Below are 70,931 nucleotides of genomic sequence, written 5' to 3' on the forward strand. Positions count from 1 at the left end.
TGGGGGCTCTCACCGCAAGAAAGAATTCAAGGGTGAGAAACGCTGGTAGCAGCAAGTATTGAAGTTTGTTGAAAGGACAGTACGTGCTAGAGAAATTGGAGAGAGATGTGCGCACTAATGGCAGGAGTTTAATCTGTTTTATAGGGAGGTTTTTGCGGCAATAGTAACCTTTGAACATAGGTGATTTCATCATTTGCACTGTGTCTGGATGAGATAGCCTTCAGTGTTTGTAGCTTTTATAATATGTACCAAGAGTTTGTTCTGGGATCTCAATTTCACAAGTTTTGGGGTTGGGGGCTTTAGGGGAAACGTGTGCTCCAGGGAGTTGGTAGCTGTGTATTAACTCCTCCTGCGCTAGGCAGGAGATCAGGGATTACAGCCTAAACGCCCTGTTCTATCCTGCCTCAATGGCTTCCTTTAGTTCTTTTAACATTTTAATAATGGCTGCTTTGAAGTCTTTTCAGTTAAGTCAAACATCTGGTCACTTTCACAGGCAGTTTCTGTTTCCTGCATTTTTTCCAGTGTGTGGATCATATTTTTCTGCTTCTTGAAAAATTTTTGTTCGATCCTGGACATTTTGGGTAATATATTGCAGCAACTCCAGGTGCTGGTCTTTCCCATGTCCCTACCCTGGTGGTTTCTTATTTTCCTTGTTCTTTTATTTGTTTAGCAACTGGCTGCATTGCTTTTGTGATGTCCAGCTCCAGCCCCGACCTCAGTGCTCAGCCTTGGCTCTGCTCCCCAGGGTGGCAGCCTTAGGACGCCTGCAGCCACCCTAGATTGTAACCCAGAGTGAAGAATTGACAGGGGATTATAACCACTGAATCATTATATAGATTCTTGATTTATTTATTTTCTTTTAAACTTTCTAGTGTATTGTAGAACAGTCAAAAGCTAATACCCAAAATTAGGGAAACTCCCTGAACTATTCTTGGCCTTGTTTATGTGCACTATTGTGATGGTTATTCTAGCCTAGTCCCAGCCTGTCTGCACTTGCTATTGTAATGGTAACCACTCCACTTTCCATAAAACACCCTACACTCCTCAGACTCTGAGAGACAGGAGGTCAGAGGCCAGCTGATCTCCTGCTTCACGCAGAGCAGTCAGCTCTTTCTCTCTTTGAAACCCTGGTGTCATAGAGTAGCTGTTATGGGCAGAGAACCCCCCGTTTGTTGGGTATCAGGACGACAGTGGTTTGGGAAGGGCTCTCTTGGATTATCTATTTCCCTGACCACACTCAGATGTTAACCTCCACTAACAGTGGCTGACTGCTCTAATGGTTTCAGCTACGTCTGGAACACAAATCCCTCACAGGCTGAGTCAATCCTATTTAGACTCCTGTGAAGACAGTTCCCGAAGTCAGTGCTTGAGATTTATTCTGACTACAGGAGGACTCCTCCCAGCTGTCTCTCCAGTTCTCTCCTTCAAACAAGAAGGCACAGAGTTTAGCCTCCATGACCAATAAATATACCAGTCTCCTCCCTATTTCCTTTCACCACCTCCTCCACTGCATTGGAGAGTGCCCTGAGACTCAATCTTCTCCAAATTCCGTGACAAATGAAGTCAGTTCAATTGGAAGGGAGATTGGGAGCCTTCTGTTTTACAGTTTTCTTCTCCCCCAGGCAAAATCTCTGAGCCTTGGCTGTAGAAACAGGGGTGGGGATGGAAAACAGCCCTTCTCTCCAAGTGATATCCCCATTCTGTGCGCTGAGTGCTCAGCGGAGGGAAGTTCAGTGGCCGCAGATCTTCTCAGCTTACCTCTCCCAGTGTGGACCTCACATGCCTGGCAAGGGTACCAGATTTCAGCAATGCTGTGCCCAGTGGAGAACCTCCACCCCACCATTGTGCTTAGACACAGGTAGGGAGCCCCACTTTCCAGGCTACCCTCTCCTGGAACTTGGGTCAGAACAGGTCGCTGGGGACAGGATTTGAAATGCTGGCCTCCTGCTCCTCTGGGAAGAGAGCCCTCACACGAGGGGTTGGGGGCAGAGGGAGCCCTGTGTTCTTTCCTGCACCTGCTGGATGGGGGAGGGGGAGGAAGTGGATCTCTGTTCCAATACCATAGACTCTCAATTTCTTTACAGAAGTCAAGTGGATTTCCTTGAATAAATATTTCTCCATTTGCTGTATGTCCTTAGTACTATTTCCAAAGACATTAAGTGGTTGCTGTTTATTTTTATAATTTTCATCCATTTCACTGAAGAGCAGATCTGCAGGGCACCTCCTGCTGTCCTCCCAGAGGTATGTAAACACCTCTTGTGCCAGTTTGGATGCATTATGTCCCCCAGAAAAAGCCATGTTCTTTATTGCAGTCTTGTGGGGGCAGATGTATTAGTGTTGATTAGGTTGGAACCTTTTGAGGTTAGTCTTTCCATGGAGATGTGACCCATCCAACTGCCAGTGACACCTTTGGTTAGGGTGTGACCTTTGATTGACTATTTCCATGGAGGTGTGGCCCTGCCCATTCAGCATGGGCCTTGATTAGTTCACTGGAGTCTTATAAAAGAGCTTACAAACAGAAGGAGCTCAGAGCTACAGCCAAGGGAGACATTTTGGAGATGGCCATTGAAAGCAGACTCTTGCTCTGGAGAAGCTAAGAGAGGACAAAACACCCCAAGAGCAACATTTTGAAGAATGCAGCTGCAGCTTAGAGACATTTTGAAGATGGCCATCGAAAGCTGACATTTAGGAGAACACCATTTTGAAATGCAGCCTAGGATCAGCAGACGCCAGCCATGTGCCTTCTGAGCTAACAGAGGTTTTCCAGACACCATCGGCCTTTCTTCAGGGAAGGTACCCTGTGGTTGATGCCTTACTTTGGACACTTTATGGCCTTAGGACTGTAACTTTGTAACCAAATAAACCCCCTTTATTAAAGCCAATCCATTTCTGGTGTTTTACAAAATGGCAGCATTAGCAAACCGCAACACCCTTATTTTTATTTTGATTCACAATGTGCACTGCCTTCAGGCTGACCTCAGCTGGGAAGTCTGAGCTGCCGAGGCCCTTGAGCAAGCCCACTGAAGAATGGTTTGGTTTCTGCATAAGAGCTGTCCTTGGGAAGACTGACGCAGGCTGCATTTAGACCCTGTCCTTGGTGTGTGGTGAATCAGACCACATCACACTGGCCGCTCCTCCTGCTGCCCACCCCGGCCTCTCAGTGCCCTCAGATTGCTTCTGCAGTGACTCAGAGCTCCCTGTGTGGCTGCTGAGGACAACCCAGGGAAGCCAACAGAATGTCAGTGTGGAGCATGTTGGGGTCCTATAATTGTCTTCCCAGCTTGACCGTGAGCTTGTGCTGTCCTCACTCCATCACAGGGAGTGACGTGAGGTTCACACTCAGGAGGTGCTTCTTGAAGGAACAAACCCAAGCATTTCACTCTGACCACAGCCAGCACTGCCATCCAGCACGCCTTGCCCCTTCCCACAGGTTCTCTCCTGCAGGAGCCATCCTGAACTATGGGCATTGAACCCCTCTGTTCCTCTGCTCTTGGTGTTCATTCTCTAGGCTCTGGTCTATTTGTTTCCGATCTCCTGGACAGTCCCCATATGAGAAACAAGCACTATTCCTAAAAAGGAATAAACACTCACCCAATTGTGGAGAATAAAAGAATTTATTCACCGTCTTGCAAGAATAGACACACAACCAAAATGTGGGGGGTTGGTGTGCAGAACAATAGACCCAGCACTATTTATTCTCTAAGCCTAACTCGCAAGTCCCTCCCCTGTTTCTCCAGTGGCTGGATACTCCAGAGGTTACATTCTATTCCACAAGCCTAACTAGCCTGCACAAATTTGAAACATGCCGCCGGCCCAAATTGGAAACATTTGAAAAAAGTGTCCCACTCACACTTGAAACATTTGAAACAAGTCTCCACCCCTCTTTCCTTTGTTCTTGAGCTGCAGAGCCAGTCTGAGCTAGTTTGGTAACAACTTATGAAGCTGTTTAAGGAACCTTCTCCCACCCCAGTCTCCACCTTGCAAGGACAGTGGGTGGATAAACAGGAGGACCGGCCACCAATTATAGCTTGGCTTCTTGACCCTCTGCCATTCCCCTGAGCTGCCCCCCACCCTGTGTGAAAGCTAAACTTAATTTAATTCTCACAACTCCCCCCTTTTTCTCTTAAATTCCTTTTAGCTTTTACATTCCAGTCTCTTAAACCTCCGAAGAGCTTTCTCGCATTCCTCATTATAAAGATCTTTCTTCTTGAGGGGGTACGAATTGTTTTGCATGTATTGAACTTGCATTTGTTTGGTTAGAGCCATCTCAATAAGCCTTTGAGTCAATTCCTGGGTGCATGGGATGATGCAGCAGCCAACTGCTGTGAGTGCTCCAGCTACAATGATAAGAGAGGTTAAGACAGACAACGTCACCCTTTCCACTTTCCAAACCAGCTTTCCAACCACCCAGTAAGGGGGTTAATAATACCTGAGTTCTCTGCTAATTCCTCAGATAAGGCCATTAGACCTTGCAAAGCTTTGGTGATGGTTACATCAGGTGCTGCGTTATTTGGGATAAATGTACAACTACCGCCAATCATTACATAAATGCCTCCTTTTTTTTAGCAAAAATAATGTCTAAGGCTATTCTATTTTCCCATACCATTCAGCTGGTAGTATCTTACTGCTCTGCGATATCGTTAATTGCATCCTTGGTGTAATTGATAAATCTTTGTTGGTTATAATATATGTAATTAATCCAGTCTACATTCTTATTAATCGTGACCCATCAGAACAAAAATGACTCAAATCCTGCAGCTACCTGATTTCTAGCCTTAAACTCATCTGGGATTCCTCGTGGAACTCCTATACTGTCTAAATAGATTTGGTCATCGAAGGAACCAGGTAAACTCCTTTTCTCCCTTTTCTCTTGGGGTTTCACGTCCTTTCTCAAATGCCAGGGTGACTGGGGTGGCCAATTGGACCAGAGCACAGGTCCCTTCCACTTTTCAGGTGACACTGGTCGGAAGATGCCCCTTCCGCAGCACCACCAAAGGTCTGCTCGGGGTGTGGTTAGACTGGAGAAACCGCCAGTACTGTCCTCAGTCACGTCCCACACTGGGGTACACGAGGCCACGGTCCCGAGATCCTGGAGCCCCTCACCCCATCCGGAGAGACAGGCGGAGTGGTCTCCTGGACCAGGGTGAGGAGCCAGCCTGGCCTTGGTGTTTCCTCTCCTGATTGGAGGAAAGAGGGAGGACAACGTGCTGCAGTTTTCACCAGGAGCAGTGTTCCGGGAAAGGAGCAGCACACGCCTGAACTCCTGCTCACGCTTTTCCACACCAGAGGGACAGGGCACGATCCAAGCAGTGGTCGGCCTGTTGCACATGCTGAGCAGTTACTTTTGTCTAAGCTCTGGACTGTGTATTTAACCCATTCTACCCAGGCATTTGCATCCCCGTATCCCGTTTCTATTTCTATGGTTTGCTTTAAGTTTTTTGCTGTGATTGTTCTATTACCTTGCCCCCTAAAGTATTACTGAAAGGCTAACTGGAGAGAACGTTGTTAATGATAAGTTTAATGAAGGGGAAAGGACTCATAGATGGAATCTCCCCAGAGGATCTCTACCAGTAACCTCTATCCCTATGCCATATATCCCATCAACTCCCCCACTGGTAGTGGGTCATTCATCAGCTCTTTTAATAGTTATTACCACTGGGTTGCATTGAAGATTTCTGCAATCTGGTGGGGTGTTACTTTTTAAAAGGTTATTTTATCCTTTAATTTCCAGTGGGTTGGGCGGATTCAATTCCTATCTACGGTCCATCCCTTGTACTGGGTAGTCCACCATACGTCAGCCCAAGAGAGGCAAGGGGAGACTCGGCTGAAAACACTTCTTACTGGCTCCAGGCATAGCTATTTATCCTTCCCACTCAGCCACCGCTGGTACTCCAAATTCCCACAGTCCACCATCTGACATGCATCAAACTGCACTGTTTGAAACTCTAAGCTTTCAGTTATATTTATTACTAGTTTGACAGGACTTGTTGCCTTCCAAACTGGGAACATTATGACTAGCATAATTATCCCCATTCCTAGTCTGAGCTTTAAGCTGCCTATTCTTCAGTTTTCTAAAGCACCTGACCCAGTGGTATGGAGACACAGGGTTTGACCTGCCCCCCACCTTTTCCAATATTCCCTCCCAGATATTGTCTTTTTAGAGTGACTCTTAAGGGATCTGAGGTTGGAGTTATTGTCCAAGATTTGGGCAGAGTTGCTGGGTACTTATCGTCCGATTCAGAGACTGGTCCCTTTACTCGGGTGTAGTGAGTCCAGCCTTTCTCTGCCGTCCGGACTGCTGTTTCAGTTGTTGACAAAACTTGATAAGGTTCCTCCCAGGCTGGTTGAAGTCTGGACTCCTTCCATGACTTGATGAGGACCCAGCTGCCAGGTTGGTGATGATGGACAGCACACTCAAGGGGCGGAGTCTGGGCGGCAAACCAGGGTGCCTGAGGGATGACAGAGTAGGAGACAAAGCCAGTACATAATTCTTAAGGAAGACATTCTTTGAATCTAAGGAAGGGAGACCTCTAGTTTTAGCCACCCCACTGGGGGCATCTCAGTGTCATCAACTTGAGTACTCTGAAATGGCCTGAGGCCTGGTTCCCTTCCCCCGTGTACTTGTTTTCTTAGGACTTTTTTATTAACCCTTTGGCAAATTATGCATCATTTACATATTTGTTTAGCTACAATATAAAGGCCCACACATCCACAATGCTTAAGAACCAGATCGCACATGGCCTGTACTCCCCAGTGACTCCCCTGGTGTAAAACTGCTAACACCTCCTTCAAGTACAGACACTCCTGGGCTCATTTGCATGAAGTGCAGCAAGAATTTACCAATATTTAAGGCTATTTACTGGTAAAAAGAATGGAGCAATTAGACTAAAGGACAACAATAATTCAGAATAACCCAGAATTAATGAACAAAAAGGCTCACCATTTCCAAACACCCACTTAAAATCCAGACTTCAGGACACCCAGTTCAGTGATGCCCAAATATAGTTGATTCACATATATGTACACCTTGAACACACACACAAGGTTTGCTGCCAGATGATTAACAACCCACTCTTCAGGGGGAGGAGAATAAGCCTTGGTGTGTGGCATTTGACAATATATGTGGTGCCTCTATTCCCACCAGAGCCAATTTCAAGCTAGCAACCCGGCATCACCAAACGCAGAGCTGGGAAGACACATGCACCACTCACTGTCCCAAGCTCATTCGATGCAGCTTCAGTGAACCTCAACCCCTTTTACAGAAACATGTGCATACAACCCACTTGCACTCTGATTATGAACCTTTTGCTTTTGCCCAAAATATATCAGCAAAACCATAGTACGAATCACAGGAACACACAGCCCCTTACATATTTGGAACACAGACAGACACATACAACTTACACTACTCAAACCACTTCTACCTAAGGGAAAATGCTGTACACAGTAAAATTCATATATATACACCCATAACCTTACAAAACCACATATTATGCCCATTTACAAGCATGTACAGCCAGTTTCTTTCACACTTTCAAGTAGAGAGTTGTCTCATTCTCCACACTATTGTGAACCTGCACACAATCGCCCAGCTTTAGAGTACACACAAACTAGTATACACTACAAAGACACAAAGAAGTATCTCCAGTCTACCATAGATGAGTACACAGGAAATCTCTGCCAAGTCTCAAACCATACACTGACAAACTCTCACAGCTTTAAAGACTCCTACATAATTGTATCACATGCTTTTATTACATACAAATATAATTATCTCACATCCCTGTGTAAACACATAACCCAAACTTCCATTAGATACACGAATCTTCAACTCCCACAATGCATATGCTAAAATATGCAAATGTGTCCACCAACACCTGTCCAGCCCCACATCACTTAAGTATACGGATAGAGAATCACACAAACCCCATGCCACAGAATCCTTAAATCTGAACATATATGACACCCCACTAAAACCAGAAATTTCCTTAGTTCCCTTTTTGTCTGGGGAAGAGGCAAGCCAGCCATGGCCTGAATTCCCCCCAGACCAATCCCCCCTTTCTTTCTAACTGGCCCCGACTACTTCTCTTTCTCGCCTCTGCCTGTCTCCTTCCTGCCTCGTCCCTAATCTCTCCTTGACCCTGAGGTCAGCCGTGTTCATCATGACCTTGGCTTTCTGCTTCTGCTTTTCCTCCTCTCTTCTTACAAACACTCTCTGAGACTCTCTCAATAACTCCTCCAATGGCTTATCCAGCCAGCCGTCCATTTTTTTGGATCATTTTCTGAATATCAGGCCAAGATCCCTTTACATAGCTGAACTTTAGCATTCCCTGGGCCACAGGATTACTGGATCCATTCCTGAGCATGTCCTCACCTGGTCCCTCAACCTTTACAGGGGGGCTGAGGGGGTCTCATCTTTTTCCTGATCTACTGCAAAGGCCTTACTTAGGTTCTGGGATTTGGGTACAGCCAATTTTATTCCCAGTGTAACTAGTTCTCTAAGATCTTCCGTGTGTGTTCTGTCCTCCTGATCATTATTATCCCAATTGGGGTCCACACTGGGGAACTTCTGCTCTGCTGCCCTCACCCCTGTCCGGGCGGGTGCAGCCTCCCCCATCCTCCCACAGCCGCCCTCCTCGCCATTCCCCTTCCCTCTCCTGCAAAGGGGATGTTTAGTGTGGACGTAAGTTCGGACCAGGTATATAAACTGGGGCCCAAGAATTGATCCAATTGTTCAGCTAGCCCCGCTGAGTCCTCCATTAATGCTTTCATTTCCTTCTTGAACCTCCTTACTTCTGTACTCGTCAATGGGACATTTACATAACCGATTTCCCCTCATCTAAGAGGCACGTCCCTGAGAGGGTACAGAGACTCAGCGGGTTTACACACCCTCACCCGCCTCTCCTCAGGAGCCTCTGGAGACGGAAGCTCCTGTGTATCTTTCTTACACTGTTCCAGTTCTTTTCTCAACTGTGGGTGGGCTGTAAATGATGCAGCAGTTGGCACTGACTGCCCCTCCGATCACCCGGGGGTGTGGCCTGGTTCCACTGAATCTTTAAGGTTCAACTGTTCCTGCCCCGATGGGGGAGGGGAAACATACGGCGGGGAAACTTAACAAAGGATCCCAGGTTTTAGTTTCCAAAGATTCAGCGTCTGAATCTGGGTTCTTAACTTTCATGGGATAAAAACTGGTCTCTTTTCCCTGCAGCCAGCACATGGCATAGTCAGATTCCTCCTTGGAAAAAGGTTTCTTTTCATTAACATAATGCAGGCGGTCAGCACAGAGCCGATCCTCATCTGCCCTGTATTTTGGCCAGAATACATCTGGCGGCAAAATGCTTTGTTTTTCCAAATGTAACAACAATATTTAATCATTTTCTTTTTATCCTTTCCCTTGGTCCGATCACTTTTGGCCCAGTGTTTCAACATCCTCCCCAGTGGACTGTCCAGGGGAATGTTCCCAGGGGACACTACAGGTATCCCCTTCCCTTTATCCCCGGCCGGCCGACTGCCTCTATTCCCCATTCTGAGTCTTGTCCGGGCGTCTTTCCCCCAGGATCAGTCTCAGCCTCATCAGAATGTCCCCACCACCAAGGCAATACTTAATAGTCCTTTTTTCTTACCTTGGTCTGTGCACAGTTACCTCGTTGCTGCGAGTCACATTTTTCCTTCCCCCTTTCTTGTCCACAAGCGGCAGACCTAAGCATCTGATCGCGGGTCTCACCAGCAGTCAGAGGTGGGCCCCCAACGACGGAGTCCGAGACCGCTCAAACGGCGGGGCGTGCCTTCCCTTCTTCCATCCTGGGGGTCCTCCTCGATGCTTCGGACCCCGGACGAGCTCCCAAGAATTGTGAGAAACAAGCACTATTCCTAAAAACGAATAAACGCTCACCCAGTTGTGCAGAAGAAAAGAATTTATTCACGGTCTTGCAAGAACGGACACCCAACCAAAATGTGGGGGGAGGGTGGCGCACAGAACAATAGACCCATTAGTATTTATTCCCTACACCTAACCGCAAGTCCCTCCCGTTTCTCCAGTGGCTGGATACTCCAGAGGTTACATCCTATTGGACAGGCCTAACTAGCCTGCACAAATTGGAAACATTTGAAAAAATGCTCCTGCGCAAACTTGAAACATTTGAAACAAGTCTCCACCCCTCTTTCCTTTGTTCTTGAACTGCAGAGCCAGTCTGAGCTAGTTTGGTAACAAGTTATGAAGCTATTTTAGGAACCTCTACCCCCTGCCCCATCTCCACCTTGCAAGGACAGTGGGCGGATAAACAGGAGAACTGGCCACTGATTATAGCTTGGCTTCTTGACCCTCTGCCATTTCCCTGAGCTGCCCCCACCCTGTGTGAAAGCGAAACTTAATTTAATTCTCACAGCCATTTAAAAATCAAATCAAATCCCTCTGCTGGGTAGGAGGCCATCTGTGATACACCTTCCATTTAGACCATCTCTGGCTATCCTTTCACCTCAGTGATACTCAGACTTTCATGGAAAAATAATGCCTGGGGACTTTGTTAAAATGCACAGTATTAGGATCTACCCCAGAGAAGATTACACACAGGGACTGGGTGATGTCCCAGGAATAAGTTTTAACAAGTCCCAGCAGATGATTCCAAGGAAGGTGGCCTTTGAGCTATACTTTGAGAACCAACAATTTACCCTTTTTTTTCTAGCTCTTGCCAGAGGCTGCAGGGAGAAGATGGGAGGCTGTGGAGAGCCAAAGAATTAGGGAAGGTGGGGCACTTCCAGGCAGACGAGGGAGCAAGGAGGGGCAGGACCAGGAAGAAGGGCAGTCTCGGGGGAGGTGGGAGAAGGGCAAAGTCTGCCCTGGGTGTGGCACAGGGAGGCAGACGGGACAGGATGAGGCACTGGGGAGGTGACGACACTTCGTTCCAATCCTTGAGGTCTCAGGAGGTGTAAGGTTCAGTGAGAGATGCACAGTAAACACCCATGCTGTAAGGGAGGAGAGGCACCTGGGGGGCAGAGGCACGGGACCGGCAGCTCAGGGTGTGGGAAACAAGCACGGACAGGCTTGGACGGACAGGCAGACCCTCAACAGGTCTGCACCACAGGAATGGATTAAAAGAACATAGCGTTTTCTGGGGTACATAATAGCTTCAAACCAGCACAGATGGCTTCTGGCAAATACTTACCTGTTCTTTGTGTATTTTGTGCTTTTTTGTTAAGAATTGGAAATTTGGAGTATTATGCTGTTATAACACTGAAAGTCTAGCTCTTCCAGTCCCCTGGGGTTGCTAGGGTTTTTGTTGTTGTCGTTGTTGTTCTTGCTGATATCCATACAACCATCATTTTGTGACTTTTCCAAACTACTTTTGCTCTGAAATAAAGGATGGAAAGGAAAATAGGGGGAAAAAATAAAAAGATACAGCCCCTTTAAGACCCCCGAGGAGGGCTGGAACAGTGGCCGCCCTCAGTGCCAGCCCCCGGTGACCTGAATCAGCTAATCAGAAACAGTCATCAGACAACACACTGTGGAACGTGGAGGGCTAAGTCCTTACAGCCCTCCTTGGCACCAGTGAGCAGCACCTCCATCGTGGGCTGTGGTCCCATTGCTGCCTGTTGTGAGGTTGGGAATTATAGTCACCACACAGAGGGTGGCGTTCAGCAACACTGACTGCAGTTTACCAGCCTTCTCCTCCAGCTCTTCCGTGGATCATGCACAGTGCTCCACCAGACTCCCGAGTTCAAGTCATCATTGGTCTGGTTGTTACTTTGAGGGTGGTTTGTGGATTTAAATCATCAGTCAGTTGCTTGCATCTACGGCTAGTTATGTCTACCCTGAACAAAGAAGATGGCACTCAGCAATGAGAGACATCTCGTCCAATCAGTTGAAGGCCATAAAGAGAGAACTGAGAATTTCAGCAGTCAGAAAGAATTTCTCTCTCTACTTCAGCCAGCCAGCTTCTCCTTGGGAATTCAACATCACTATTGAGTTCCCAACTTGTGGCCTGCTCTACACAAATAGGACTTGCCAATCTCCATGGGAGCATAAGCCAATTCCTATAATAAATACCCTAATATTTGCATGTATGTATCCTGTCAGTCTTGCTACTCTGGAGAACCCTGTCTAATACAGGTGGTGTATTACCTGTATTAGATTACATTGATTTTCTTATGTTGAACAATGTGCTGGTTTGAATGTATTATGTCCCCCCAGATGCCATTATCTTTGATGTAATCTTGTGTGGGCAGACCTATCAGTGTTAATTAGATTGTAATTCTTTGAGTGTTTCCATGGAGATGTGCCCCACCCAACTGTGGGTGATGACTCGGATTGGATAATTTCCATGGAGGTGTTGGCCCACCCATTCAGGGTGGGTCTGAATTAAATTACTGGAGCACTATATAAGATCAGAAAGAAGGAGCAAGCTTGCTACAGCCGAGAGGGACACTTTGAAGAAAGCACAGGAGCTGCAGATGAGAGGCATTTAGAAGACAGCTGCTGAAGGCAAACTCTTGCTCCGGAGAAGCTGAGAGAGGACAGGTACCCAAGTGCAACTAAGAGTGACATTTCTGAGGAACTGCAGCCTAGAGAGGAACATCCTGGGAGAAAGCCATTTTGAAACCAGAACTTTGGAGCAGACGCCAGCCACATGCCTTCCCAGCTAACAGAGGTTTTCCAGACACCATTGGCCATCCTCCAGTGAAGGTACCTGATTGCTGATGCATTACCTTGGACACTTTGTGGCCTTAAGACTGTGGCTGTGTAACCAAATAAACCCCCTTTTATAAAAGCCAATCCATGTCTGGTGTTTTGCATTCTGGCAGCACTAGCAAACTAGAACAAACCACCCTTGCATTCCTGAGATAAATCCCACTTGGTCATGGTGTATAATCTTTTCAGTGTGCTCTTGGATACAATATGCCAGTATTTTGTTGAGGATTTTTGCATCTATATTCATAAGTGAAATTGTTCTGTAGTTTTCTTAGGATGTCATTATCTTATTTGGGTATTATTAGGGTAATGCTGTCCTCACAGAATGAGTTAGGAGGTGTTCCCTCCTCTTCGGTTTTTTAGAAGAGTTTGAGAAGGACTGGTGTTAATCTTTCTTTGAATGTTTGATAAAAATCATCAGTGAAGCCATCTGGTCCTGGACCTTTTTGTTGTTGTTGGGAGGCTGCCCCACCCCACCCCCCATTTTTCTACTCATCCATCCATACACTGGACAAAGGGGAGTGTGGTCCACATGGCTTTCCCAATCACATTGTCACCCCTCATAAGCTGCATTTTTATACAATTGTCTTCAAGATTCAAGGGTTCTGGATTGTAGTTTGATAGCCTCAGGTATTTACTGCCAACTACTCCAATTCACTAGAACCTAAAAAGGGTTGTCTATATTGTGCGTAAGAGTGCCCACCAGAGTGACCTCTCGGCTCCTTTTGGAATCTCTCTGCCACGGAAGCTTATTTCATTTCCTTTCACATCCCCCTTTTGGTCAAGAAGACGTTCTCCATCCCATGATGCTGGGTCTACATTCCTCCCCAGGAGTCATATTCCACGTTGCTAGGGAGATTTACACCCCTGGAGTCAGGTTTTTGGGAGGTTTTTGATTTCTGATTCAATCTCTTCATTTGTCATTGATCAGTTGAGCTTGTCTATTTCTTCACCAGTCAGTTTAGGTAATTCGGGTATCTCTAGGAATTTGTCCATTTCTTCTAACTTATCTATTTCCTTGGTATACAGTTGCTTAGCATCCTCTCATAACCCTCTTTTATTTCTGTAAGGACAGTAGTGATGTCCTCACTTTCATTTCTGCTCTTAGTTATTTGCATCCACCCTCTTTTTTTCTTTGTCAGTCAAGTTAAACTTTTTCAGAACTATGAAAAAGTTGATTCTTCAGTTTCTGCTTGTTTTTCAGTTGCTTCAGTTGCTGTGGGACACTGGAGTTTCTCACTCTGCCATCTTGCTGATGTCTCTCTTGCCATTCGTTTTTACATTGACACTTTCCTACTAGATAAATTTCATTCTCCTAGGGGTCATTCTTGAAATTTCTTTTAATAAGGGTGTGTTTTTAGAGACCTGTCTCAGATTTGCTGCTCTGAAAATGTCTTTACTTTAATCTCAATCTTAAAAAATAATATTGTTGACTTTCTCGTTAAGCAGAGCTTTTGTTTTAGCTTTTGAAGATGTTAGTTGTGACAGAGAAGGCTACCTGCCCATCAGACTTCCTCCCTCCTCTGCCTGGGCACATGGAGAGTTGTCATCTGCCAGTCTTCCTTGCGCTTAGAGCGGCCATGCATCTGAGTTCTAGCCAATGGGATCCCAGGAAAAGTGATGTATGTTTTGTCTGGTTCTCATCCAAAATAGCCTCTGACATATGAGGATCCATATTCTCTTCTTTTCCATCAGCTTGACCTGGCAACTTTTGGAAACCACATGTCAGAATTACTGGTGAAAGCTGATCAATGGACATTTGGGGCTTTATATGAATGAGAAATAAGCTCCTTTTGTGCTGCAGCCATCGTATATCTTTCGGTATTTCATTACAGCAATTAAGCATAAACTGTCTTTTGGCTTCCATTGTTGATATTGAAAAGTGTCATTGGTTTATCACCATCCCTTTGTAGGTGACCCTTATTTTTCCTCTGGCTGCTTTTAATATTTTCTCTTTGTTTTCACTGTTCTTCAGCTTTATTATATTTAGTCTATGTATGAATTCCATTTTACTTATCCTGCTTGGGATTTGCTGGGCTTCTTGAATCTGAGTGTTCATGTCCTTCATAATTTTAGGAAATTCTAAATCATTATTTATTTGAATAATGTTTCTCCTATGTTACTGTCTTCGTCTACTACTCTGGTTAGGCTTATATTGGATGTTATTGCTCTATCCTTGTTCTCTAAAATCTCTCATATTCAATAACTTTATTTCTCTTTCATATCTATAATTTTTTCAGTTAACTTCCAAGTCATCATCAATGCTCTCTTTTGCTTTATCTAATGGTCTGATTAATCTATCCTGTAAGTTTCTCATTCTAATGGCTATATAATTTTCTCATTTCTAGAAGTTCCCTTTGGTTCTTTTTAAGATCTTCCAGATTATTTTTGGTAGTCTAATGTTTATTAGCCATACTGATGCCTTTCCATTTCTTTTAATGAAGAAACATTATTCTTTTTTAAATTTCTAAATTCGATAACTTGAACAACCATTATATATGCAAATTGGGCCTGGTTTGAGGCTGTGTTCCTCCTGCAATTGTGTGTTTGCTTTGGCTAGTTGCCCCAGGAGTATCTCTTGCCCAGAACCACTTTTGGTATTATTGCTTGGCTTGGGGGTTCCTGTAAGATGTGGGTAGTATAAACCCCAGACCCATGTGAGCACATTTGTCCTGGTTCTCAAGAGAGAATATTCTTTCCTCCTTAACCCAGGCTTAAAAAGTTGAGATTCCTTCACACCTCCCTGTGCTGACAGATGGAATTTTTCTGGTCTACATTTTCACTGAGGCTGCAGACCTTTAGACCTTGCCTTTATGTAGACATTTCAGTTCTGGTTCCCTACCTTACATATATCCTCCGCCTCACACATTTTTCTACTTGGAACTCAAGTCACTATATTGTTGAAGAAATAGTCTGTCCTCCCACCGCACAGATGGGTGCTGAGCCGCTCATGTGAGGACTGCTCTGCTTTCCAGGACTCCTGTTTCGGGCTCCCAGAGACGTCCTACTCTTTTTTCCCCCAATTTTCTCAGTTTTAATTTTCAGTATGGCAAGAATCAACATCAATCCACATTAACAAAATCTGTTTGGGGTCCTCAACAATTTTTTTTTTTTTTGCAGTTTTGAGGCATATTCACCCACCATACAATCTATCCGAAGTATAAAATCAGTGACTCACAGTATCATTACTGTGCAGTCATCGCCACAATTTCAGAACATATTCATTTCTCAAAAAAAAAATCCCCGAAACATCCCATACCCCTTATCCCTCCCCATTATTGACCCCTAGCACTGGTATGGTGTGTTTGTTACTGTTGATGAAAGACTATTAAAATATTACAAACTAGTCATAGTTTGCAATGGGTGCATTTTTTCCATATACCCCTCTATTATTAACTCCTTGTAATAGTGATGTACGTTTTTTCTAGCTCTAAATAATTAACAAATATTAATTGTATTTGTACTATTAGTCAGAGTCATCATCCGCTACAGGGTTCACTGTGTTATACAGTCCCATGTTTTAACTTCTAGCTTTTCTCCTAATAACACACACAATTCTAAACTTCCCCTTTCAATCACATTCCCACACATAATTCAGTGTTGTTAATTACACTCACTATAATGTGCTACCATCACTTTTATCCATTTCCAAACATTTACATTAAACCTAGTTAAAAATTCTGCAAACATTAAGCATGTGCTCCCCATTCTCTACCCTCTTTCCATCCCCTGGTAACTGATTACCGGCTGACGTGGCAGTTCTACGCTTAGCTTCCTGAGGAACCATCAAACCATCTTCCACGGTGACTGCACCATTTTGCATTCCCACCAGCAGTGAATAAGTGCTCCTATTTCTCCACATCCTCTCCAGCACTTGCAGTTTCCTGTTTGTTTAATAAAAGCCATTCTAATGAGTGTGAAATGATATCTCATGATTTTGATTTACAATTCCCTGATGGCTGGTGAAGTTGAGCATCTTTTCATATTCTTTTTAGCCATTTGTATTTCCTCTTTGGAAAAATGTCTATTCATGTCATTTGCCCATATTTTAATTGGGTTGTTTGTCTTTTTATTGTTGAGTTGTAGGATTTCTTTATATATACTGGATATCAAACCCTTGTCAGATATGTTGTTTCCAAATATTTCCTCCCATTGAGTCAGCTGCCTTTTCACCCTGTTGAAAAAGTCCTTTGAAGCTCAGATGTATTCAATTTTGAGGAGATCACATTTATCTATTTCTTCTTTTGTTGCTTGTGCTTTGGTTGTAAAGTTTAAGAAACTACCACCTGTCTCAGACATGCTTCTCTACATTTTCTTCTAGGAGATTTATGGTACTGATTCTTATATTTAAGTCTTTGATCCATTTTGAGCTAAATTGTGTATAGGGTGGGAGAAAGGGGTCTCCTTTTCCATTCTTTTGGATATGGATATCCCTTCTCCCAGCATTATTTATTGAAGAGACTTTTCTTTCCCAGTTGAGTGGACTTGGGAGCCTCGTCAAAAGTCAACTGACCATAGATCTGAGGGTCTATTTCTGAACTCCCAGTTCAATTCCATTAATCAGTATGTCTATCTTTATGCCAGAACCATGCTGTTTTGACCACTGTAGCTTTGGAATATGCTTTAAGGTCAGGAAGCAGAGGTCCACCAACTTCATTCTTCTTTTTCAACATGTATTTGGCTATTCGAGGCCACTTACCCTTCCAAATAAATTTGATAATGAACTTTTCCATTTCTGCAAAATAGGGTGCTGGCATTTTTGATGGTATTGCTTTGAATCTGTAGATCAATTTGGGTAGAATTGATATCTTAATGACATGTAGCTACCAATCTATGAAAATGGAACGTCCTTCCATTTATCTATGTCTTCTTTGATTTCTTTTAGCACTGTTTTGTAATTTTCTGAATATAGTTCCTTTATATCTTTGGTTAAGTTTATTCCTCCAAGTTTAATTATTTTAGTTGCTATTATAAATGGAATTTTTTTTTCTGGCTTTCCTCCTCAGATAGCTCATTACTAGTGCATAGAGTCAATACTGATTTTTGCATGTTGACTTGTATCCCACCACTTTGCTGAACTTGTCTATTAGCTCTGGCAGCTTTGTCTCAGTTTTTTAGGACTTTCTAAATGTAGTCATGTCATCTGCAAATAGTGAGAGTTTTACTTCTTCCTTTCTGATTTGAATGCCTTTTCTTTCTTTTTCTGGCCTAATTGCCCTTTCTAGAACTTCTAGCACAATGTTGAATAGCAGTGGTGACAGCGGGCATCCCTGTCTTGCTCCCAATCTCAACAGGAAAGCGTCCGGTCTCTCACCGTTGAGTACAATGTCAGCTGTGGGTTTTTCATATATGCCCGTTATCATGCTGAGAAAGTTCTCCTCTATTTCCATCTTTCAAATTGTTTTTCTTAAGAAAGGAAGCTGAATTTTGTCAACTGCCTCTTCTGTGTCAATTGAGATGATCACGGGGTTCTCCTTCTAACTTTTAATGGGGTATATTACGTTGATTGATTTTTCTTGTGTTGAACCACCCTAGCATTGTTGCTCTTCTGTAGTTTGTAGGATGTTGGGCAATAGCACCACTGTCTATCAAAATTTAATATGGCCAAGTAAGCCCTTTCTTCTATTCACTTAACACATGTTTGTTGGAACTTTCTTTGTGTCAAGCACTGCACTGTATGCTAGCGAAAAAGACAAGTTTCTTCCCTCAGGGTGAATATATTCTATGAGTTTAATCTATAGAAATATGTATTAATATATTTGCTTCAGTAATGTCAGTAATGTCAAAATATCAGATGCAACATAATTGTCCTGCAATAAATAAACGTTTAAATTATGATGCATCCATTCAGTAGAACATTAGGCATCAGTTAAAAAAAAATGGGGTATAACTATAAATATCTATTTAAAATGTTGTTCACCATGTATCAAGCAAAAGGGGCACACATTCATGGAAACAGAAACACACACATACATATACACAACCATATATATAAGGATATTTTCTAGTAGATTTTAAGCAAAGCATCTAGAATAAACAGAAAAATCCTAAATGCCCCTAGAAGCAAAGACAAATGACCTAAAAATAATAGACAATAAGTAACAACACTGTTAAGTATCAGAAGACAATGGATTAATAAAAGTGAATATTAAAAAATTAAATGTATAATAGGGCGACGTGGGGGGTGGGATGTTTTGGGGTTTTTTTCTTTACTAGTATTTTTACTCTTGTTTTTATTTTTATTTTTATTTTTTGGAGTAATGAAAATGTTCAAAAAATGATTTTGGTGATGAATGCACAACTATATGATGGTACTGTGAACAATCGATTTGTACCCTGAGGATGATTGTAGGGTAAGTGAATATATCTTAATAAAACTGAATATAAAAAAGAAGGCAATGGAACAATATAATCAAAATGGTTAAGGGAAATGACTGTCAGCACAGAAGTTTAAATCCAGCTTAAATGTTCATTCCAGAATACAGGCTAAAAACGTTTTCAAACAATGGACGGCAAAATCAGTTCACTGGAAAGCTATCTAGAGGTGAGATGAGGGGTATAAGATACAAGATTCTGATACAATTAGATTGATAAATTTATTTAATATGACTATGGAGAGGCCCAATGGCACAAATACTCCAGAACAGTACATGAACAACAACCCCATCATAATTAGCTTTGAAATAGTTAAAACATCCCAGACTCAATTCCCTTTCATTACGATTCGGAATACCTGGTCAGTGTTCCGAACCGGGTCTCTGGCTGTAGCACGCCCAGTGGAGCTGAGTTGGTTTTGGTCCTTTTATTCCAAGCACCGGGAGCTCCAGCGCGGCCGGTGCTCCCCGGGTGGTCTCCGCGCCAGCGCTGCGGGAAAGCGGCGGGGGGGAACCGGCAGTCTGAGCTGAACAAGTGGGTTAGCTCCTTGTGGTCCTCAGGGTTTTGTTTTTTGTTTTAGAAAAATAGGACTGAATTAAAAAATAACAATGAAAGCACTATTGATATAACAACCTCAATAGTAGCACTCACCGAGCACTCGACGCGTGCCGAGCGCCGTGTAAACCTGGAGCCTCAAGGACCGCACACCTGAGCGCTTTGCAGGGCGGGGGGCACCAAGGCGTCCCTGCGAGGCCTGCGGCAGGGCCTGGGCGAGCTCCTCGGCGCCCGCGGCTGAGGTCTCTGCCAGAGACGGTTAACAAAGCTGCTGCAGGTGCAGCCTGAGCTGGAATCACAACCTGACTCGTTTCTAGGGCCGATGTACGGATGCTGGGCACACGAGCTGCAGCAAGAGCATCCAAGCACCCTCAAGTCCCCAGCGAGGGTGGTATTTGTTCCCCAGGGCTGCCATTCAAACTACCCTAGGCTGGGTTGCTTCAAACGACAGAAATGCATTGTCTCGCAGTCCTGGAGGAGGGAGGTTTGAAATTCAGGTGTTGGCAAGGCCACGCCCCTCGAGCTTTCTAGGGGATGGCTCCCAGCAGCCCTTGGTGGTCCTTGTTTGCAGACGCCTCACCGCCAGCTCTGCCTCTGTCGTCAGGTGGCTGTCCTCCTCCCGGGTGCGTCCCTCTGTCTTTGCTTATAAGGGCACCTGTCACACCCATCTTAACCTGATTCCACCTGCCAGGACCCTATTTCCAAATACGGTCACATTGGCAGGTGCGGGGCTCAGGACTGGATCTGTCTTTTGGGGGGACACAGCCCCACCCAGGACAAGGACCACCGTAGGTGTGGCCCAAAGGAGGGCTACCTGCTTCCACACATGTGCCCGCCCAGGATCTGTCACCGAGACCCTCATCCTTGTAACACCCCTTCGAGGCTCCTTTGCGGGTGCGGTAGTGGCTCGCACGTCTACAGAGCCCACCAGGTGACCGGGGACAAGGCATGTGTGTCTGTGCTGCCTCCTTCCAGTATTGCCTTGATAAGACTTATTCCTAGTAAGTTCAATAGAATTATTATCCACGACTCATAAGATAACAGGTATCCTTAAGAAGATCATGCAGGAAAGCACCTGCCACATGGTGATTTACTTAGAACTCTCAGCCCTTCCTTCCGGGTGAGATTTGGAAGAGCCTTGCAGAAGCTAAGGGAACCTAAAGATGGACCCTAGGTCCCCAGCAGGAGGGTGGTAGCACAACCCTCATGGACAGTGTCCACAGGACCATGTTTAAAGTTCCCCGTGGACAGTCTGACCTGGACACTGCCGTGCAGGTGCAACTGGGGAAACTTCCAAGAAGGGCAAGGCTGGCTCCTGCAGCAGAGGGTAATGGTGCTGATGAGTCAATCTGTCATCAGTTTAGGGAGCAGATGGGCCCCAATCCTAGGAAGCCAGACATTAGCCAGGGGCCCTTGGGGTTCCAGAATGTCCCAAATCAGGCTCTGGCCTCAGAGATGGAGAACAGGTGTCCCGCTCATCTTCCTCCAGAAAACGACACACACGTGGGTGAGAAGGATGTGTCTGCCCAGAGGCCAGTGGCCCGGGCATCTCACCCCCTCTGCCTGGGCAGACGTGGGAGTGGAGCCACACGGACACCCCCAGGAACTGTCATCCCTGGGCCACCAGCCACTGGCCGTTTTTAAAAGAGGCTGGTCAACGCCCTATTTCAGAGACAGGAACTTTGCACTCACATAGCTTCTTTCTGGTACTCAGATTCTAGATGCAGCAAAGAGAAACCAAAAATACTAAAAAAATCTCTCTCCTACCCCACCGTAGGCATTTGTGTTGATCAAGTCCTTCCTGGGCAGACAACTTACTCTTTGTTGACTTATTCAACAGAGATAGCAGCACCATGTGCCAGAAAAGGCTTTGAGCTCTTGCAAATGTAAGCTCAGCCTGTGCCCTGAAGAGCCTCTCAAGACTGGGAGCGACAGTGGACAGCAGCCCCAGGACTCAGACCAGTGACCACGGAGGGAAGGTCCGTCTGTCCCAGACCAGGTCTGGACAGCTGCTTCACTGGACAGAAGCCAAACCCGGGGCTCGGTGGCGGGGTTGTGGGTGGGGAAGGTGGGGTCAGCCATGGACTGGAGAGTGAGAGAGGTGAGCTGCCCTCTCAGAATATCCGCCCAGTCCCTTGATACCTCGAGGGTGGAGAAGGACAGAGGACTGCTCATCTCAGGTGGACATGTCCCCCGACCCTCCCCATGCCCTGCACTCCACAGTCTTCTCAGGCGACCCCAGGTCCGTGGCTGGGCAGTTCATCCCCCTCAACGCCCGGGAGTTACCCAAGACCCTCCATGCCTTTAGGGGTCGTGTCTCACTTTTCAATTCTTTCAAAGTCAGAGGAAACAGAATCTAAGGCAATGAGTCCATAACAACAAGTCCAGCCTGGATTGTCATTGCCTTGTATCAATGCAGCCGCAAAAGATCTGTCAAGGTTTGTTTATGAAGGAAAGAACCTGTAAAAAGGAGTGCCTTGGGATCTCGCAACACATAGGCTGCCCAAAAATCATTTGCTCTCTTCCACCTAGAACTGCTCAAAACAGTAGGACACACTAGGGGCGATGGGAATGCCACATTTCCTGGTCTCTCCCTCTCTCTCTCTCTCCCTCTCTCTCTTTCACATGCACACACACACGAGTGCATGCACATCCCTCTAAGGGCATCATGGGTGACCTCATTTGGGGTGGGTGTATTTACAGAAGAGGCAATGCGCTCATTCCTTGAGTACATATTTATTGGGTACCTATCAATGTGCTAAGTATTGTTTGGGTTGTGGGGATAGAGCAGGTTCCCAAACAAACAAGACACCTTTCCTCGTGGAATCTGAACTCTAGCCAGGGGAGACAGGAAATACAGAAACAAGCAGGGGTGTGCCAAAGGGAAGCAAGTGCTCTGCAGAGGCGGGGGAAGCGTGAGGCTGGGAGTGGACGGAGCGAGTCCCTGCAGGTGGGGCAGGAATGTTCTCTGATAAAGTGCCCATCTTTGTGCTTTGTTTCCAAGTTTTGATTTTTTTTTTAACAGAGGAGAAGTGTTGATCAAGGTGTTGTTTAAGATGGTGTTTAAAGCCATGAGTCTGAAAGAGCCTTCCTAGGAACTGAATTATAAACAGAGAAGAGAAGTCTGAAAGCTGAGCTTGGACACTGCAAAGCTACAGAGGAGAGTGGGGTGGTGGGAGCTAGTAAACGAGCCGGAGATGGAGCAGCCAGGGAGGCTGAGCGTGTCTTGAAGTGGGTGGAGTGGTCAGCAGCATCGAACGTAAGGACCAGAACGGATGCTGGACCTGGCACCATGGTGGTCCCAGATGACCTTGAACAGAGCGGTGCTGACAGAGCAGGTCCAGGAGTAGAAGAAGTAGAAACAGCATGGGGAAATGACTCTTGGGAGGAGTTTTCCTATATAAGAAAGTAGAGAAACGCGTGGTATCTGGAGAGGATCTTGAAGACCAAGAGGAAAGAACGGCACTGCGTTCATCAGGCCATCTCTTCTGCCTTGAGACATCTTGGTTTTGCACACTGAGGCCTAATGGATTTGGGTCTATGTCCTCGGCCTCTCAGAGCCAGCCAAGGGTGGGCAGCAAGGTGACAGTCTTCCAGGATGCTGGAAATCTGGAAGCAGAAAAACTCTCCAGGGACCCACCCCAGGCAGAAACCGTGCTCTGCCCCTTCCTGATCACACCCCACTCCCTCCACCCCTGCAGTTAGAGCAAGGAGGAGCCCCAAGGTCTATAAATATTTCAGATAAACACCAGAGATTGTGTAAAGTTCTTCCCAATAGTGATGCAAGCCTCATGTGTAAAATGATCATGGGGCAACAGGAACACAGCCCATCTGACCTGGCAAGGAACAGCCTTTGGCAACGGTGACCCCCCACCCACCCACTTAGGGGACTCAGGACATGAGGGAAACTGGAGAGTGTAAAGTTTTAGGAGACTCATTCCAGTGTCCAAGTTCCATAGAAGACCAGCTGGCAAGACTCGGTGAATGGGGTGGGATTTCACACACGCACCGTTAGAGTCCCAGAAGACTCACCAGAACTTGCCTTCTCCCAAATAGTGAGGCAGTGATCCCTGGGAGTCTATGCAAAGCAGTCTGAGAGGACTTCTCCAAGAGCACCTGCTGACCACCCGCTTCAGATTCTTCATTGCCCATCCTTCGTGAGTGCCCTGTCGCCAACCCGGTCCCTGCCAAAGCCAATGCCTGATCTTTCCTTCCCCTACCAGAAGGCATAGGTCCTTTAGATGGAGGGCCTGGCACCCAGTTTTGTTTTGGGTTTTTTTGCCCCTGTTTTTCTACTCATCCATCCATACACTGGACAAAGGGGAGTGTGACCCACATGGCTTTCCCAATCCCATTGTCACCCCTCATAAGCTACATTTTTATACAATTGTCTTCAAGAGTCATGGGTTCTGGGTTGTAGTCTGATAGTTTCAGGTATCTACCACCAGCTACCCCAATTCATTAGAACCTAAAAAGGGTTGTCTGTATTGTACGTAAGATTGCCCACCAGAGTGCCCTCTTGGCTCCTTTTGGAATCTCTCAGCCACTGAAACTTATTTCATTTCATTTCACATCCCCCTTTTGGTCAAGAGGATGTTCTCCGTCCCACGATGCCAGGTCTACATTTCTCCCCAGGAGTAATATTCCACGTTGCCAGGGAGATTCACTCCCCTGGGTGTCTGATCCCACGTGGGGGGGGGGGGGCAGTGATTTCACCTTTCAAGTTGGCTTAGCCAGAGAGACAGGGCCACATCTGAGCAACAAAGAGGCATTCGGGAGGAGGCTCTTAGGCACAATTATAGGGAGGCCTAGCCTCTCCTTTGCAGCAACCGTCTTCCCAAGGGCAAGTCCCGTGGTAGAGGGCTCGGCACCTCAGACCCTGGCACCCAGTTTTCAACATCATCCTTGATGCCCAGAGCTCATCTGATGACCTTCCCCTCCATTTTAATCCAACAGCCTGATCCCACAGCCACATCCTCCAAACTTTAGGTCCACTCTTCAGTGATAAACTCCTGTCATCCCTTCAGGCTTCTCAAGCCCTCATGTCGATTAAAAACCCACGTGCCAGCCACATCCAGACTTTAAGCTCCCTTGGCCCTTCCTTGCTTTGGGTTTTCTTCCCAGAGAACACCAGCTCTTTTAACTGCACTTCCTAATCTAATTCCTCCATACCTTGTGTTTGATGTCTTCAACAGCAGCCTTTCCTTGAAGCCCCCTGACTCTGAAATTCTCTAATTATCAACCAACACTACAATCCAGAGACATAGTGAAGTGAATGCGTCACTTGCCCTTCACCCTGAGGCTAATTGACTTAGAGCAAATGGCTTTTGGCTTCGCTTAAGTTTCCTCTTCTACAGAAGGAAGTTGATAAAACCTGCTTTATGGCACTGCAATTAGATTTAAATTAGGTAACACTCTGTAGAAAGCATGTCCATATTTCTTCACAGGCACAAAATGCCCTTCACTCTGTCCACATCTCCAGGCTCCTGTCCTCCATATCCCACTGGGGGCCAGAAGCCCACTCCCACAGCCCGCCAAGCTGCACTCCAAGCCCCTGAGCCTCCCATCTGTCTCATCCCACTTTTTCAACATCCCAGAGGTCATGAACCTTTTTGTCTTGCCTTGCAGTGGAGGGGCAAGGGCATGTCCTGATGAGCCACCACGCTGGGGATCGGACTCCTGTCTGTGTGACTCCAAAGCCCGTGTTCTTTCCACATGCCCCTCAGCCATGCTGGACACTGGAACAGGGACGCCAAGCCTTCTCGGTCACGGATCTGCCCAGCCACGGAAGAAGCAGGGTTCAATGTTTTGGAGCAGCGATTTTACTCGATGCTGATTTAAAACATTGCTTTCATATTAAACCAAACATGAACATATTATAGAGAAATGTGCAGCATTCACATATGTTTTTTAAGATGAAAAGAGAGACTTCACGGAAACTTCACATTTCTGATAGGCTGCTTTGGGCTTTCACTCTCTCCCAACACCCTTCCCCCACAATCTTCCCTGGGTCATTAGGAAGTCCAGTTCCCTTTGCCTCTGTCCTTGGGGCTGGAGACTTCTGGTGGAAATTCTGAGAAGCACTGCCAAATGATATGGATTTTTTAAGCTTGTTATCATGGTAACGTAGCTACAACTCAAAAATTTTCCATTCTAAGCACTTCTGAGTATATAATTCAGTGGTGTTCATTTTGATTGTATGTCCATCTGTCCCACAGGCTCCAGTTCCTGTAGTGCGGGGAGTGTGTCTGCAGTAGGGCAGTAGCAGTGAGAATGAAGGGGTTGGGGTTAAAAGTCAGTGGATGCAAGCATCATGAGCTACCACTTGAGTGCTTGAGGGATCAAGGGTCCAGCCTGCCTGCTGGCGGGTGTCTGGGATGCCCGGATGGAACCACTTATGGGGGAGTACCTGGGACAGAGCTGTTGGCCGAGCTACAATGACAAGTTAAGCTTACAGTCATGGACCTTGAGGTTCTATGGTCCCTGGAACTCACAAGAGAGCATATTCAGAACACTTGAAACGGTGGCTTTGTTGGAGATTGCCAAAGGAGAGTTTGTAGAGTGGAAAGAGAGCAGATCCAAGGGTAGTGCCGTGTTTAAGGCATAATAACAGGATGAGAGAGTGACCAGGAAAGGAGGGAAAACAGAACTGAACGTTGCCATGGAATCCAAGCCAGAAACTGAGAAAGAGTCATCAGGGGGTCAAAAACCACTGGGAGGCCACGCCACAGGGGGCCGGAGGGCTCTGCTCCCACCAGAGGAGAGTGGAGAGCCCTACCTGGGTACTAGGGTGAGACTCAGGTGCAGGAAGCACAGGTTCTCTGCCCAGCTTGATGACTCAGCTTAGACAAATGGTTGACTAGATGGCCCGCTGGCTGGTTGGGGCACAGTGTGGTGTGCTTTGTCCTGGGTAGCAAATAAGACTTCCATGACCCCTTCCCTCTTACTGCTGAGGCTCTAACAGGAAAGACTGACATTAAACTAGCAGTTACTGAGACAAGAATTGCCTGTGTTAAAAGGAGAGATGCAGGGTGTAGACCAATCCTGAGATTGGTGTGAATCATCCAGACACACCCAAAGAATGCAGGCACCTGGGTAAGAGGAGGAGTCAGATGGAGGGTGGAGCTACATAAACCCTTCTCGGCGGGTCCCTGCTCTCAGCTTTCCGAGAGGGGCGACACCATGAAGGTTCTGATCATGCTGGCTGTGCTGCTGTGCCTGGAGGGAGGTGAGGCCTGTGCTCCTCCCCGTGAGGGGGGAAGCTTCAAGGAACCTAGGCTTGCTCTGCAGGGCTGGGGAGGGAGATGGGATGCGCTTTCTCTGCACGAGGATGATGGCTCGTGGCACACACACGGCCAGGTGCCCGCGGGGGTTGAGACCCCTCCCCAAACATCAAAGGTCCTCTAGAGTCTGACCGCCATACTTCTTTCTTGCTCTCTCTCTCCCACTGCCTGTCACATGTCCTCGAGTTCACTCTTCCTGCTCCCCACTTCTGCCCTCCCTGTATCTTCCTCTCGGGCCCTCTGCAACCCGCTCGCCCACGTCGTGTTTCCTGGCTTCCTTGGCCCCTCAGTCCCACACCCACATGTCTCCTGGGCTTCTGGGTGCCCAGCACCCTTGCCCAGACCACGGGGCCCGGATCTGTCCTCTGCCGCAGCCAGGCCCTGGGGTGTCCACATCACCAGCAACTGACCTGCCTTTCGCTCTGTGCCTCTCCCACCCCAGCCTGGGCCATCAAATGCCACAGCTGCTTGGCCACCAATGGCAACACCTGCCACAACGGAACAGTGTGTCCAGCCGGTGCCGCATTCTGCATTTCACAAGCAATTAGTAAGTCCCCTTCCCCCGCCTCCCCCCAGGCCATGGTCCTCCTGAAGCAGAGGTGGGGGTGTGGGACCAGACCGAGGCCAGGGAAGCAGAGACGGAAGGGGCCGCAAAGGGTCCGAGTGTCCGGGTGGTGTGCTCAGCAGGGGTGGGGCAGGGCAGCGGGCAGCGTCCTCTGCGAAGAGTCCTCGGGGTGATTCCCTATCAGCCTGTGCCAGAGCGCAGCCGCCACCCACATCCTCCGCCTGGCTGCGCCCACGCCCCTCCACGCCGCGTCCGGCCCGAGCACGCTCAAGCCCGCAGTGGCCCACCCTCTCCCGGGCACTGCGGGGCACGGGACGGCCAAGGAGGGGCAGGAGGACTCAGGCTTCAGGGTCGGTCCCGTCAGGTCAGGGGGACGGCCGGGAGACGGTCCCACATCCTCTGAGTGTCTCTTCCACGCAACAGCTCTGAAAATGTCAGGCCAGGAGCAGACTGTGACAAGAAAGTTTTGCTCGGACTCCTGCCTAAACATGGTTCCTGCCAAGTCCAGAGACCACATCCTAGAAGGAGACGTGTCCTTCTACTGCTGCGGCACCGACCTGTGCAACGGGGCGGGGACCAGCACCCCGGGTCTGATGCTGGCGGCCAGTGTCCTCACCGTCCTGCTGGGGGCCTGTCTGTGAATCGGAGGCGCAAGGGGCCGCGTGGGGAGGGGCTCGGGTGCGCGGCTCTCGGGACCACCAGGTGCCTGCCTCCTCGGAGCACGAGGGCGGGGCTCCCGGAGCCCCCCGCTGCAGGCGCCCCTGCCTGCTCAGGCAAGTCTGCAAGGTCTACAGATGCGCCGCTCCACCCGGATCCCCTGGGAATTGCCTGTGTTCTTGGGGTCCCCGCCCCAGCCTCTTGAACCCTTAAGTGTCCAGATCTGCAACCCCGTCTCAGAGGCTGCTCCGTCTGCGTTTCCTTTCCTCAGGCAGCCCTTAGCGCAGGACGGAGAGGAGCAGGAGTAGAGAGCACAGACACCAGCCCCAAGGGCTCAGGCTGGGCTGGGGGCGGCTTCTGCTCCTTCCCCATGGTGCTCCCCTCACCCCTGCCCTGCTTCCCCAGGGGCGTTTCTTTAATAAACCAGCTGCCTGTGAGTGCTTGTCTCAAAACCAAATCGACATCGCATGCCCTGCGGTGTCCTGCACATCTGCAGCCCTGGCGTCCCCTCCCTCCTGGGATTTCAGGGTCTGTCTGGGGGATCAGCTCCTGCCCCCTGGCCGAACCATTAAACAGAATTACAACGGTTGCGTTTGTTGTGAAATTGAGTCGGCCAGACAGGAAACGCAACGGGGGTTCAGAGGAGCAGCTCAGGGCTCAGGGCGGACGGAGCCCCTGAAGAAAGGATGGTGACAGTGGGAGAGGCAGAGACTGGGGTTGGTACAGCGCAGGGCCTCTTAGCATCCCCCTGCCCCCGGCAGCTTCCTGGGGACAGAGGAAGGACCCTGGGCGAGGCTGGTCACCTCCGGGCTCCATGAAACCAGAACCCAGATTCCTCCGTGCTTTGGGCCAAGGCTGGGGTGGCTGGTTGGAGGAGGGGGTGTCCCCACGGCGGAGGGGGGGAGGCCTTTCCATGGGGCCTTCCTGAGAAGACGGGAGAAGAACCTTTTACTACCACCTCTCATTCAGTCCCTAACCAGCCCTAAGCGTTAGACCTCGTGGCTCCTCTCCCTTACGTGGGGGCTTGGGGAGCTCCTGGGGACGGTCAGATCACACTCTTGACCACGCAGGAGCAGTGACTTCCTGGGGACCTGGAGCAGCCAACAAAAGGCCTGCTGATGCTTCAGCATGGAGGGTACCCCCGGGGGACTCACGGGGACCCCAGACAGTGCCACAGCCCTTAGGAAGAGGGCAGGGCCCCTCCAGGGGCCCGCGGCTGGGCTCGTGGCTTCCTGCCCCCATATCCCGGGCTCTGAGAGTTCACGGCCCCCCAAGGGGCACACGCTGGCCAGGTACAGAGTGGGTGTCCCATTAGGCTGCCCCGGGCCCTCGGCACAGCCCTGGTGTCCAGGGACCAGCAGGGGAGAAGAAAACCCTGTTGCGGAAGGACAGTCACGCCTTGTCAGGAGGAGGAGGTGGGACAGGGAGGGACACGCATCCTTGCATCAGCTTCCTGGCGCTGCCAGGCAAAGCAACCCAAACTGGGTGGCTTCAAAGAACAGAACCGTGTTCTCTCTCAGTTCTGGAGGGCACACGTCTCAGATCAAGGCTCAGCAGGGCCTCCCTCCTTGTGAAAGCTCCAGGGAAGTTCCTTCGCACCTCTGCCGGCTTCCCGCGGCCCAGGCGTTCCCTCAAGGCTCAGAAGTGAGTCCTCACCTGCTGCACTCAGAGTCCATCAGGAGGCGCCGGGATTTTGAGAAGAGAAAAAATTTATTTTGCAAAGGCCAGCCTCACAAAGACGGGACGGCCGTCCTCAAATCTGTCTCCCCGACCTGGAGAGACATTCGGTGTTCGATAGTGTGCCAGCAGGCGGGCCAAGCTCTCCGCGATGGCAGGGTCAGAGATGCTCCACCGACCGATTCCGCCGCTCGGCTGCCTCGCGATGGGTGGGCTGACCTCGGCGAGCACTGGCTTGGTTCACAGATGGCTTAGGCATTTGGGGGGTTTAGTTCTGGGCTGACTCGTTAGTAATCAATAAGGGGCTACGTGCAGGGGCACCCGACTCCAGGGTTGCAGAACAAGATAAGGGGGTACAAAGGGGACACGTCTGTTTGTCCATCACAAGGTGCAGTTTCAAAACAGCATTAGCAGAACTGGGCATCTGGGTTACTGTTTGGCAAGTGTGATTTTTGCAATTATAATTAGGCAAAGATTCCTCCTAGGTTAACCTTCTTTTTAGTTGTGCATATCTTGGTTGTTAAAGCCAATTAAGGCTGGTCTGGCTGGAGTGGCTAAAAGCAAGAGCTTGTCTCGGAGGTGTGAGGGTGGGGACCTCAGAGACTGGAGAAAGGAGGAGGAGAGACTCCCACAACCTGGTCCGGGCAGGGGCTGCTTCCGAAAGGGGTCAGCGGGTGGGGTGCGGGGTAGGAGAAATGGGCCGGGGTCTGCAGCAGGAGCGTTACCCCATCTCTGCGTCTGCCCCACGGGCCCCTCCTCTCTCTCACAAGGACCCTGACGCTGGATTTAGGCCCCCTAATCCGGAGGGCCTCCTCTCCTGGTCCATCTTTCCCACCCCGTCTGCAAAGCCCGTTTCCCAGTAAGGTCCCTTCACAGGGTTGGGGAGTTATGTGTGGCTTGTCTTTGGGGGACCCAGTCGTCCCGTTGCAGTCCTCTTGGCATCTCATCACCTCATCAAACCTGTGGGCAAGTGCGTGCAGCACCCCTGGCCCCAGAGGGATCCAGACCCCTCAGGAGAGAAGTTTCCGGTGCCCCTGCTGGGGCCTGCCCAGGAGGTGGCTGAGGGAGGAGAGAAATGAGAGCCAGCTGCCACCCAGGGTCAGCTGCAACGAAGAGCGGCTGCAGCTTTCCCCAGGAACCACCCTGCTGTCAGTCGGGGCTCAGGGAGGGGCGTGAAGAAGGGGGTCTGAGTGGTTCTGCTGGCAGGCAGTGCTCCCGTCTCCTTCAAGAGACACAGCTGGGGCCATGGAGGGTGGGCAGCCCCGGTGCCACCTTGGGCCGACAGTGACTGAACCTGGGACCACACAGGAGGCCTCTCATAGGCAGCTCTGCTCCAGGGCTCACCATGCGCCTGGACGAAGCTTTCTTGTAACGCCGCTGCGGTCTGAGACCCCTCCTGGACAGCTCTCCTGGCCCCCTCTCCCCTCCAGGTGTCTCCTAGTTTGCTAATGCTGCAGAATGCAAAACACCAGAGATGGATAGGCTTTTATAAAATGGGGGTTTATTTCGCTACACAGTTACAGTCTTAAGGCCACAAAACGTCCAAGGTAACACCTCAGCAATCGGGTACCTTCACAGGAGGATGGCCAATGGCGTCCAGAAAACCTCTGTTAGCTGGGAAGGCAGCCAGCGTCTGCTCCAAAGCTCCGGCCTCAAACGGCTTTCTCCCAGGACGTTCCTCTCTAGCAAGCTTGCTCCTCTTCAAAACATCGCTCCCAGCTGCACTCTGTTTCCTCCCCGAGTCAGCCCATCTATATGGCTCCACTGATCAAGGCCCACCCCAAATGGGTGGGGCCACGCCTCCATGGGAACAGCTCATTAGAATCATCTCCCACAGCTGGGTGGGGCACACTCCAAGCAAATCCAACCAGCACCAAAACTTCTGCCCCACAAGACCACAAAGATAATGGCATTTGGGGGACACAATACACTCAAACCGGCACAAGGTGTCACATCTGCATCATGGTCTGAGACTCCTCCCCGAGCCCTCCTCTCCCTCCTCCCCTTATAGGTGTCAGTATTTAGCTAACCACACACTGGCAGGAGCCAGAGGAGCACCCCTGGGAGCGGCTTTCGAGGATGATTGGTCATGGAGGCTGAAATATCAGACTGGATAAGCAAGAACGCACAGACTTGAGGGCATTTCTCAGGACAGAGTATTTGACCCCCAGGTGTGGACCCAGGGGTGGGCAATCTCGCTGCCAAGGTGCACCTTTGAAGTCTGGAGGAAGCAGGTCCCACAGTGGGTGAGGCCTGAGCTGCCCTGGCCAATAGGAGAGGAGGAGAAAATGGGGTTGGGGGCAATGGGAGTATTTCATGAGGCTGGAGGACTCCACAGGAGGGTGCAGAGACCCCCATCCACGATGCCAGGAGGGTGTGGTGGGAGGGGCACCAGCTTCGCTGAGAAGTGTGGCGGTGGCCTCTGCGGCAGGCCAGGGCCCATGTTAGGAGCAAAACCTCAGGGTGGGAGCTCGGCCCCCATTTATCCACCAGGGTGATGCTCTCCCCCCGAGAAGCAGGGGCCAGTGGTGGCGCTGCACCCCCAGAAGCCAGCAAGCTGCAATTGCTGTAACGGCCACACAAGGTCAAGGCAGCAGCCAAGGGGGCTCGACCGACAAAGGGCTGTGGAGACGGCTGGTACAGCACGGTGGCCCCAGGGGCAAGACAGAAGGGTGGTCGACAAGGGCACTGCTTTACATCGACAACCAGAAAAGGTGAGCGTGAAGGAGCAGGAGGCTGCCAGAAGACAGCCTACAAAGGGGCGTAGTCTTCTGATCAGTATCTGTCCCCATTGACTAAACACCTGGCCAGGTTGCTAGGAAAAGGGAATCTGTGATACTATGGCAGGTATGTATTATAATTATTCCCGCAGTCCTTCCCCAAAGGCACCTAACAGCCATTTACTCGATGGCTGTACACTAGCAATTGGGAATACCCAGACATTTTAAGGAAAATTGGACAGGGTCTGACATTGATACCTAGTGGCCCCCAGCATCATCCTGGGCTCCCAATTGGTGTCGGAGGTTTAGGGGACCAGGTGATGGGCAGAGGGCTGGGTATCTTCTGTAGGTAGCGTAGGATTGAGCAAATGACTACATGGATACTGCTGGCTATCGGGGCTCTTACTATGGCAGAATGAAAATGCAAATACGGAGTGTGTATTAGTTAGGGTTCTCTAAGGAAACAGAACCAACAAGAGATACCTATAAATTTAAGATTTTATGAAAGTGTCTCACACAGCTGTGGGGATGCACGAGTCCAAATTCCATAGGGCTGGCTGCAGACTGGCAACTCTGATGAAGACGTTCAACCATCACAGAGTAAAATTTCAATTTTCCTTCTGCCACAATAAAAATTCTGTACTTTCAATGCCTGAGAAAAGAGAAATAAATGAGTGGAGCCCTATGATTGCCCCAGATTTTTTTTTTCTTTTAAAAAATTTAAATATTTATTTTCATGCAATCCTATTTTTTCCTGGCCTCATTGCATTTTTTTAAATTAAATTCAGTTTTATTGAAATACATTCACACGCCATACAATCATCCATGATATACAATCCACTGTCCACAGTATGATAACATAGCTATGCGTTCATCACCACAATCTATCTCTGAACATTTTCCTTACATCAGAAAGAACCAGAACAAGAATAAAAAATAAAAGTGAAAAAAGAACACCCAAATCATCCCCCCATCCCACCCCATTTGTTCTTTAGTTTTTATCCCCATTCCTCCACTCATCCATACACTAGATAAAGGGGGTGTGATCCACAAGGTCTTCACAATCACACTGTCACCCCTTGTAATCTACATTATTATATAATTGTCTTCAGGAGTCCAGGCTGCTGGGTTGGAGTTTGGTAGTTTCAGGTATTTACTTCTAGCTATTCCAATACATTAAAACCTAAGAGGTGTTATCTATATAGTGCATAAGAATGTCCACCAGAGTGACCTCTCGACTCCATTTGAAATCTCTCAGCCACTGAAACTATTTCATCTCATTTTGCATCCCCTTTTGGTCAAGAAGATACTCTCAGTCCCACGATGCCAGATCCACATTCATCCCCGGGAGTCATATTCTTCATTGCCAGGGAGATTTATACCCCTGGGAGTCGGGTCCCACTTAGGGGGGAGGGCAGCGAGTTCACCTGTCGAGATGGCTCAGTTAGAGAGAGAGAGGTGATTGCCCCAGATTTTTGCATGAAGGCTTTTGCCCAACCCCCGAGCAGGAAGGGGAAACTGAAACAGAGAACAATGGTCTTGCTGGAGAGACAGGGTTCCGGGAGGTTGTGTTAGAAATTGTAGGAAGGTGTAATGTATGGATCAAACTAACATGAGCCATAAGCAGACAGCTGCCCTGCACGTCAGCAGGTGCCGGCCTGTCTGAAAGGGTATGAGAACCAAAGAAGCGTATAACAAAGGGAGTCACTGAAGCCTAACAGAGTTTACCTAGAAGTTTCGATAATAGTTAGTAGATCACCTGTGTCTCTGCCGAGGGGCAGGCTCCCCCACTGCGGATGTGCAGGTGAAACGAAGATAAGGAAGGTCTTCGTGATCATCCCAAGGAATCAGCCCTTCCTTGAGACATGCAGCAAAGCACTTCTACTCCTGGACAAACTGCCATAAACACTGGCCCAGGAAAAGCTGGAGTCTCACCCAGGAGGGGACGCTCTGCCTGGGACCGTGTGCCAGCTGGGACGCTAATGGGCTGAAGACCCGGGACATCCCCCGCCAGTACTATCAGACGTGGAGGCTTTTCCCAGCTTGCTGAGCTTTTCATTTTCCTTCCTTTACCTTCTGGACAGACCGCTTTACTTTTGGCTGTCGTATTATTAATAATAAATGTTTGTAGTCTTGCAATTCAATAACTCTCTTCTGTAAAGTTATACTATATTAGTTTGTGTCTCTCCCCTCCTCCCACGATTTTCCTTGCACAGCAGAGGCCGAGGCTGCTGGGGTCTCCAGAACTCGGCAACGGGGCTCCCTTAAATCTTTAGCTGAGCGTAAACAGTGAACACCCAGAGACTGGACAAAGAACAAATGCCAGAGACACAGCCATCACTGGAGATCTGCATACTGAATAACCACAGGAACTTACACCAGGTAGGAGACATTTGGAGGCTCTCCAGCCAGAGTGGGGAGACCCTGTGGAACACACGGGACTGATGTTTGCAGTGGCTCAGTTGCCTGAGACTGGAAGCAATCCGAGTCCATGGATAAATAAAACGTGGTGTATGCATACGATGGAATATTTAGCCATAAAGTGGAGTGAAGCTCTGATACATGTGACAATATGGATGAACACTGAAGTCATCATGTTAAGTGAAATAAGCCAGACACAAAAGGACAAATATTACATGTTCTCACTGATATGAAATAATTAGAATAAGCAAATTCAGAGTCACAAACTAGAATACAGGTTACCAGAATCTGGGATGTGGGTAAAGCACAGCATTATGAATATAATAATTAGCAGCACTGAATTAACTATTTAAATGTGTTTAAAAGGGGAAATTTTAGGTTGTATATATTTGCTAGAAAAAAAATTAAAAACAAAAAGCATAGGACTAAGTAACACAGTGACCCCTAATTTAAACCATGGACTATAGTTAATAGTATATTATAAAAATGTTCTTTCATCAGTTGTGACAAATGTACCACGCTAAAGAAAGGTGTAAATAATAGAGAGGTATATGGGAACACTGCATTTTATGCATGATTTTTCTATAAACCTACAACTTCCCTAATTTAAAACAATCATCACAATTCAATCTCATTGATTCCATTGAATAAAATATTTGTGGCAACATGTAAGATGGGATGAGTAAATGTGGAGAAAAAAAGTCTGGAAGTAAGCACCCCAAATCATTATCATGGTCACCTCTCCCAGCCCCCCGGAGTGACTGGCGTTGGAGAGAGCTGAAGCACGACATTTACTTTTTTTTTTTTTTTTTTTGAAACTTACTTTTTATCTTTTAAACTGTATTTTTCTCTTGCCATATTTTTTAAACAGTGACGATGTATTATTATATTTCTTTTATAATTAACAATAGAGGCTGTTTAAAGACTGTGTTAGGCTTTAGTGCAGAGAATGGAAATTGCTTCTGATTAATTGCGCCCTGGAATAGCGAGAGTTCCTGAGCTGCACCCTGGATAACTGTAGACGCTTGTGGCTGGACAGTTGGTTATTATCCATCTTAAGCTACGGATTCAATGTTATCCGACAGAGTCCCCTTCCACGCAATTACTCCAGCGATCACGCATGCGGGCGGCGGGGGGGGCAGGGTACCAGGGAGGGTCGCAGCCCCCAAGTCAGCGCTCCACCTGCCAGCGCGCGCGTGGAGAGGCTGCAGCTCGGGGACAGACCCCAGCCCATCACTAATCGTTTAAGGGGGCTTGCAACGAACTAGGCACGCGCTGGCCGCTTCATACGGCCTCCCGCGCCAATCCTCACCGCCCCATCCCCATCCCGCGCGCCAGAGGCAGCCCCGCTGCCAGGCAAACGGCGTCTCCAGGCGACGGTGGATCTGCACAGAGCTGGAGCCTTTTCCAGAGGCAGAATGCGCCCAAACTTGCATTGCTCCCTGGCTTTAGAGCCAGAGGGTGACATGTGCCTCCCCTCCGAGGCCGAGGGGCGACTCCCACGTGCCTGGGGGTAACAGAATCGGTGGGGTCCAGGCGCAGCGCAACAGGGTCTCCTGGGTCAGGCTCGTGCATTTCCGCCAGGCTCATCTGCCAAAGTGCCCTGTGCAGAATCTCCCTGACAGCCCCAGCCTCGGCCTCACCCACCCCGAGGCGCGGATCCCACCGAGGCCGGTCCCCACAGACCCTGCGCGGCCCTTAGCATCACTGTCCTCATCACCAGCCTGTTTCTAATGACTCGTCCCCAACCTGCCTGCCAGGAGCTGTGAGCCCCCACGGGGGCAGGGATCTGTCTAGAGGGCACCACCCCAGCAGGAGCCCAGCAGGCTCCACTTAAAGGCACTTACCCTGCTGCCCCCAGACCCGCCAATGGGCGCGACAGTCCACACACTGCGCCACCTTTTTCCCCAGCCGCCCTCCTGACCACAGTTCCTCACAAGTCCTCTGTGCAGGTGTCCGTGCATCCAAAAAATATTTGAAAAATGCCACATTGTTCAGCAAACTGCTCATGACCTCCCCTCTTCTGATGGGAAGCTGAGGATTCCAAATTTTCTCAGTTTGCAGGACTTAGTGGCTCACTGATTTTAGGCCCAAAGAAATTCCTCACAGTTCCACTTATTAAGTGATTAGATTGAAACAGCGTAATAAACATTTGTGTCAACAACCTAGTAGCCATTTGATAAAAATAATACACGTACATTGAGAGAAAAAAAATCATGATCTGATTTCTAAATAGAAATGATTGACAAATGAGGAGGGCTCACTGCACGACTTTCCAAACCTTGAAATCTACCCTCATTTCCTTTCCACGGTCATTTCCGAGAGGAACTCCTGCCCAAATCCCAGCATGGCAAAGCCTCATCCAAAGGAAGGCAACATGATTTAATGTGGGAAGTTGTCAACTACCTTGACCTAGAGGTTAATGCTGACAGATGTGAAGCATCTCTGTGTTTCTTCAAAATGTAAACTATCCCACAGCACTTTGGGGTGCCTTGGCACTCAGATTGGAAACCACTGCCAGAAAGAACCGTCTGGAGATCACAGAGCCTTATCACGTGCCTGGATGGAAAAACACAACTCGGCAAAGTTACCAAGTCTCCTCACACTCATATGTACATTTAGTGCAATTACAATCATTGCCAAAAGTTCAGCTTTGTGTGTGTGTGTGTGTGTGTGTGTGTGTGTGTGTGTGTTATCACAGACTGCTCCAGCAAACACCACCAGGGGCGCTGTTTCCCAGCACTTCGCAGGGTTGGACCCAGCAGGCTGCAGGGTGGGCGAGTGGCCCACCACCAACTTGGGGACTTCCCAAACTGGGGAGTTCAACACCACAGGAGTTTCTGGGCGACAAAGCTCACATCTTCCGCAGCAGTGAGAAAGACCAGATATGCCCTGGCTGGCCCGGGAGGTGGAGACACAAGGGCTGGGGGTGGGGGTGACTCTTGAGGAGGGGGGAGCTTGGGTTCTGCTCTCGTACTCACGGCCGCGCTCTCTCGCTGCCCTTTCCTGGGCTCCTGCTTCTTTTCTCACTTGTCTGTGACCTCCAGACTTCCTTATTTCTCACCAGGCTGCCTGTGCAGCTCAGCGCACGCTCCCACCACGGTACCCAGTGTTGAGCTCTGGGCACTCGCCCAGGCTGGGGGGCGGGCGCTCAGGAACACAGTGGAGAAGAATCAGCAAGTCTAAACTGAGGCAGCAAGGTGCAACGTCGGCGAGGGGCAGGCAGTGCACAGCAAAGAGCCCGGTGCCTGCTGCAGCCCTCCTGCCCTCTCCAAGCTTCTCCTTTGAACCCGTCCTCCCACGACGGCTGCACAGTATGTGGTGCTGAGGGGAGGGGACTGGGAATGAGCACTGTAGTGAACTGCACATGGCCCCGGATTCTTCTAGAGGGCAGATGGTTAATATGTGCCCAGAGCCGAAAGCTGTTCATAGACTTTGACCCAGGGATCTCAGTTTGAGAAACTTACTGAAAGAAATCATTGGAGGGGGGTGAACCAAGATAGCAGATTAGGGGAGACAGAGCAAAATTCTTCTCTGTGAAAAACGCTAGGTGAAAGACAGGAACTGCTCCAGAATAGCAGCTCCCGGTTCCATGGGCTGGGCAGGGACTTCTACCTCCACAGTGACCGTGCACTCGGAGAAACCGAGACCCTGTGTTCGGAGTTGTGGGAGTGTTTGGTCCAGAGTCGCTGGGGAAATGGCAGCCAGAGCTGTGGTGCGCTGGGGAGAAACAGAGACTGTGTTAGCGTAAGACCTGGAAAGTGGCCAGGGAGCCAGCAGCGGGAGCCACAGTCAATCACAGTGGGGGGTACCTTCCACGCCCCGGGCACACGCCTCAGTATCTGGCATGGGTGAGAGCCCTCTGCACACCCACAGCTAAGAGCTCCTGAGCCGGGGACAAGCTGCTGCAGTAGGTGGATGATCACAGAAGGGCGTAGTTCCCATGCCCCATGCAGCTATCTTTGCAGCAGGCTGGGAGACACCCTTTCACAGTGCCGCTGCAGGGGTCCCTCAAGGGAATTCGGGATTCAGCTGGCTTAGGACAGCACATACTCCTCCTCCATAGAAGCCCACTGGGTGCACACCCTAGAGGCAGGGGAGCTGCACAGAAGTGCCAGGAGCCCTACACCAATCCCAGGGACTTGTGGGTCTACAGCAGAGAGGGACTGTGGAGAAACTGAGCTGAAGGGTTAGACTGGTGCTGCAGCCCCAGGGTATTGCAGCTGCAGCCCCAGGGTATTCTGACTGCAGCCCCAGGAATGGCTAGGAGTACTTAAAGCCATCTTCCATGCCAAACAACACAGGACATGCCCACCACCCACAGGGCTAGCGGTCCCCACTGTACACAGAAAATTGCTGCACTGACTGGACATCCACATGGTTTGGACGTCCACTCGCTGCATAAATGAAGTTGGGGAGGACTGGCTTGAGGGTAAGAGTTGGCTCAGGAGTGCCATCTGCTGATAGGTCAGGGAAAGTGCACTGCAACAAACTGTAGCTTTGTCAAATTACAGATAATTGTTTAAATAAGTCTGTATGTCCTAAAAGAACCTTATCAAGAAAACAAATGCCAAGAGGTCAAAAACAACAGAAAATTGTAAAGCATATGAAGAAACCAGAAGATATGGATAACCCAAGCACCCAAATTAAAAAACCAGAGGAGACACAGAACTTGGAGCAATTAATCAAAGAAGTAATCACAAACACCAATACCATGGCTCTGGATATAAATGACGTCAAGAAGACCCTAGAAGAGCACAGAGAAGAATTTGCAAGAGTATATAAAAAAAATAGAGGATCTTATGGAAATAAAAGAAACTACTTATCAAATTTAAAAGATTCTTGAAACACATATCAACAGGTTAGAAGAAGTAGAGGAATGAATAAGGGAACTTGAAGAAAGTGTGTTAGAGAGCAAAAGCACTAAAGAACAAACAGTGAAAAAAAATGAAAATTTGAAATGGGATCTCAGGAATATGATGGACAACATGAAGCAAACAAATACAAGAATCATTGGTGTTCCAGAAGGGAAAGAGAAGGGTAAAGGACTAGGAAGGGTATTCAAAGACATTGTTGGGGAAAACTTCCCAACCCTTCTAAACAACATAAATACACAAATCATAGATGCCCAATGAACTCCAAACAGAATAAATGCAAATAAATCCACTCTGAGACATATTCTGATCAAACTGTCAAATGCTGAAGAGAAGGAGCAAGTTCTGAAAGCAGCAAGAGAAAAGCAATTCACCACATACAAAGGAAACAGCATAAGACTAAGTAGTGACTACTCAGCGGCCACCATGGAGGCAAGAAGGCAGTGGCATGACATATTTAAAATCCTGAAAGAGAAAAATTGCCAACCAAGAATTCTTTATCCAGCAAAGCTCTCCTTCACATTTGAGGGAGAGCTTAAAATCTTCACAAAGAAACAAATGCTGAGAGAATTTGCTAACAAGAGACCTGCCCCACAAGAAATACTAAAGGAAGCCCTACCAGCATGGAAAAAAAGAAAGGAGAAAGAGGTATGGAGAAGGACCCAGAACTAAAGAGTTCTAGTAATGGTACATTAAAGGAAATAAAGAGAGAGAGGGAAAAAATATATCTGACAAATAAAAACCAAAGGATATGATGGCTGATTCAAGAAATGCCTTCACAGTAATAACATTGACCATCAATGGATTAAACTCCCTAATTAAAAGATATAGATTTGCAGAATGGATTAAAAATCCAAACCATCAGTATGTTGCTTACAAGAGATTCATCTTGGACCTCGAGACACAAAGAAATTGAAAGTGAAATGATGGAAAAAAATATTCCATGCAAGCTACAGCCAAAAGAAAGCAGGAGTAGCAATAGTAAGTGCAGATCAAATAGACTTTAAATGCAAGGATGTTGTAAGAGACAAAGAAGTTCACTAAATACTAATAAAAGGGACAATTCAACAAGAAGAAATAACAATCATAAATGTCTATGCACCCAATCAAGGTGCACCAAAGTACATGAGACAAACATTGGCAAAACTGAAGGAAGCAGTAGATGTTTCCACAACAATTGTGGGAGACTTCAATACATCACTCTCTCTCATAGATAGATCAACCAGACAGAAGACCAATAAGGAAACTGAAAACCTAAACAATGTGATAAATGAATTTGACTTAACAGACATATATAGAGCATTATATCCTAAATCACCAGGATACACGTTCTTCTCTAGTGCCCAAGGAACTTTCTCCAGAATAGATCATATGCTGGACCATAAAACAAGCCTCAATAAATTTAAAAAGATTGAAATTATTCAAAGCACATTCTCTGATCACAATGGAATACAACTAGAAATCAATAACCATCAAAGATTTAGAACATTCACAATTATCTGGAGATTAAACAACACACTCCTAAACAAACAGGGGTTAAAGAAGAAATAGCAAGAGAAATTGCTAAATATCTAGAGACAAATGAAAATGAGAGCATAACGTATCAAAACTTATGGGATGCAGCAAAGGTAGTATTGAGGGGAAAATTTATAGCTCCAAATGCATACATTAAAAAGGAAGAAAGAGCTAAAATCAAAGAACTAATGGAACAACTGAAGAAGCTAGAAAATGAACAGCAAACTAATCCTAAACCAAGTAGAAGAAAAGAAATAACAAGGATTAACACAGAAATAAATGACATAGAGAAAAAAGAACAATAGAGAGAACAAATAAAACCAAAAGTTGTTTCTTTGAGAAGATCAACAAGATTGACAAGGCCTTAGCTAGACTGGCAAAATTGAAAAGACAGAAGACCCAAATAAGCAAAATAATAAATGAGAGAGGGGAAATTACTGCAGATTCCAAAGAAATTTTAAAAAACATAAGAGGATTCCATGAACAACTGTATGCCAACAAGCTAGATAATATAGAGGAAATGGACAATTTCCTGGAAACATATGAACAACGTAGACTGACCAGAGAAGAAACAGAAGACCTCAACCAACCAATCACAAGCAAAGAGATCCAATCAGTCATCAAAAATCTTCCCACAAATAAATGTCCAGGGCCAGATGGCTTCACAGGGGAATTCTACCAAACTTTCCAGAAAGAACTGACACCAATCTTACTCAAACTATTTAAAAAAATTGAAGAAAATGGAACACTACCTAACTCATTTTATGAATCTAACATTACTAATACCAAAACCAAGTAAAGATGCTACAAGAAAGGAAAACTACAGGCCATCCTCCCTCATGAATGAATATAGACACAAAAATTCTCAACAAAATACTTGCAAATCAAATCCAAAGATGCATTAAAAAAATCATACACCATGACCAAGTGGGGTTCGTTCCAGGCATGCAAGGATGGTTCAACATAAGAAAATCAGTAAATGTATTACAACACATTAACAAATCAGAAGGGGAAAATCAAAGGATCATCTCAATAGATGCTGAAAAAGCATTCAACAAAATCCTGCATCCTTTTTTTGATAAAAACTCTTCAAAATGTAGGAATTGAAGAAAACTTCCTCAATATGATAAAGAGCATATATGAAAAACTCATAGCCAGCAAAGTATTCAATGGTGAGAGACTGAAAGCCTTCCCTCTAAGATCAGGAATGAGACAAGGATGTCTGCTGTCAGCACTGTTATTCAACATTGTGCTAGAATTGCTAACCAGAGCAATTCAGCAAGACAAAGAAATAAAAGGCATCCAAATTGGAAAAGAAGTAGTAAAACTGTCATTATTTGCAGATGATACGATTTTATATTTCGAAAAACCTGAGAAATTGACAACACAGCTACTTGAGCTAATAAGCAAATTTAGCAAAGTAGTGGAATACAAGATTAATGCACATTAAGTCAGTAATGTTCCTACACACTACAAATGACCTAATGAAGAGATAGTAGAGAAAAGATTCCATTCTCAATAGCAACTAAAAAAATCAAGTACCTAGGAATAAACTTAACCAAGGATGTAAAAGATCTACACATAGAAAATTACATAACTTTACTAGAAGAAACAGAAGGGGACCTAAAAAGATGGAAAAATATTCCATGTTCATGGGTAGGCATGCTGAATGTTGTTAAGATGTCAGTTCTACCCAAACTCATCTATAGATTCAATGCAATTCCAATCAAAATTCAAAAAACCTATTTTGCTGACTTGGAAAAGTAAGTTATCAAATTTATTTGGAAAGGGCAGATGCCTCGAATTGCTAAAAACACACTAAAAAAGAAAAACGAAGTGGGAGGACTTACACTCCCTGACTTTGAAGCTTACTATAAAGCCACAGTCATCAAGACAGCATGGTGCTGGCACAAAGATAGATGTATTGATCAATGTAATCTAATTGAGAATTTGGAGATAGACCCCCAGATCTACAGTCAGCTGATCTTTGATAAGGCCCCCAAAACCACTGAGCTGGGACATAACAGTCTCTTTAACAAATGGGGCTGGGAGAACTGGATATCCATAACCAAAAGAATGAAAGAGGACCCCTACCTCACACCCTACACAAAAATTAAGTCAAAGTGACTTAAAGACCTCAATATAAGAGACAGCACCATAAAACTCCCAGAAGATGATGTAGGGAATCATCTTCAAGAACTTGTATTAGGAGGTCACTTCTTCTTAGACCTTACACCCAAAGCACAAGCAACGAAAGAAAAAATAGATAAATGGGAACGCCTCAAAATTAAAAGCTTCTATACCTCAAAGGAATTTGTCAAAAAGGTGAAAAGGCAGCCAACTCAATGGGAAAAAATATTTGGAGACCACATATTTGACAAAACACTAATATCTTGCATATATAAAGAAATCCTACAACTCAACGACAATAGTACAAACAGCCCAATTACAAAATGGGCAAAAGATATGAAAAGACATTTCTCTGATGAGAAAGTACAAATGGCTAAAAGAAACATGAAAAAAAGTTCATTTTCATTACCTATTAGGGAGATGCAAATTAAGACCACCATGAGATATCATCTCACACCAGTTAGAATGGCTGCCATTAAACAAATGGGAAACTACAAATGCTGGAGGGGATGTGGAGAAATTGGAACTCTTATTCATTGCTGGTGGGACTGTATAATGGTTCAGCCAATCTGGAGGACAGTCTGGCAGTTCCTGAGAAAACTAGATATTGAGTTACCTTTCGATCCAGCAATTTTATTTCTCAGTATATGCCCAGAAGATCTGAAAGCAGTGACATGAACAGATACTTGCACACCAATGTTCATAGTGGCATTATTCACAATTGTCAAGAGATGGAAACAATCCAAATGTCCTTCAACAGAAGCGTGGATAAACAAAATGTGGTATATACACACGATGAAATACTACACGGCAGTAAGAAGGAACAAGGTTGTGAAACATATGACAACATGGATGAACCCTGAAGACATAATGCTGAGTGAAATAAGCCAGGCACAAAAAGAAAGATATTGTATGTTACCACTAATGTCAACTCTGTGAAAAATGTAAAATAAATGTTTTATACAGTAGAATGTAGGGGACCTAGAGATAGACAGCAACTAGTGAAAGAGGAACGGTAATCTAATAAGAACAGATAAGCTAATAACGGTAATCTTAATGTTATGGGAATGCTCAGGAATGATTATGGTTTGTAAATTTTCTTGGGTATGTTAGGAACATGTTGGAAGCAACGTAGTTACTCTAGGTTATTTATTTTTCTTATTCCTTTGTTTTGGTATTGTTAATTTTCTGGGGGTAGGGTAGGGATGTGTTGGAAGCAATGCAGTTATTTTAGATTATTTGTGTTTCTTATTCCTTTGTTTTGTTTTGTTTTGATTTTTTTAAATTTTTTGATAAATAAAGTAAAAAAAACAAAGAAATCAAGTAGCTTATCTGAGAGGCCCCCACGGGGCACTTTGTCCCAGGTGTCTCTGCTTGTAGCTTGCATAATCGGGAGCATTTTGCCAGCATGAGTATTGCTATGACGGATTGTGTGAGTCAGTGGGGGGTGGTGTGAGGACAGCTACAGCAGGTGATGGTGATCTTGGGCCTAGTTAGTGCCCCCGGTGGGGGGGGTGGTGGAAACAGGGCTTCTTTCCGAAGGGAGGTGTCACCACTTTCCCAACAGGAACAAAAGTGAGTGGCCGAGGGCACAGGGCATTCTGGCACTTCGGCGGAATGGGGGGCGGGGGGATGCACTCCAAATTAGTCTTTTCTCATGTGGCCCTTTTTGTTGTGTTTATATTTTTGTTGAGTTTCCTTGTTCACTTTAAATGTAATTAAAGCAAAACTATTAGATTTAAACATGGTTTTCTCTGATAATCTTAAAAAATAGCAGCAAAGTTACTTTTTAAAAAAAGCAATGAAAAGGAGAATAAATTATCTGCATTTCTTCCAAAAGAAAAGAAAAAGAAATCATTGGAGATGCAAGCTGTATATATCACTACATTATTTATAATAGGAGAAAGTGGAAACAGGTGAATATCTCCAGGCAGGGAACTGGAAAAACAGGGCAGAAAGCCACTGTCTCCCCCGGGCTCCGCAAAAGCAGAGCTAGAGACAGAACTGGAGATGGGGGCGGCGGGGGGGGGCAGCCAACTCCAGGGGCTGTGAGCTGGGGGCCGCCTCCCACTGTCCTTCAGAAGCACGCGGACCCCCGGAGTGGCGCACAGGCTGCAGGCTTCGCCCCGAGGGCTCCGGGCCGCCCCTGGCCGGGACCAGGCGGCTGTCAGCTCGAGGCTGCCCACCACAGCCGTAGCTGAAGCCAGGGGTGGGCAGGGTCAGGATGGGGACGGCCAAAAGGCTCAGCTCCACCAGGAAAAGTCAAGTTCCAGAAGATCATTTCAGGACCTGAGAACGCGCCCTGCCGCTGGCCCTTCTGCGGAGCGCAGCTCTGGTAACGCCCCGCCCCTGCTCAGAACCCGCAACAGCCTGGCCCCTGCAGACAGGACAAAGTCCAGCCCACCCTCGCCCCCGCGCGGAGCTCGGGCGCACCGGCCCTGCCCTGCCCACATGCGCCTGCCGAGCCTGGCTCGTCCTCCACCGAGGAGCGTCTGCTGCGCCCACACCTGCGCCCGCGGGATCGCGGGGCCCGAGGCCGCCCCCGTGGCTGGTCACGCCGGAGGCTGGCGTGCGGGACGAGGGCGGGAGAGGCGGGAGGGGGCTGCGCGGGCTCGCTCTGCTCCCTCCCCGTGGGTCTCCGGCGGCCGCCCTGAGCTAGGTGCTGACCACGAGCAGAACTGGGGAGAGTCACCAAGGGCCGCTCCAGATGCAGAGCGAGGGCGGGTTCGGCGGTGGTCACCGTGGGGCTGTGTCTGTGGCTCTGCTGCGCCCCTTGGGGTGGAATCAGTGGGGGGCAGCCAAGCAGAAGGAGGGTGGGGACCCCCTGGGATGCACAGCATTGGAGCTTTGCTCTGGGGAGGCTTGTTCCAGGAGCCCTGCAGAGGGGAGAGCCCCCCAGCCCCCGGCAGGGCCTGCCCAGCCCCCAGCAGGGGAGGTCACTCTGCCCCCATGTTTGCCCACTCTTCCCTGAGCCCGTGGGTGCACTTTGTCCCCTGAGCTTTGACCCCACTCTCAGTGCTGGACGCCAGGACTGGCTGGGACAGAGTGTCCCTTCTCCAACCGGCTGGCAAGTCCGCGTGGCCAGAGAAGCCGCCTGGAGCCAGGCGGAAGAGGCCTTGGTCTCCAAGATCGAGCCGGGAACCGATTGCTCCCAGGGCATCCGTGGCCTTGAAGAAGCAAGTCATCTCTCCAGCCCCTCGAGGGGGCAGGACAGCTGGGTTCCCTGGCCTTCCCCGCTGCCCACAGGACAACCTGTCGGGGCTGCACCCTTCTCCTGGTGCAGGAGAGCTGGTGGAGGAGGAGTCCTGGCCATGTTGAGAGGAGCGGACCCACACCCCAACCCAGAACACCTCCAGGGCTGCAGGAAGCGGGGGGTTGACCGCACCTTCCCTTCTGAAGGAGAGGGAGCAAGGACAGGAAGACAGGGAGGGAGGGGGAGAGAGAGGAGCCAGGACTCAGCAGGGTCCCGTGAAAGCCCACCCCACGGAAAGGCCAGTGGGTGTTCACAAACGAGGGTGCTCCAGGGACACCCCAGTAAAGCCCGCACTGTTCCCGGAGCCTGTCTGATGGAGACAGCTGGGCAAGGTGCTCTTTAGGGTCTTCGGCTGTCTGGGGAAAGAGCCACATGCGCAATTAATTACAAGGCAGGGAGTCTTGTGAGGCTTTTAATAAAAGGATCACACCATTCCTGCGGAGTAAGAGACTGGCCCTGGCCGCCTACCTGGGCCTGGGTTGGACCCGCAGCCCCTGTCCTGAAACTGGGCCTCCCAGCTGCCCCAAAGCCAGGTCTGTCAGCCGGATGCGCTCCCAGGAGAGGCTCGAATCCAGACATGGTATGGAGTTCACAGGAGCTCAGATTCTGCCCCAAGCAAGGGTCTCCAGACCCTGTCCCCTGGGGAAACGGCGTCCTCACTGGGCTGGGAGAGCCAGTAGCCCACGCAGTGCTTCAGGGGAGCATCTGTCCCTGGTATGTACAGCCACCCTGTCCTCGCCAGCCGTTCTCTGCGGGCACCTCCCAGTGGGGAGGCCCCTCCAGGGGATCTCCGTTTGCCAGTGGCCGACCCACAGTAGCACATGTGAGTGCCGGGCAGGGAGGTAGTAGGTAGGTGACGGGCCACTGGCGGCTTCCGCGTGCCTGTCCAGGTCCCAGGGCTCTCCGAGGTTCTAAGAGGGGTTGAGCCTCGGAGTGCAGCTAAAGATGGGGGCCCCAAAAGCAGCGATGGGACTCCCCGGAGGCACCAGCCTCGGCCCTGGGATCAGTAACAGGCGGTTTCCACAGCTGACCCACCGACCGGCCCGAGGCAGCAAGTGGCCAGATCTCCTCTAGGAGCCGCGTGCAGCACCATGGACAGCAGCAAGGGCACCGGCGAGTGCCAGCCCTGCACAGTGGCTTGCAACTCCCCACCTTCCTGTCCCTTTGGAGATGGGCCAGAGAGAGGCAGCGTCATGCCCAGATCACACAGCAGCTCATTGGCACGGTGGGACCCCGGCTTCTAGCTCGGAGTTCTGTAACTCTGAAGCACTACTGAGGCCGGGCCCGCTGCTACCTGTTAAGGTGGGCTACCCAGGCGCTTAGAGCCAGCAGCCCCCAGCTGGCGCTGCGGCCCGTGGCACTGTTGCAGAGATCCGTGTTACAGCAGGAGGCCCTGGAGGAAGCCAGACTCTCTTGGAAGCCAGGGCAGGTGTAAGCACAGGACTTTACAACCACCGTTTGCTTGTATGGGGAAGCTGGAAAAGAGTAAAAGGCTATTTATCAAAACCTGCGAAAGCTACTCCCCATCCCCCTCAGCAAGCTCAGGCCTCCCAATAGTCTGCCCTGGCTCTTCTGCATTGCTCTCCTGTCCTACCAGAGACTCACAGCAAGAGGTAGGTGGGGTCAGGCCTCAGTAATGACCAGGATCAGGGCTCACTGTGTGTCCAAGTTCAGGGTTCAGCATATGACTAAGATCAGGGCTTAGGATATGGTCAAAGTCAAGGGTCAGTGTGTGATCAGGCTCAGCGTGTAACCAGGATCAGGGCTCACTGTGTGACCAGGGTCTGGGCTCAGCATGTGATCAGGGCTCAGCATGCAACCAGGGTCTGGGCTCCGTATGTGACCAGGATCCAGACTCAGCATGTGACCAGGGTCAAGGCTCATACTTCCACCATTGCCCCACTTTCTCCCTCTTCCTCTCTGGGCAGCCTGGTCCTTCCATTCAATAGTAATGAAATGAGCACTTCCTGTGGGCCGTGCATTCTGCAGTGCATTGCACATGGATTATCTCATTCCCTCCTCCTCCCGACCCTAAGACAGAGGTGATATGGTTCCCGATTTGGAGGTGAGGGGACCGAGGACCCGGAAGGTTCCGGCTCCTGGATCATTTGCCAGAAGCTTCACTGGCGGTTCTCCCGTGCTGGATCTGAACTGGGGTCTTTCCATCCCCCTCTGATCTCCATGACTACCCCTTCCCCTCCTGCCTGAGGACTGAGAGGCAGACCCGCCCAACTGCCCACCCCCCCAAGAAAGGGTGTACTCACTGGTCCAAGTTGTCAGGCAGTAGCGGGTGCCAGCTTTGCAAGATGTGGCCTGGTAGCAGCTCCTTGCTGCGGTGCACTCGTGGCAATCCAGCACCTGGGCTGGGGGGAGGCACAGGGTGCTTTCCTGACCATGTCCGGCTGCAGCCTAGGCCCTCCCCGACAGCAGCCCTCCCGGGGGACTCCTGGCCCTCCTGTCCCCTTCCTCCGCCTGCCTGCTCCCTGGGCACCCAGACTTGGGCTCGGACACCGTAAGAAGCAGCTCAGACTCGGAGTGGCCCTGCCCCCTGAGAGGACACTGGCCTCACCGGCGCCTCTCTCTGGGGGAGGAAACCAAGGCCTCAAGCAGCCAGAGGGCCAGATTCGGGTGGGACCTTGACAGAGGGGGCTCAAGCAGACCCTTGGCCCAGCAGCCTCCCTGGAGAGCCCACCTGGCTGGTGCAGGGCTGCACTCCACAGCACTAGGCAAACTCAACAGCCAATGAAACGGTGGGTAGGCCAACGGGGTGGGATGTGGGGGCCTGTGCCCCTGCTGCGGTCCTCCTGGACCTGGTGGCAGCCAGGGCTCTCAGGACCCAGAGGCTCACCTGGCCGTGGCAGCAGGAGCAGAAGCAGCAGCTGGAGCAGGTGGGTCCTCATCGCAGGGGTGGGCCAGGCAGGCAGGTGCTTCTGTCCAGGGCCTGGGGTGTGTGGCTTGGACCGGCGTTGCCTGCCTTTATAGGGCCATCCTCCAGCTGTGGCTGGGCGGGGCGGCCACGGGCTTTCTCCATCCAAATGTGTCACTCCCTGTCACGCAGCCAAGGTGTAATGCCTCTGGCATCCTCAGCCCTGCTCCCGAGGGTCTGGAAAGCACCCAGACCTGGACCCGTGAGCCACCCTGCCTCGCCTCCCCCTGCTTCCCTACAGCTGTGCTCCCCCCTCCCTCCTCCGTTCACCCAGGGCCTTTGGTGCCTCACCAGGGTGCAGAGAAGGGAGAAGACAGCATCCAGCAGGAGGGCAGAGAGGAGTAACTTGAGTATATCTGGGAGAGCAGTGATGGACGCCGTGGCTAGTGTGAGCTAGGAGGGTAGGGTATAGCCCTGTGCCTAGAAGCGCCCGAGTGTGGGATGCTGTGAAGACGACTCAACTGGGTTGGGGTTGGGAGTTATTGAGAGGAGTTGGTGCCGGAGATGGTATTTCACCAACCACAAAACGCCACTAGCTGTCGGCTGCTCTGTTATTTTCTGTGCCACTGAGAAGGAAGGAGCACTGCCCATTAAACTGCGAGACACCTGCAGCGAGCCAAATGCACCCCAGTCTTAAAGGTACAAAACATGAGAAACCATGCATGAGGTAAGGTGTGGCTTATCAGGAAAGCAAAGGGGAGGGTGTGTGTCAGGAAGACGGAGCAGCAGGGCCTCTGTGGGTGCGGTGACTGGTGAGTCTGGAAGTGGGCACAGGCTCAGCCAGGCAGGCACAGGTGCCCCACCTCCAGCTGAGACTGGAGCCCAGGGAAGGTCAGGCCTGTGGACGGGACACTTGGATCTCCAGGAGTGGCCGAGACCCCCTCCATCCAGGGAGCCAGACGACCTGCTGCAGGTTCCTAGTCTCACCCTCCCCCTTGGCCCTCAGACGCTGGCTCTCCCAGGGACCCGACCTGGCCGAGGCTCCGGCCTCACCCCACGGGGTGACCTCAGCCGGGATTCCCAGGAACAACCCTGGGCGAGTCCACCCGAGAGCGGCCACCCTGCCCGGGCCTCGCTAGAGCACAGGACAGGGCAGCCCGAATCCTCAGTGCCCCCGTGGGTAGCTGTTCAAGGGTGTGGCGGGGGTCAGCACCCTGGGCCTGGCGCATGCCGATAAGGAGCTGGGCAACACCTGCACCAGTCCCTGCCGTCTGGGCTCCAGGAGTGTCTGTTTGTGTTTCCAGCGGCTCGACATTGTCTCTCTAGGCAACCCCGAGCAGCTGAGCGGAAGGCGCTTGGGTGTGGCCCACAGGGAGCCCGTAAATGTGTCACCTCCAAGGCCAAGGGGGCGTCGCGGGTGTGACGGAGTTGAGGGCCTGGGGCGTGGGGTGGACTGTCCGGTGGGCCGGCTGTGTGGGGAGGAAGCAGAGGGCGGAGGGAGCTCTGGAGAACGAGGAGGGGGCCACGAGCCAGGGAGTGCAGCTGCTTCTAGAAGCGGGAAAGAGCGGGGACACGATTCTCCCCCAGAGCCCCAGGAGGAGCCAGGTGTTTAGCCCATGAGATCCATTCCGGACTTCCGGCCCCCAGAACGCTAGAGAATTGTCAGGCTTGTTGGAAGCTGTCACATCCATGGGCACTTGTTACAGTGGCGATCGGAAGCGACAGGCCTCTTCCCCTAGGCAGAGCTGGTGACAAACAGGACCTCGTTCTGAGGTTCTGCCCCGTGTGCAGATCCCGTCCTACTGACCGGAGCCGGGACAGGGTGTGGGGGGCAGGGGAGTCCCCAAGGAAGGCCGATGAGCCCTGCTTGCCAAGGTGCCTGCTGCCGGTGGTGCCACTGGGCCTCCCTGCTCCCGATCCCCAGCGCTCACCTCCTCTCACGGGCACGGTGGGGGACGTGCTGCAGAGGACACGGCCCCAGTCCTACCCGGGATGAGGGTCCTGTTTTGCTCCTGCCCTTGATGCGGAGGGTGCCTACCTGGGTGGGCAGCACCCACCTGGGCTGTCTCTACCTGGAAACTCTGGGTAGAGAAACCACAAAAGGAGCATAAGAAGAGCAAACCTTACCTGAGGGCCTGACGCCATGAACTCAGTTCTAACAGCAGCCCCATGAAGTGGGGGCTCTGGTGGCCCCCGGCTTACAGAGCAGGAGATGGGGCAAGGGGGATTGAGGACTGGGCCCCAGGTCAGCTCCCCACCAGCACCCCAAAATCTCAACCAGCTCTGCACACACTGCGTCAACCACAGAACCCGGGGCCGCGTAGACATGTGCTGCCACTCGGAACAAAGTGTCCTCGACGGGCTGGTGCTTTCACACCTGGGAGGAGGAAGTAAGGACAGGACAGCGTCCCCTTCGGCTCCCAGGGGGCCACCTGGGCCCCGGAGCCCTCACCTGGGAAAGGAGTCAGGCCCCTCAGGTGCCGAAGACTGAGGTCCCACAGGGCGCAGGCTCAGACCCCCTCAGATGGCCCGGATCGCTCCACTTTACAGATGAGGAAGCTGAGGTCCAGCATGAAAGGTTTTAGGGATTTTGCCCAGGTCCTTGAGAGACCCAGAGGGGGCCCTGCGTGGGCTGCGGGAGGGGGCGGGAAAGGGGCTGCTGCGGGTGGGAGACTCCGGCTGGGGCAGGGCACGGCGCCAGCGGAAGGTTTGAGGAATGTCCTGGGGTCACCCAGCCCACCTTTCGGCCCACCAGGACTCCCTGACCTTGAAGGGCTGACCCATAGCGTGAGGTGGGCTTTCCTGGAAACAGCACAGGAGACACACACACAGACCCTGGCCAGGCAAAGACCTTCTGTGCAGGGGCCTGGCGATGGCCCCTGGGTCCACATCCAGTCCAGGCCTCTGCTCCCCACCACCGCCGCATCGTTCTCTCCTGGGTGCTGGTCCTTCCACCCTCGGGAACAGAGGCTGCATCTCTGTATCCCTGAGCCTCTGTGTCCCTGGGTCTCGGTGTCTTGTGCACAAAGGGGCACAATGCTAAGGAGTGAGGCTCCTTAGTGCAGATGTAACTGGGGATGAGCTTTTCTACTGAGCAGAAACAGAAGGAGAAGGGCTTGGGAGTCCTTCAGGAATGGTCTCCAAGCAGGCAGCAGGAGCCCCAGATGGCGGGAAACTCTCAGCCACTATTGAGTGTCTCCAGGGAGCAGCAGCCCCCCAGAGACAGAAAGGGAGCTGGAAGCAGTGGGGGCAAGGAGCAGGGAGGGAGCGGGGGGCTGGGAGCTGGGAGCAGGGGGGAAGTCAACAGAGTGGGAGCAGGAAACTGGGAGCAGGGTGGTGACAGTGGTGGTGGTGCTGGTGGTGCTGGTGGTGATGGTGATGACAGTGGTAGTGGTGGTGACAGTGGTAGTGGTGGTGATGGTGGTGAGGGTGATGGTGGTGACGGTGGTGGCGGTGGTGGTAGTGTTGGTGGTACATTAGTGTTGGTGACAGTGGTGGTGACAGTAGCAGTGGTGGTGTTGGTGACGGTGGTGGCAGTGGTGGTAGTGTTGGTGGTACATTAGTGTTGGTGACGATGGTGGTGGTGGTGAGGGTGATGGTGGTGGTGGTGGCAGTGATGGTGGTGGTGGTGGTGGTGGTGGTGACAGTAGCAGTGGTGGTGATGGTGATGGTGGTGATGGTGGTGGTGAGGGTGATGGTGGTGGTGGTGGCAGTTGTGGAAAGCCGCCTCCCGAATCGGGCCTAGCGTATGCGCTGCAGCCTGCTCTAGAGTTACCCCCGCCCATCGAGTGAGCCAAGATGGCGCCTGCATCCTGTTTCCGCATAGTGACGCATGTATCCGCCACCCGCTCCTACCAATCGAAATCCTGTATACGCGATACTAGCCTAGAAGCTTATTGGTTGTTAATTGTGTATAAAAGGTCTTACCCGGACGGGGTAGGGTGAGACAGCCCACAAGGAGCCGTGCCTGACGGCCACATCGAGGCTGCTCTCCCACGAGGCGCCGTGCCCCGTGTGGGAACCAGTAACACAGAATGTTCATCTAGCTGTAGTAAAGGGCTTGCTTTCACAACTGCCGTGTGGTTCGAGTCGTGATTCATGACCAGGTTAGTTCGCGCAGTCTGCATCTCTCTCTCTCCTTCCCTGTTTCCCCTCGCCGGCCGGGAACCGGGGACCGAGCGGGGGCAGCGCCGGACAAGTGGTGGCCCGTACGGGGAAGCTCCTCCTCCTGCCTCGCTCTCGACGGTCCCTCTGTGAGGAGAGCAGCGCTGCGCGTCGAGCTTACGGCGGACTTCCCGCGCCTGATCAACGCGAGAAGGTGAGTGCGTCTTATTACATGATAGTTAGGGCCCGTGGGTTTTCAGGTGACCCCGGGGGACTCGGAAGAGCTCTCCGAGTGACTGAAGTATAGTGCCGACTGCAATCATGGGGCAGTCCGGAAGTTCACCTCTCTTAGCTCCCTTAAAGAACCTTTTGAAACAACGGGGTATCTCGGTCAGGAAAAGCTCCCTTCAGCGTTTTCTTGATGATGTTGATACTTTTGCCCCTTGGTTTGCCTGCACCGGCAGCCTTAGCCTACCCTCTTGGATGAAGCTCGGTCGCGACATAGACCGAGCGCGCCAGACGGGCGTGTGTATGGACCCGATTCTAGTACCCATATGGGAGACCGTCCGTGCGGTCCTTGAACTAGAATCGGCTACCGGCCTAAGCCCGTCCTCTGTCTTGCAAGAAGCACGGTGCGCGCTCCAAGAAACCCAGTCAGTTTCGTCAGCGGACGGCTCCTGTAAGGGCAAACCGCCGGAGTCCAGTGACTCTGACTCAGAGTCAGATAGCGATACTGACGAGAAGGCGGAAGCATCCCCGCTAATTGAGTGGGAGGAGCCTCCCGCCACACCCGTGCGGCCTTCCGCCCCGCCAATGTCTACCGCTGCACCCCCAGGGACACCCCAGCTCCCAACTGACGCCTTGGGCGGTCCCACCAAAGGACCTTGCCGAGAGCTCCCTCTAGTGGCCATGCCCAGTAAATGTAATTATCCTTTGCTGCCAGACCCGGAAACCCCGATGGGTCGGTCAGGGGAGGGGCAACCTTTGCCGTACCCCCCGCCCGAGTATACAGGCCCTCAGGACCCTTTGCCATTAGGTAGTGGTGGGAGACATTTCTGGAGATGGAACCCTTTCACAACATTTAGACCTTTTGGCATGCTGGGTGGCTACCAGCCACTTGAGCCGCAGCCAGTCTCAGAAATGTACCCGGTTATTATCAATCCCCAAGGTGGCAATCGGCACGAATCATATGATTACAAACTATTGAGGGAATTGAGGCAGGCCGTCCATCAGTATGGCCCCAATGCCCCTTATACCTTGAACATGATCGAGAACCTCTCTGCTCTAAATCATACACCCGCAGATATTTTTCAGCTAGCCCGTGCTTGCTTGCCGTCAGGCCGATTCATAGATTGGAAAGCATGGTTTGAGGAGTTAGCTGAAGAGCAGGCCGCAAGGAATGCGGCGGGGAGACGTGGCGGGTGGAATGCTGACATGCTGTTGGGGAGAGGCGCCCATGCCCAGAACCAAACGGGTTTCCCACAAGAGGTCTATGCCCAGATCTTCCGCTGTTTTGTGGGTGCCTGGAAAAAGCTAACAGGTGAGGGAGAGGCTCAGGCCTCACTCAGCAATATACACCAAGGCCCCACAGAACCATTTGCGGATTTTGTAGCCAGGATGCAAACCGCAGCTGAGAGAATCTTCTCAGATCCAGGAGTAGCAGAGACTGTGGTTAAGCAAATGATTTTTGAGCAGTGCAACAAGGAGTGCAAAGTTATCCTGGCACAAAACAGAGCAAAAAATTTGACAGAGTGGGTCAGGCTCTGTAGAGATGCTGGCAGCCCTTTAACTAATGCAGGTCTAGCTGCCATGCTAGCCAGCTCCCTACAGGTGGCTACAAAAAGCCCGAGAACCTTAGGGGCAAAGTCTAACGGGTGCTATGGCTGTGGCCAATCAGGGCACTTTAAGAGAGATTGTCCCAATAGACGTCAACCCCCTGCCACTCAACGGTTTGGCGAACCAGGTGCAGCAACCAGGCCGTGTGGCCGTTGCCACAAAGGCCCCCACCGCGCAGAAGACTGTAAATCGGTTTTCGATGCGCAGGGTAGACGCCTCTCTGGCCGCCCCGAGCAGATTCCAAAAAACGGGAAGAGGGGGGTCCGCCCTTTCGACGGACCCCCTTGCATGCCATTCGACAACACAGGATCCGATCAAATTCGTGCGTCCCCCGGCTCAGCAGGACTGGACCTCTGTGCCACCTCCAGACTCGTACTAACCCCCTCCATGGGTGTCCAGTTAGTAGGGACCTCCTTCAAGGGGCCCTTACCGGCTGGTACTGTAGGGCTCATATTGGGAAGAGCATCCACGGCCCTGAAAGGATTAACAGTTATACCAGGACTTGTAGATTCAGATTTCACAGGCCGTGCCCAAGTTATGGTTCAATCTCAGCGGGGCACCTTAGTCATTGCAGAAGGTGATAAGCTGGTGCAGCTCCTGCTCTTACCCAGCTTACATGCAGTCTTTCCAAGCAGAATCAGACAGAGAGGGGAAAAAGGGTTCGGATCCAGTGGAGCGATTTTTGAGGGACTCCATATGTCCCTGGAGTCTCGACCTATGCTAACCATTAAGGTGCAAGGCAGATCTTTCTTGGGCCTGCTCGATACAGGGGCCGATCGGTCTATCATAAGACAACAAGAATGGCCCCCCACCTCGCCAACGAGCAGGGCGGAAGAGCCCATTAGAGGAATAGGCCAAATTTCAGCGCCCATGCTCAGTGCAGCTGCCCTTCATTGGGCCGATGAAGAAGGACACCAAGGCAGTTTCCAGCCTTATGTATTAGCCCTGCCTGTGTCTTTGTGGGGAAGAGACATTCTGACCCAAATGGACGTTACTTTAATTAGCGGCTACTCCCCAACCTCTAAGCGACTGCTAAAAGAAATGGGGTATACCCCCGGCAAGGGTTTAGGAGCTTCATTGCACGGACGTGCGGAGCCTATACAAGCTGCCCCCAAGTCTGACAGACGAGGCTTGGGTTTTTCATAGGGGCCACTGAGGAGAGATTCCCACCCACACCTATAAAACTAAAATGGAAAACCGAGGCTCCGGTGTGGGTGCCTCAGTGGCCCTTGCCACAGGAAAAACTTGCAGCGTTGCACGCCCTAGTATCAGAACAACTAGAAAAGGGCCATATCGCCCCTTCCACGTCACCGTGGAACACCCCTATATTCGTAATAAAAAAGAAATCTGGTAAATGGAGACTGCTACATGATCTAAGAGCTATTAACGATTGCATGGAGCCTTTAGGGCCCGTTCAGATGGGACTGCCCCTCCTCTCGGCATTACCGGAGCACTGGTCGATTTTCATCATAGATCTGAAAGATTGCTTCTTTTCTATTCCGCTCCACCCTGAAGACACCCCTAAGTTTGCCTTTACTGTGCCCTCTAGTAATCAAGAGGAGCCCTGTCAACGCTTTGAATGGACAGTCCTGCCCCAAGGCATGGCTAATAGTCCTACCATGTGCCAGCTGTATGTCGCTGCGAAGCTAGCTAGCACTCGGCAGCAGTTCCCTCAAGTGAAAATCATCCATTATATGGATGACATTCTCTTAGCCCATAGAGACACAGATCTTCTTAAAACAGTTTTGTCACATTTAGTCCTTAGTCTTAGAGAAGCTAACCTAGAGATTGCCCCTGAAAAAATCCAAATGACTGACATTACCACTTTCCTGGGGGCGAAAGTCGCACCCACTCATGTTTCCCCCCAAAAGGTGTCTCTCAGGCTAGACAATATACACACTCTCAATGATCTACAAAAACTCATGGGGGATATCAATTGGATCCTTCCATACCTAAAAATACCCAATGTCAAACTAACACCTTTGTTCGACCTGTTGAAGGGGGATTCTAATATAAACTCACCTCGAAGCTTCACTCCAGAGGCAAGGCGAGCACTATGCCAGGTGGAACAGGCGCTCAGTGGCGCTGCATTGAAGAGAATAGACCCTGATGAGCCTTTTGAAGCCTGCGTGCTGCCGACAGAATTACAGCCCACTGCGGTACTGTGGCAGCGGGGGCCGCTGCTCTGGGTCCACCCTGGAGTTTCCCCCAAAAAAGTCCTAGAGCACTATCCTACAGCGGTTGCAGACTTGGCCCTAGAATGCATTAAAAGGGCTGTGCAGCATTTCGGTCAGCAGCCCAAAAATCTCAGGGTGCCTTATTCTTCCCAGCAGCTTGAGATACTCACCGGATGCATAGATCAATGGGCCATTCTCCGGTGTACATTTCTTGGTCCCATTAACAATCAGTTCCCTAAGGCTCCTCTCTTGCAGTTTGTCACCCGGCACCCAGTGATTTTTCCCAAAGTAACCTCTCCTAGGCCACTAGCAGGCGCCCCCACCGTATACACGGACGGCTCCAGCTCTGGAACAGGGGCGTATTGTGTGGAGGGGGACACTCCTAAAACAGTGCTCTTCCAACCACAAAAGCCTCAATGGGTAGAACTGCAGGTTATCATTGCAGTCCTGGAAAGCCTTTCCGAGCCCTTAAATGTCGTCTCGGATTCTGCTTATGTTGTGAACTCTGTACAAATTTTAGAAACGGTGGGCATTGTTAAACATTCCTCTACAGTAAGGACGTTCTTTGCCAAACTACAGGAGGTTATATGGACCAGGCAACACCCTTTTTACATAACCCATATTAGAGCCCACACAGGTTTGCCTGGCCCTATGGCCCAGGGGAACCATAGCGCAGATGTAGCCACTCGACAGCTGCACATCTTTCCGACGCTGGTACCGTATCAACAAGCCCGAGAATTCCATGCCAAGTTTCACATCAATGCAGGTACCCTAGCTAAGCGGTTCAGCATACCACGTGCAGCTGCTCGAGATATTGTCCGAGCCTGCAACAATTGTGCAGAGCAGAGAGCAGTCCCCTCGGTTGGGGTCAACCCTAGGGGTCTCACCCCAGGGGATACTTGGCAGATGGATGTCACTCATCATTCAGAGTATGGTAGATCAAGTACTTACATGTGTCGGTGGACACATGCTCCCAAGTTTTATTTGCCTCTGCTGAACCAGGAGAAAGAGTCTCCCACGTCATTGCACACTGCCTTGCTGCATGGGCAGCTTGGGGTAAGCCAAAGACGTTAAAGACGGATAACGGGCCTGCCTACACTAGTAAATCCTTCCAAAAATTTTGTGACAACATGGATGTCCAATTAAAACATGGCATCCCCTATAACCCTCAGGGGCAAGGAATCATTGAAAGAGCGCACAGATCTCTCAAAGACTTGCTTAAAAAACAGAAAGAGGGTATAGGCCACGGCCTGTCCCCAAAAGCTCGACTGTCTGTAGCCTTGCTCACATATAATTTTTTAAACGAAAATTCACAAGGAATGACACCTGCCCTGCAACACACCACCCCGAGTCCTCCGCATAGAGGTCTAGTCCGTTGGAAGGATGTCCTGTCGGGGCAGTGGAAAGGCCCTGACCCGGTGCTCAGCTGGGCCAGAGGCTCTGTTTGTGTTTTTCCCCAGGAACCAGGACGTCAACCAGTGTGGGTTCCGGAAAGACTGGTGAGAACCGTGACATCACCTGAAGAAGCCAAGGAACAGCTGTCAGAAACGCCAACGAATATACAACCTGAACCATTAGACCAAGCCTCCGACCCTGCTGATGATGGCGACGACCGACAAGACGATAATAGTAGGACTGACCACCCCGCGGTTGCCCAAAAAGAGGATCGGTAACTCTGTTCTTTGCTCTCCTATAGCAATCCTTCTAATCTGCCTTTTTCTTTTTAGTGGAACTATATTTCCTCCACAAGCTTCAACGAGTCCTTCCCCCTCACCAATGACACACTGATCCTCTCTTTTGCTAACCTCTCTGTCAAGGTTGTCAACACCACAGTTGCGGCGAATGCTACTTGTGAAACTGGTAATGGCGAGTTAAGTAAGGGAGTCTTGCTTGAATTTCTTAACGTTACAGGGAAGAGCCGCCAGTCTTGTGAAGGGATCTTGAGTAAAAAGGAGACTCAAAGGTGCCTTTTCCTTCCAGGGCTTGCTCCTACAGTCTGCAACCGTTCCAAAGACCCGGATGCCTCGCCGCCCCGCTATCCTAGTGTATCGCCCAAGTTATGTCTGGCTCCCTGTCAAGGCAACCGACTGGGTTGGCCCTGTTTCTCAAGTTGTTTCACTTAACAATATCCCCTTCTCTAAGTCTAGGCGTCCAAGAGGCATAAAAGAATGGCTATCGAATGCTGCCAGTGTAGCTTCCTCTTTGTTTGTCCCAACGATCGGGCAGGCTGTGCTACAAGCATGGACAGATTGGCAGCTCGCCATAACGATGGAAACGGTAAATGGCTTGGTCAACCTTACCCGAGACGTGCTACGCCGCCACAATCAGATGCTGAACTTAAATTTCCAGGCCATTCAGAAACTCCAAGCGGAGATAGATGAACTTGGACTGGAAATAGATGGACTCTGGAGAGTGCTTCAGCAAACATGTGACACCCGGTGGCTTACGGTTAAACTCTGTGTCACTCCTGTCAGGGCCAACGTGACCGGAAGCATTTCCAGAGTCTCTGATTGGCTGAAAAGGTCGTATTTTCCTGAATTTGTTAATCTCTCCCAACAGGTGGAATCTAGTTTAGACACAATTGGGGGGATCAAGTTAAAACCCGTTAAAGTCGATCTCTCCGGGTTAGGCGAGGTTCTACAGAAACTATTGCACAGTGTTTCTTCCTGGTTCTCTTGGCCCAATTTAACTAATTGGATCCTCATTGCAGTGGGATTATTGGTGGGATTAGTCGTTGTTAAATGTTTGCTAGAACGCCTGTTTCAAGCGCAGCAGCAATTGCGTGTTACCACTATGATGGCTATGACTCCCACCTCTGTTACCCCCGATAGTGACCGATTTATTAACCATACCCCTTCCTGGTCGCCTCAGGTGGGGCGCTTTGGAGCAAAATTTGTAGCGAATCGCATGGCTGTTTCTCGGGTGTAAAAGGCGACACCAGTAGTCATAATTTTGTCTCAGGTGGGTCTCTAGGGCAAAGTCCTAGTTGTGGCCAGACTGGACCCTAGCCATTGCACAGAGACACCTAGTGACACCCCCGACTCTGGTTACTGCTGTTCCTGCCCCCGTCGTTGTTCCCCAGTTGCCAGGCAAAGCACTGCAGGGAGAGTCACGTTGCTTCCAGCTTACGGACTCTCCGGTCTCCATATGACGTGAGCATTCTGGTTGGTGCTAGAGGCTCCGCCGCTGGATGGCTGAGGCCTAGTCCAGACTCCCCAAAGCACCAAAGAGGTTGTGAACCATTTGGGTTCACGGGAGCACGCTCATCACTGGAGACACTGGGTCAAAAATAAATAAGAAAGGGGGAGATGTGGAAAGCCGCCTCCCGAATCGGGCCTAGCGTATGCGCTGCAGCCTGCTCTAGAGTTACCCCCGCCCATCGAGTGAGCCAAGATGGCGCCTGCATCCTGTTTCCGCATAGTGACGCATGTATCCGCCACCCGCTCCTACCAATCGAAATCCTGTATACGCGATACTAGCCTAGAAGCTTATTGGTTGTTAATTGTGTATAAAAGGTCTTACCCGGACGGGGTAGGGTGAGACAGCCCACAAGGAGCCGTGCCTGACGGCCACATCGAGGCTGCTCTCCCACGAGGCGCCGTGCCCCGTGTGGGAACCAGTAACACAGAATGTTCATCTAGCTGTAGTAAAGGGCTTGCTTTCACAACTGCCGTGTGGTTCGAGTCGTGATTCATGACCAGGTTAGTTCGCGCAGTCTGCATCTCTCTCTCTCCTTCCCTGTTTCCCCTCGCCGGCCGGGAACCGGGGACCGAGCGGGGCAGCGCCGGACAGGCAGTGATGGTGGTGGTGGTGGTGGTGGTGGTGACAGTAGCAGTGGTGGTGATGGTGATGGTGGTGGTGGTGGTGGTGGTGGTGACAGTAGCAGTGGTGGTGATGGTGATGGTGGTGATGGTGGTGGTGAGGGTGATGGTGGTGGTGGTGGCAGTGATGGTGGTGGTGGTGGTGGTGGTGGTGACAGTAGCAGTGGTGGTGATGGTGATGGTGGTGGTGGTGGTGGTGGTACATTAGTGTTGGTGACGGTGGTGGTGGTGGTGACAGTAGCAGTGGTGGTGGTGGTCGTGAGGGTGACGGTGGTGGTGGTGGTACATTAGTGTTGGTGACAGTGGTGGTGGTGGTGAGGGTGACGGTGGTGGTGGTGGTGGCAGTGATGGTGGTGGTGGTGGTGGTAGTGTTGGCGGTACATTAGTGTTGGTGACGGTGGTGGTGGTGGTGACAGTAGCAGTGGTGGTGGTGGTCATGAGGGTGACGGTGGTGGTCGTGAGGGTGATGGTGGTGGTGGTGGTGGTGGTGGTGGTGGTGGTGGTACATTAGTGTTGGTGACGGTGGTGGTGGTGGTGACAGTAGCAGTGGTGGTGGTGGTGGTGAGGGTGACGGTGGTGGTGGTGGTGGCAGTGATGGTGGTGGTGGTGGTGGTAGTGTTGGCGGTACATTAGTGTTGGTGACGGTGGTGGTGGTGGTGACAGTAGCAGTGGTGGTGGTGGTCATGAGGGTGACGGTGGTGGTCGTGAGGGTGATGGTGGTGATGGTGGTGGTGGTGGTGGTGGTGGTGGTGGTGGTGGTACATTAGTGTTGGTGACGGTGGTGGTGGTGGTGACAGTAGCAGTGGTGGTGGTGGTCGTGAGGGTGACGGTGGTGGTGGTCGTGAGGGTGACGGTGGTGGTGGTGGTGGTGGTGGTGAGGGTGACGGTGGTGGTGGTGGTGGCAGTGATGGTGGTGGTGGTAGTGTTGGTGGTACATTAGTGTTGGTGACGGTGGTGGTGGTGGTGAGGGTGACGGTGGTGGTGGTGGTGGCAGTGATGGTGGTGGTGGTGGTGGTAGTGTTGGTGGTACATTAGTGTTGGTGACGGTGGTGGTGGTGGTGAGGGTGACGGTGGTGGTGGTGGTGGCAGTGATGGTGGTGGTGGTAGTGTTGGTGGTACATTAGTGTTGGTGACGGTGGTGGTGGTGGTGAGGGTGACGGTGGTGGTGGTGGTGGCAGTGATGGTGGTGGTGGTGGTGGTAGTGTTGGTGGTACATTAGTGTTGGTGACAGTGGTGGTGGTGGTGAGGGTGACAGTGGTGGTGGTGGTGGTGGTGGCGGTATATTAGTGTTGGTGACGGTGGTGGTGGTGGTGACAGTAGCAGTGGTGGTGATGGTGGATTTGCTAGCAACAGTGATCATGAAGGAATAGATGAGTGTGTGTCAGTGTTTCCCATCTTGGTCCGTATGGAGTGACGGCTGAGCCTCAACCTTCAGATTCCGGCACGCTTGGGCTTTAATCCACGCTGGCACTTACTCACTGTGTTAGTCACCTAGCAGTCCTCCGCGGAGAGAGGACTCACCTGAGATGCTTGTGCTGATTAAATGAGATGAGGTCATCAGGTGCTCACCCGAGGGATTGCACGTAGGCCTCGCCAGGAACCGCAGGGACTGTGACCGCACCGCCCTCCATCCCTGCGGGGCTCCTGCTTCCGCCCGGACCCCCGGCTTTCCATTGACTCCCGGCTCTGCTCTAGCTCTGGGGCCTCACTGTGACCTGTGCTAAATGCATACACTTTGCCACTTGTATACACTTTCTTCTGCCCTTCTGCCCCAATTCAGGGGATATTTTTCCAGTGACTGGGGCCTTCATGGGGGTGGGGATCATTGGAGCTTATGGAGAACCACCTCCTCTTTGGCTCTGACCCCAAAGGCTGGTGAGTGTCAGGCAGTTTTCATCCCTAAAGCTCACCTTAGCCCCTCTCTCTCCAAAGACTCTTTATGCCCCTTCTCCCCGTGGCTTGTAAGCTTGGCTCTCTGCCTCCTGTCCTTACCCAAACCTGAGTCCCCATGTCGTGTAAAGACACGAACACTGTTTTAGTTTGCTAAAGCTGATGAAATGCAATATACCAGGAATGGGTTGGCTTTTACAGTGGGGATTTATTAATTTACAAGTTTACAATTCCAAGGCCAGGAAAATGTCCAAATCAAGGCATCAACAGGGCAATTCCTGGACTCTGAAGACGGGCTACTGGCGAGCTCGGGCTCCTCTATCAGACAGCGAGGCACATGGCGGTGTCTGCTGCTCCTTCTCTCCCGGCTTTTGTTGCTTCCAACTTCTGGCTTCAGTGACTTCCTCTCTGAGCTTCTGTATGTTTCCTCTTTTAACTTCTGTCTCTCTTAGTTTCTGTGATGCTTTTTTCTGTGTTTTATCCTCATAAAGGACTCCAGTAAAGGATTAAGACCCATCTGGAATTGGGTGGGCCACATCTCAGTTGAAACAACCTCATCAGAAGGACCCACCCACTCACACCACGAGCTCTGGAGGACCAGAATGAAATCCAAGGCCAGAGTGCCCGACCCCAGCTCTGCCACTCACAAGCTGTGTGACCCTTGGCAAGTTATTTGACCTCTCTGTGCCTCAGTTTCCTTATCTATAACTGGGATCATAAAGGTTCCCACCTCCCAAGGTCTGGACAGGATGAAAGGGGTTAACACATGGCAACACCTTAACAGGCTACCTGGCACCTGGTTTGCCGTCAGCACCCCCGAAGTGCTCCCACACACCAAGCCGCCCACCTGGCCTCACTGAGGATGTCAGAGGCCACATGCTCGCTGACCTCATGGGGGTCTGTCTGGCCGTCCCGCTCCCCAGGCTGGGCCCGCAGCCCCCTCGTCTAGAGCCCAGCTTCCCAGCATCCTGGCCTGGGCAGGGTCTGCCTGCTGTCCTAGACCACAAGCTCGGGGTGCCCACTCCCCACCCCGGGGGGTGATGCTTTCAGCATGATGGTGGTGGCAGGCGGGGAAGCCAGCAACGGGGTTCCGGGGCAGTGTCAGGGTCTGAGGCAGCCTTGGCCCCCGAGTCACCCCAACGTGGCAGTGAGTCAGCCTCGCTCTGCAGCTCCACAGCCCCGGCCCACCCGCCCCATTTCTCGGACTTTCTGCCCCTCCCTCCCAGCTGTAAACACACACCCAGAAGAGTCTGGACCCTGACCCTTCCGCGGAGAGCGTGGGGGAGCCAGGCAGTGGGGCCCTGACACGGGACAAGCCCCTCCCAGAGACACAAGGTGGTGACTGCAGTGGGGAGACAGAGGCTACAGCTCCCCCCACACCCCAACTCCTCATGCCAGAGGTGCAGAGCCCTTCCCTGTCTTCCTTGGGGACCACCCCAGGCTCCCCTCCACCCCAGCCACCCCTTTGGGCCCCCAGGCCTCTACCCCAGCTTCTACGGTCCAGTCTCACCGCCTGGAAATGCAGGTGCATTTCCATGGGAAGACGGCAGCTGGAGCCGGTCCCCAAGCCAAGGGCCATGGGGGGTGGAACGTGCTGAGCGATGATGACATTTACGGTGACGAGGACACTTTACACTACATTGCAATTCTATTATGCTATAAGGTTATATGATAAATGTCTGCAGATAATAAAATAATAAAGATAATATAAGTGATAACATAAATATACAGAGAGTTCTCATTCACACTGGCAATACTTATCGGCAGGGGCCGCTCGCACGGCCGCTATCACTCTGCAGCTTCCTTCCCTCCACCGGCAGAGCCGCCTCCTGGAAACCCCAGTCCTTCCCTCCTCACCGCGCCCCGCCCCGTCCTGCCTCCACCCCCTGCAGCCTCCCTCCTCCCTCCAACCGTCTCTCCCCAGCCAAGCCCAAAGGTCACCTGTCTTCCTGGACGTTCCCCCAGCCCCTTCAGCCACACCAATGGCGATTGCCCCCTGCTCGCCTCTCGGAGGGAGGCCCCAAGTCCACCTTGTAACTGCTCCATCCCCCCCTCCACCTCCCCTCTCCAGCCCCGGGCTCAGGCCACAGCCTCCCTCCTGGACAGGGACCCCACACAGGTCTCCCTGCCTCCCCTGCAGGCCGTGGGCAGCCCTGACACATCTCTGCCCCGTGCAGCACCAGGGGCCCCTCTACCCACTGGGAAGGCTCCTCCCCACCCGTGGACGGGGTCTGAGCTCATCGGTCCTCCCTCAGACATTCAAGGCCCGCCAAGACCCAGCTCTACTCCAACTCTGTGCCTTTTCCTGAATGCTTTGGTGTTGCCGTGGTTTGTTTTTTCTTACCACTTAACAAAGGAAGTATGGCATATATAAGGCAATGAGCTTAGAACATATTTATCTCACCTGTGTAGCTCAGTGCATTTTTACACAAGCATATACCCATGCAAGCTCTCTCCAGAAGCTCTTTTGCTTGCCCCCCGGCCAAGGAGCCCCCAGTCTGGCTTTTATCACTAGCCAACAGTATTTTCTCTTCTTGAACTTTGTATACACGGAACCACGCATAGGGCACTTTCATGCTGGCAATGATGTGATGTCTGTGGGATCACCCATTTTGGTGTATCTCAGTGCCTTGTTCTTTTTATAATGCTGAGGAATATTCCATTTGATGAATATTCCACAAACTACTTATCTGTCCTGCAGTTGACGGGCATTTGGTTACTTCCAGATTGAGAAGGAACATTCTTACGAAGGTCTCGTCTCCGTTTGCCGAGCTGCACCCGCTCCCCAGGCTGGTCAGCATAAACGACGGGGATCTACCGTCTCACGGTTTAGAAGCCCCACATCGAGGTATCAGCAGGCTGTGCTTCATCTGAAGTCTGTGGGGTTCCCGTGGTGGCTTGTCGGCCGTCCGTGGCAGGGCTCGACCTCTGCCTCTGTCCTGTGGCCGTCCCTCGCCCGTCTGTGTCCTCCCAGCTGCGTCCCAGTGTCCTCTGCTTGCAAGGACATCAGTCCTATAGGGTTAAAGCCCACCCTTGTAGGCCGGCCATGTAACATCTTCAAAGGGCGTTTCACAAGTGGAATGGGCCCCCAGGACCGGGGTTAGGACTTGACCGTGTCCTTGTGGGGGCTGATTCGATCCCTAACAGCGGGCATAGCTTTCCGTCCCTCCTGGGCTGTGGGGAGGGGGCAGAATCAGCTCCCGCAGACTCAGGCCCACAGCCCTGCAAAGCTGTTCCAGCAGATACACTCGCAACAGCAAATATGAGTCCTTTGGCGGCTCCACGTGGCTGCTGTGCCCGAGAGCCGAGGTCACTCCCAGAACCCTGAGGGATCCGCTCGCCATGTGCAGAAGGGGCTCTGGGCCTGGGCCAGGCGTCAGCGTGTGGAGACGGCTGTGCCACGACCCTGAGATCTGGCCAAAAAAAAACCCCACAAAAAAACAGGATGCCTATTAAATCTGAATTTTTAAAATATTGCATGGGACGTACTTACAGTAAAATACTGTTCATGGACTATCTGAGATCCCAGTTTAACCGGGCGCCCTGTCTGAGGCCCCCAGCTGTTTGAGACAGGGTGTCTGCAATCGGAGCCCGGATCGGGGGCCCCCGTCCTCACGTCGCTCACACGAAGTGACTTGAGGGCTGCGTCTTCCAGGACAAATCAGACTCTAACACACAAATGCAGACGTCCGGCTCCATCCCCACAGGCTGCCCGGCCACAGCCGCTCTGCACCTGGAGCCGGTGCCACACCCAGGGCCCCAGAGACTGCTCCCCTCCACCCGCCACCCATGGGTTGTAGAGAGTGTCAGAGCAGACGGGGATCTACTGGGGGTTAATGAAGGAGTGATGTGAACTTTATGTTTTAAAATGGGTAACTGTTCTGTCTTTAGGTTAAGAAGAAACAAACACCGTAGACAATGGCCCTCATTTCTTTGGCCGGTATCCCTGGACTGAGACCCTCATGTGGGTGGGCAGGAGCCCCAGGAGAAGGAAAACCCGCCCTCACCCCTGGTCCAGAGGCCTTCCCCTGCGGGCAGATATGCAGGCTCACCCTCCGGGAAAGCACCTGGGGGCTCTGGGGGGGAGCCCCCCAGCCCAGGGGCTTCTGGAGGTGCAAATGCTCTACCCCCACTCTGGGTGGGTGGTGGGCTTCTGTGGGGAGAGGGTCTAACCCGTGAAGCCAGGGGTGGGGACTTTCTGGGTTCCACCCCTAAAACTCCAAGAGGGGAGCTGTGGCCCAGAGACCATCTCAGAAAGGAGCCACAGCCAGGAAACCCTGGAACATTCCAGAACACAGCAGCCTGCCTGAGTGCTCGTGTGTTGCCCCTGCCTGGGTCCTCCAGGGAGCAGCAGGGAAACTCGAGGGCAACTTGGAGGGGTCAGCAACAGTGTCCCCATCTGAGTGTGTCCTGTGGAGTGGGAACCACAGATGGAATTGGGGGGCAGGGCTAGGGAGGGGACAACCAGCCAAGCCCCAAGGCAGAGGACAGCGAGGAAAATGGGGAGCCTTTGCCCGCAAGCGGAGGGCTCACCCTTCCGAGCTCGGGTGACTTTGGTTTTAATACTTTGTGTGGTAGAATAAAAGAAGAGACAGGCATCGAGGGATGTCCCCTCCTGCCCCAGGCCCACCCATTCACCAGGGCGGCTTCCCGCCACCCCCCGTTCCGTTCCGTGACGCATGAGTGATCGCGTGAGGGGACAGGGGCTTATTTTCCCCAATTTCGCTCAGTATTTCTCACACACGCATGTGCTTCTGTGCCCTACTTTGTTTCACTTAAAATACATCAGAGAGCTCTTCACGTTACCCCACTGTTGTTTTAAAGGTGGATCCTGACCACTGTGAGGGGCGATTGTGATTTGTTTAACCAGCTCCCCCCGCCAAGGACAGTCTGGTGTGTTTTGACCTTTTGCTCTTACAGACAGCCCTGCGAGAAGTCAGCTGCACGGCCACCGGCCTGAGTGTGCGTGTCTGCAGAAAACTCCCCCAGAGTAGAATGGCCGGCTGGATGAGAGCAGCTGTTTCGAAATGTCCTCCACGGGGGCTGCTTGAATTCGTCACCATCAAAGTGAGAGCAGCAAATGATCAAACCATGGGATTTTTTTTTTTTGTTGAAAAGAATGAGGTCATGTCAAATAATCAACTTCAGCATACAAAAATACAGTTCCCAAGCCTCTAAGTGCAAGCTATAAGGAAGAGATTACAAAACCAATTCCTTAACAAGCACTAGGAGAGGGTCCTTGGATATCTGCGTAGAGTTAGGTTCAACTGAGTACAGTCAGACCCCCAGGAGGCTCCCACTGGGGCCCATTTAGGAAGTCTCCAATCGGATCCCTGGTTTTAAACTGTGGGACATTTGCCATTCGGATACCCAAGGGTCTCCATAGACGCGACCCTTCTGTGGGAAGGTAGGTTCCCCAGGTATCCCCCGGCGGCTGTCAGCGTCCCCCGGCAGGCACCTCACAGCTCTGCCCACCACTGGATGCTGAGGGCCTGGCTTGGGGCAAATGCACTGACCGTGTCGGGGAGGGCACAGGTGGGGAGGACGGTGCCCGTGGCTGGCCGTGTCCCCCAGCACGGGGAAGTGCAAGGAGCTCCAGCCGCGACTGCACAGCGTGTGCCCGTGACCTCCAGCGGGGCCCTGACACATTCGGAGTCTTCGGAAGAGGGCCCGAGTCCTGGGGACAGAGCTCAGCGTGGGCAGGAAAGAGGACAGGCAGGGCCCTTGGTTACTCCCAACCCAGGATGGCTGCCAGCGGACAGGGCCTGGGAGGACGCAGGGTCTCCCTCAGACCAGTCGCCCGGAGCCTGGGGCTCGGCGCCGTAGGAGGCACCCCACCTTCCGCCCTCCGGAGAGGAGGGGAAACTCACACGCAAAGAAAACTACAGACCGATAGCTCTCATAGTGCAAAAATCCTTACAAAAATGCAAAAATAATCATACACCATGACTCAGTGGGGTTTATTCCCAGATGCAAGGCCGGTTGTTCAATACTTGACAAACAATTAAGATTTCCAGCTCTGGACTCAGCTCCCGGGATCTGCTCCCTTCTTTACCCCGCTCTGCCCCTAGGGAGTGGGGGGCGCCGTCCAGGGCTCCGCGTCTTCCCGCCAGGACGCCCTTCCTCAGCCTGCGCCCTCCGCGAGCACCCCGGGCACCCCCTGGCGGCCACGGCCGAGGGCGCAGCCGGGTCCTTATCTCCCTGCTTCCCCCCAACGACGTGGGTGGGCAGGGGGGGGTGGGACAGAGTGGGTGGGACAGAAGCAAGGTCCGGCCCAGCTGAGGGGCCTGTGAACCCCCACAGCTCCTTGTCCCTCCCACACCCCCTGTGCCCCGCATCCCCTAGATCTCCCTTCCCTCTATCCCCCACCCCGTCCCGTGTCTCCTCACATCCCCGTGTCCTCCCCAAGCCCCCGTGTCTCCCTTCCCCTTATCGCCCCATGTTCCCCCACCTCTCCCGTGTCCCACCCCCACAGCGCCTTGTCCCTCCCACTGCCCCCACCTGCACCTCCCTCGCTCCCCCCACCCTGCTCGCCCCCAGCTCATCCAGGCTGTCAGTACCTACAGCTTCTGCAGACTGAGGACTGGCCCCGCCCCAGCCCACTGCACCCCCCACAACTCCCCCCACACACACACGCGCGCGCACGCGCGCGCACACACACACACACACACACACACACACACACACACACATACACACACACACGCGCGCGTCCCCCTGGCGGCACGCGGAGCTTTGGCTGCTCTGACCTTGAGCGCAGCTCGCCCTGAGCACGTCTTATTTTGAGAAAAGAGCAGATACCCGGATGTTTTCCCAACACTCTCACGCAAGCCCCTGGCATTCGGCCACCTTTGTCCCCAGCCCTACATAACCACAACTGGCCGAGTCGGCACACTCTGGAAAAATGGGCTGGGGGGGAGAGTGCTCAACCGGGCGGGAGCCGGGCTGGCGGCCGGGGTCAAGGTGGGCTCTGCGGCAGGTCACTCAGGGGCCGTGGGCCGCCCTGGGATTACAGCGATGCTCAAACCCCCGCAGGTCGCAGCCAGCCGGCGAGGAGGCCCCTGCTGTGGGCGGCGCGAGGGGCTCCGGACGCACAGCCGCTGCCGAGGCCGGGGCGCTCAGCTGGGGGAAGAGGGGCAGCGGGAGCGAGCCGCGAGGGCCACTGCAGAGCCGGGGTAACCCAGGCGGCGGGGAAGGCGGAAGGCGGGGTGTCGGGGCGGAACACCGCGGCCCGCGGGAAGCAAAAGGCGCGGGCGGAGGCTCCCGGGGGCTCGGCCGAGCGCAGGCTCCCGCTGGGGCGCACGCCCCGGAGACGCCGGCGGCCTGCGGGGGCGCGAGGGGGTCGCGTCCCTGCGCTCCTCCCCTTGCACAGAATGAGAGAAAACAGAGGAGACCCGCGGGAGCCCAAGGAGCCCCTCCGCCAGCCAATCAAACCTCCTCCATCCCGGAACACACCGGCGGTGCTGACTGGCGGCGCAGCCGTTTCCGCCGGAATCCGAAGGCGCAGCGGGCGGCGGGGCTGGTGCG

At 51.0% G+C, this 70,931-nt stretch overlaps 1 protein-coding gene and 1 long non-coding RNA gene across 3 annotated transcripts; one reads left to right on the top strand and one right to left on the bottom strand.

The window, feature by feature from the left end:
- Positions 1-25,255: 25,255 nt before the first annotated feature.
- LOC119509666 lies at positions 25,256-38,284 on the bottom strand. 2 transcript variants are annotated; one of them, XR_005211739.1, is made up of 4 exons: positions 37,920-38,284; positions 37,345-37,497; positions 33,034-33,169; positions 25,256-25,389 (listed from the first exon to the last, which is right to left on the bottom strand). It is a non-coding gene; the product is annotated as an uncharacterized LOC119509666 (long non-coding RNA). The 2 variants fall into 2 exon arrangements; XR_005211738.1 differs by lacking the exon at positions 25,256-25,389 and having other exon boundaries at positions 31,617-33,169.
- LOC119509664 (lymphocyte antigen 6F-like) lies at positions 26,760-28,699 on the top strand. The gene is made up of 3 exons (XM_037803669.1): positions 26,760-26,843; positions 27,341-27,445; positions 27,887-28,699. The coding sequence occupies exons 1-3, from the start codon at positions 26,798-26,800 to the stop codon at positions 28,102-28,104; spliced, it is 369 nt and encodes a 122-aa protein (XP_037659597.1). The 5' UTR covers positions 26,760-26,797; the 3' UTR covers positions 28,105-28,699.
- Positions 38,285-70,931: the final 32,647 nt, after the last annotated feature.

Source organism: Choloepus didactylus, chromosome 14 (genome assembly GCF_015220235.1).
Source record: "Choloepus didactylus isolate mChoDid1 chromosome 14, mChoDid1.pri, whole genome shotgun sequence".
Lineage (NCBI taxonomy): Eukaryota > Metazoa > Chordata > Mammalia > Pilosa > Megalonychidae > Choloepus > Choloepus didactylus.

What these genes read in the sequence shown, in the direction of transcription:
- LOC119509664 (XM_037803669.1), top strand. Translation starts at nt 26,798, where the DNA reads ATGAAGGTTCTGATCATGCTGGCTGTGCTGCTGTGCCTGGAGGGAG. An exon ending in GCTGCTGTGCCTGGAGGGAG is followed by an intron (nt 26,844 to 27,340) that starts GTGAGGCCTGTG and finishes CTCCCACCCCAG; the next exon opens with CCTGGGCCATCAAATGCCAC. An exon ending in CTGCATTTCACAAGCAATTA is followed by an intron (nt 27,446 to 27,886) that starts GTAAGTCCCCTT and finishes TCCACGCAACAG; the next exon opens with CTCTGAAAATGTCAGGCCAG.